The sequence below is a fragment of the Spinacia oleracea genome, chromosome 4 (assembly GCF_020520425.1).
Source record: "Spinacia oleracea cultivar Varoflay chromosome 4, BTI_SOV_V1, whole genome shotgun sequence".
Classification (NCBI taxonomy): Eukaryota; Viridiplantae; Streptophyta; class Magnoliopsida; order Caryophyllales; family Amaranthaceae; genus Spinacia; species Spinacia oleracea.
The window spans coordinates 22,227,643-22,299,582 of NC_079490.1; the positions used below are offsets into that span (position 1 = coordinate 22,227,643).

Below are 71,940 nucleotides of genomic sequence, written 5' to 3' on the forward strand. Positions count from 1 at the left end.
CGTATTCGAGCTTGTTATCGGCTTGTGCTAGTTTACAGGTTCTACAAGAAGGGAAACAAATTCATGGGCTAGTGTTAAAACAGGGATCTGAATCTGATTTCTGTATCGAGAGTGCACTAATGGACATGTACTCTAAATGTGGAAGCATGGGAGATGCCTTGCAGATTTTTTACTCTGCAGATAAGCTTGATGAGGTTTCCATGACAATTGTGCTTGCTGGTTTAGCTCAAAACGGGCTTGAAGAAGAAGCCATCCAAATCTTTACCAAAATGATTAGAGCAGGGATCGACATTGATCCAAATACGATTTCTGCTATTCTTGGTGTGTTTGGTACAGACACTTCTTTGGCTTTTGGGCAGCAGATTCACTCATTGGTTATCAAAAAGAGATTTGGCACAAACGTTTTCGTTAGCAATGGACTCATAAACATGTATTCCAAGTGTGGGAAATTGGAGGATTCGATGAAAGCTTTCAGTCGGATGTGTCAGAGGAACTCAGTTTCTTGGAATTCTATAATAGCAGCGTTTGCTCGTCATGGCGATGGACTGAAAGCCATTCAATTGTATGAAGAAATGTTATTGGCAGGAGTAGAACCTACCGATGTTACATTCATATCTTTGCTACATGCTTGCAGTCACGTTGGTCTAGTTGATAAAGGCATGAAGTTCTTTGAATCAATGAGCAAAATTCATCAAATCAATCCAAGAATGGAACATTATGCTTGTGTCATTGATATGTTAGGAAGAGCCGGGCTTCTTAGTGAAGCTAAAAGTTTTGTAGCTAACTTACCAGTAAACCCTGGAATTCTTGTATGGCAAGCTCTGCTTGGCGCTTGTGCCATCTGTGGTGACTCTGAAATGGGAAAATATGCTGCTGATCAATTGCTGCTGCTAGAACCTGATAACCCTGCTCCGTTTGTACAGTTGGCGAATATATATTCATGTGAAGGGAGTTGGAGAGATAGAGCAAAGACTATAAAGAGAATGAAAGAGGTGGGCTTGTCCAAGGAAACTGGTAAAAGTTGGATCGAAATTGAGAGAAAAGTTCATAGCTTTGTTGTATGTGACCAGATGCATCCACAAGCTGAGATCATTTACGCTATTCTTGCAGAGTTATATCTGCAACTGGCAGATGAAGGATACAAACCAGATAAGAGGTTCATCGTGTATTACACGGGTCAGAATGAAGAGGCGAGTCTACCTGAAGCTATTGGTAGTGCAGTCAACTTAGGACCAGATATAGAAACATAAGCAAAGTCTGACTTTTTTGTAATTCACTTGCGTATACGTTATCATCAGCTAGGATTTACTCCTCAAGGTAGTGCTTCGTGCCCTCTTGACCCTCTTGTAAAAGGTTTATATGAAGGAAAATGGGACAGTCAGCCTATACTATATGTAATGAGTCAATGTTTGCTGTAGAACTCGGAATTTGTTTGAATACATGAACTATGGATGCAGCTCACTTGGTGGAGATCTTATATTGTTTCATATCTGTCTGGTATGAAAATTATCAATGTTTTGGTGCAAAAGACTAAATTGTTGCTCTTCCACTTACTGTAGTTGTCTCATCAGAAGTTTAACCTATTTCTGTTTGTTAGAAAAAAAAAAAATCGAACAGACCTAACTGGATTCAGATTTCTGATGACAAATTGTATCAATGGGAATATCCTTTGAAATGTGAAACTTCATTGGTCTACTAATGTGAAGCTATTTTGGCCTTACGAAATTGTTGATTTAGGCTTGCTGTATCTGTTGTAAACAGGAGGCTTTCTGACAATAAGTTTCCGTTCAGAAATCTTCGTCAATTTTATGCTATGATCCAATCAATTCCCATGTACAAAATTTGCTTGCATTTTCTGTTTAATTACATAGAGGAATTGGAAGAATGTAGCTGACCCAGAAGAACCTGGATTTTCTGGAAAAATGCATTTAACATATCCCAGATTGTTATTTTGATATGACTCTCATGAACCTATTTATTGAGTTGAATATGCCTGCTGCTCTAGCAAATATAGATGGTCCGTCTTCTGTCTTCTCTTGAACATCTCCGAAAATTCCCTGCATCAAGTACAAGCAAATATTTGACACATTAACAAAAAAAAAAAAAGATAGTATGCGCGTTGTGTCTTATTCATATGTCTCACTGTTTAAAACCACTCCTATTTCTGAATGTCCCAACCAACCACTGATCAAATTACTTTTCTGAGTCTCTAGGGCAATGTTGTTAGAATCGCGATCCCGATCGAAGCTTAAATCGTAATTACGGCAGGATCGTATAGAGTCGGTGGGATCGTATCACCGATTCTAACGATCCTGATCTTGGCCATTTAAATCGTAATTACGGCAGGATCGTATAGAGCTGCTTGTCTGCTTCATATGATGGTGAATTGGTGACAAGTGCTTGGCTGCTTGTCAATGTGAAGGATAGTAGAAGTTGTAATGCTTACAAATATTTTCCTTGTATTATTTGGAATTGTAAGCTTTAAAATAACACTCGTAGAATCGTGTTAACCATGTATGACCCTAATATTGATCTTATGTGATCAAAAGTGTGTTTATGGCTCTTATTTTTACTAGAAAATCATTGTATTAGTCACCTTCTATCATTTCGGTCGCTTAATTTGTCAAATTTGTAGGATCAAGTCATGTGTTAACCATGTATGACCCACTCTCCTCTTCGCTTCGCTCTTTGCTCTTCTAAGGTTCGTTTATCCATTTTCTGTTCTTTTCGGCTAATTAGGTTTACAATTTCTGATGTTTCAATTCAACCATTCTGCTAGGGGGTGTTTGGTTAGGAGAGGTTTGAGGGAAAAAGAGCTTTTTGGGGTGAATTAGAGGTTTGACCTTTAGAAAAAGCTAATTGGGAGTGTTTGGTTAGGAGAGGATTGGAAGAGAGTTTTGGGGTGAAAACGCTAATTTTGAAAAAGCTCAGTATAAGATCTTTTTGCAATTAGAGGTTTGAGAAAGTGGATGAAAATGACTATTTTGTCCTACTATTGCCTATTATTACAACCTCTATCAATTTTGGTACCCTACATATTTTTCTCCTAAAAACATTACTGACTCTCTTTTTCATTTCACCATATTTACTAGATTCGTTTTTTGTTATAATAAATTTTATATTAGTACTTTGAAGCAATTGAAGTATATTGCAATCATGCTTAAAATTTCATTAGTAATATTTATCTATTTGAAAATATATATTATTAAAAAAATTAAACAAAGAATAATTTTTTTTAAAATATAATTTTATTTTATTTAGTCAATGTTTATTAGAAAAATATAGAGAGAAAAAATTAACACGATAAAATATTTGTCATATATTAATAAGAAACAAAGTATGTCAATGTCCTTAATGGTCATTTTACATATTAAACCGCTAACAGCTATCAGCTAATTTACCAAACACTTTTACACAAACAGCTAATGCAACCAGCTAGTCAAATCAGCTAATGCAAACAGTTAACCGCTAACAGCTAGTCAAACCAGCTATCAGCTAATAGCTAACAGCTCCTAACCAAACAGGGCCTATATCTTATCGATGAATTTGGTTGATTTGTGCATTAGTTTGATCCTTTCAATTAGATCATTTTATGATTACAAATTTGATGGGTTGATTTGGGCGAATTAGGTTAGTGGGGAATGAAAATGTGGGAAAATCTAGGGTTTTCAATATTAGTCGCTGCTGCAGTGAATTAGTCAAGCAATCCTCTAATTTAGATTTTTTTGCTTAGGGTCTTCTAATTCATAAATTAATTAGAATGAGGACTTGATTTTTTTTTCTATTGTGATTGAGGTTTTCAGAATTATGAAGGACAATGTGCAAATTCACCCGTGTTAATTATTTTAGGTTTGATATGTGTATACGCCTTGAGTAAGTGTTTGCTAGTCTTGAAGATTGTTCAATGAGCATGCGAAATGTTGTATTCATTTAGGAGTTTCGTTCATGTAATTTCAGTAACATAATTGTTGTCGAAGTGATTTTCGGAGCTTCCGAGCTTGTAGCTGAGTATAGGGGCCTAATAAAATGAGGTTGTTGTCTAAGTGATTCCGGAGCTTCTGAGCTTGTAACTGAGTATAGGGGCCTAATAATATGAGGTGACCTGCTGAGGCAACAAAGATGTGCTTGATTTTATATGTTTGACATTAAGCGAGGAAAATTCAGACTTTACATTACACATAAAATCCCAATGAGAGGAGACATGTAAGAGAGGGAGAAGATGAAAGGGTTTTCTGGGATTTTTTTCTTAATTGTCAGTTATTAAGAGCAGCTTCGATTCATTTGCCGCTATTTGACTGATTCAGCGTTACAATTAGAATTATTTGGTGACATTCACCATGGACTAGCAGGACTAGTTAGCTCTTGTATAAGTTGTATTGTTCTTTGGTTTAGACTGGATGATATTTTCTTCATCTGCTGTTAGTTGGTGGAGGGAAAGGAGAGTAAGTAAAGTTTTAGCAGATAAAAAATATTCATTTCGATTGGAAGGAAAAATCATTCTTTTTTAACGGGTTGATTAATAGGTACTCCGTAATAAAAGAGAAATGAAGCTGATATCCGTTGTGGTGACTTTGGTGAGTTTGATACTTTGACGTTGGATGACAAGATGTTGTTAGCTGTTCATGCTTCTTGCCTAAATTCCTTATAGTTACAAGAAAGTAGGCTTGGCAGTAGCAGACCAGTCCATACCACTAGGGCTTTTAGGCAACATTATGGATGGAGGGAATTTTTCTTATCAAGTGGAGTACTTCGTAGTAAAACCAAGATCTTTATCTTTGGCTTGTTGGATTAGTACAAGACTTTGTGCCGAACATTTAGTTTTTAATTGAAGATTTATGTTTGATTTCTGAGGGTGTAGCGCTTTGTTTTTGGACTAACAGCTTTTTTTTCTTTTTTCTGGCAGGCAATGAATTTTGTTCCAGTAGGTAATTAGGTTTGTTTTCTAAGAGATGAGTGTAAAGGGAGGGGCTTTGGGTTACAAGCGGTCGCGGCCAGGATCAAATGGATCTTCAAAAGAGTTGACCCCTGATGAGCGTAATGTATACAATCTGATTAAAAAGCAAGGGGGATATGGGTATATGGAAGGGAGACATAAGAAGAGAATTGAACATGAACAACACAAAGATAATTGATAACTGTGTTAAGGCTCTCCAACTGAATCAAATGATCAGAGAGGTGGCTGATGTTAAAGCCAAAGGGAAGAAGCGGCTCATGGCGGTGTGTGGTATCAGGACGGAATACTTGATGAGGATTTAATTGATAACCTCAAGTTAGTCTGTTTAAAACTACTTATTAGACATAAGGTCGCTACAGCTGATGGACTTCGACACGAGATTAATAACTTGGATGGAGCATTTCCCGTACAAGTAACAGTCGAGCAGGTGAAGGAGATATTTGATAATTTGGTTTTGGAGAAGGAGATTAGTAAAGTGAGGAGCAATGGAATGGGGGAATTTGCATTGTTTCCTGTCAATGTAGAAAGAAATTTTGTGTCTCATGAACTGAGCTCAATTTTGTCTTTCAAACAAAGAGTTGGGTATCAACTGACCTCTAGTTCTCCAGCATCAGGACGGCTAATTAGTTCTTTAGCAAGCAGATACCTGCCCATCCTGTCCTTGTCATCATAAAAGACCTTCCATAATCTGGGTGATAACATAACAAATATGCATGTTAAAAAAAATACACAGTTAAATCTGTAATAAACCAAGCAAGAACACAACAACATAGTCTGTCCTTACCCAGGATAACACCTAAACACTGCACCAGTTGGAAAAGGTCTCATTGAATAAACCACGGAAAATGTTCTGCATCAAATATCAGATACTTCTTAGTACTTAAAAATAAAATTAAACCAGAGTGACAAAGATCAGGTCCATGAAACAAGCTCGACTGAGGAGGGGAAATGCAAGAGAAGAATGTGAAACCCAAGTGATTGTAGATGTACCATGATACAACAGCTGCATTTTGATCAAGCTTTATGTATGGATGGTATTGTTGTTCAAATTCAAATTAAGAGAAGAACAGTAAGTTTACCTCAGGAAGTAGCGTCTTAACTTCCGAACGTTAAAGCCAACTCCCACATCTTCACTGACAAGGCGTGGATTCCACATGATGAGAGGTCTTGGCTAACAGAATTATAAGGAATTCCATACTCAGTAAGACATGCAGCTATGATCGGAAAATCTTATAAATAATGTGTCGTACTCCCAAGTTCATATTAAGGATCTAATCTAGTTGACCACAATTCTCATCAAACTACCCAACTCCCTTCATTTTATAATATATTGCAGTGAGCCAAGATAGACATTGAGACTTGAGAAATGGACATTAATTTTCACACAGGACTATGTAAGCCAAGATAGATACCGGATCATCTGCGAGAAGAGTAGCAATCTTCTGTACATATTCCAACATCTGATAATCAGGAACCACCATGACAATAATCTCATCTTCATCTTGTACAGGCTTCCTATCACTTAAGCTGCAAGGAAACGCGACCAGAAAAAAGGTTTCATTTACTACTAAGGGAAATCATATACGGAGTACGAAGAAATAGACATCAGGAATATATACCTAGAGAATCCAAAGGCGGCATCTTTCCACTGGTACTTCAGAAGTGCAGCAGCTCCTGTGTCCGGAAATATTGCTTTTACATTCTGTCAAACAAAAATATGAAACTTAGTTGTGTACAAGCGGTGGAGATCATGCTTATTTCATTAGGCTTTCAAACAATTTATCTAACTTGATGTATTCTGATAACTTTTGCAACATATAACTGAAACCTATAGTTCTGTCAACAATCAGCTCAGATCTCGCAAGAACTACTAGAGAAAAGTTTCTATAGATTAAGGCTTCCTAACTAACCTGGCATCCTGTTTCTTCAATAAGCGTATCAATAAAAACCCTTGATAGTTCCCATAGGTCAGCTTGTGCACCTTCATCATCCAAAAATTGCAGCTGAGGTATTAGAAGTTCAACCTGCCAACAGGAAAAGACTTCAGCCCAAGCAAGCAAAATATGTATCAAAATCAAAGTCATTTCATATTCTCACTTCCAATAATCTAAATGTACAACCTACCGATTCACGTATGCTCGCTTTATCTAGAATAAGTGTCATTCTTTTGGTTGTAATTGTAAGTCCATCCTTTCGGTAACTACTCTACCCTACGGATTTAATTTGTCACATTGCCTCAACTTCTCGTAATTTGGGATATTATTTCTACTCTCTCTTCGATTACTCAATTTAAGTTAAAGAGCATATTAAGATATTCAATCATAAACCGTTACTATTTTGGAAAGGAGACAACTACATTCTACAGGGTGTTATTGAAGCACCTACGATGGCTCTTGATCCTCCAGCATCCACGAATGAAGCACTAGCTTGACCTGATTGTCGAACCGCACCCACCAAATCTGAAGGCAAGCAACTGTCATATAATTCAAATCCAAACCCATCAGTACACTTTGTTATGAACACAAAGCATGCAAACCAAACTGAGGGTTACACTTCACATACTGGCATCATATGATCATCCAATCTACTCAAAGTTTCGCTTATTCGATCACAAAATGAGCTTAATTTAAGGGATTAACTCAATTTCCGGACATGAAACTATATAATTTAATGCCTTAAACATTCAAGCTTGAGAAAAATCTACCTTAGCTGACTAAAACAAAGGGACACAAATTCAACTTCTAAAACACCAAATTGATAAACTGATCATTTCAAATTCACCGATAAAAAGGTCAAGTCTTCAAGATGCAATCTTTATCAAAGTATAACATACTGTATTAACTCATGTTTTAACTTTGAGATCATTAATATCTTTAATTATGTCGCTTCTTTCCCATTTCCGATTTTATTATTTCATCCCCAACACACCCAAATTCCCCAAATTTTTATCTATCCACTAAAATCTTATTTCTAACACATTTAACAAAGACCAAAATTCCCAATTGCAACCAAATAACAAAATTGAAAGTACTAAAAAATAAATAAAGAATCATACTCATCATCTTCTTCTTTAACTTGTTGATCAGAAAACCCTTCTTGTTCTTGTTGTATTAGTTCGTCCTGCAGCTGTACAGGGCTGTCCTCGCCGCCCTCGAATTTGTCAAATTTTGCATGAGTTTTAGTCAGAGATAAGGAAAGATTTCTGGGAATCTGAGTTTTGCAGGATCCATGAAGTTTGGAGAGAGATATTGAAGAGGGGAAACGAGCGATGGGGGTAGAATTGGAATTAGAGGTTGAACAGCAGCAACTATGGTGGTAGCTCAACAAGCTTGGCTGTGAAGAACTGGCCATTGGTGCTCTCAGATTCTGCTTATCCTAACTACATTACCAGAAGTCCAGAATATCATATGGAAATTAATAAAGGAGTCTCTTGTGTTTGTTACAATATTTTTTTGTCATTTAACCGGCGGATTCAGAAATATACAAATGGGGGTCTAAATTTTTTTATAATTTCTCGTATTTGCTCTTTTTAGAGAGTTAAAATTGAAAGGTAAATAGTTAAAATTTTATAAACGCTTAGTATAATAAAATATGTGGAAGATTCGGGAACTTAAATTTTTGAGTTTTATAACAATAAAACTCAATACCTAATATAAATTATAGGGTTAACTTGGCGCGATTTCATATAAAATGGGGAAAAATATGAGTATATACGACAAGTTTTTGATACTTTAAAAGATAATTTTTTTATTATAATTGTCGATGAACGTCAAATTGCACACAACGACACCAATAAAAAATAGGAACATCAATTTTGATGTATGGGGTATTATGCTATTATATAATTAGACCTCTTAATTGCAACTTTAAGTGTATAAAAATGAAGTATAAATACATTACTTATATATCTTATGGCAATTACAAAATAGTTTAGAAGAAAAAAAATAAACGTTACTAATATTTTATAGTTTTGTAAAAGCAAAATCATGAATTATTATAGAAACAATAAAATAATAAATAAAATTAATAAAAGTTATGAAGGGAAAAAAAAAGACCAACAAAGGGGAAAAAACAAAGAGTTTAGAGGATCAACAAAGGACAAGTGAAAGACAAATTAACTGGAAAAAAAATTATTATTCAACATCCCCGGTAGGATTCGAACCCTGGTATCATCTACAACATAGTAGTTAAGAAACCACTAAGCAACAAGTATATTTCATTGTGTTTATTATAAGTTAGTTACAAATATATTAAATATTCCAGTGCAATTAATTACCTTAATATCAGTTTAACAGTTCTTTTAAAAAAATAATGGGGGTCCCTTTGTACCCCTCCAGGACCATATAGGTCCGCCCCTGCATTTAACCCCTTAAAAAAAACAGTTTTTGGTGGCATCAATTTTTAACTTTTTTTTTTTCAAGGTGTTTAAATATAACAAAAATTAAATAAGGGGTTCAATTATAAAAGTTGAGTTTTTAAGGTGTTGAATGCAAAAAAAAAATCCATGTTACTATTGTTTTTGCTTTCACTAGCTTTCTATGCCGGGTGTAAGCATGCTTAACTCGAATTATTAAGGTCTCGAGTTATACTTTCTTTTGAACTGAACTGGAATAGTCAATAAATAATAAATAATGAATAATAATAAAAATAAAAATTATAATTATAATAATAATAATAAACAAAATAATATAATAAATAATTAAATCTATATTATTAAAGCAGAGTGTCGGTGAATGTGAGGCCTCCAAACACTCAATCCTCTCTTCTCACATATGCCACGTCAATTGCCACATCATACTCCATCAAAAGGAAACCAATCATTCACAACTTCAATCATGCACCAATTAAGCAATAAATAAGAAAAAAAAAGAGGAGAATTCAAACTACCCATAATAAGAAAATAACCATTGACAAAAAAGGAAATAAAAAATGAATGATATATATATATATATACTCCCTCCGTCCCTTAATACTCGACCTGTTTTGACCAGACACGCTTATCAATGCACAACTTTGACCACCGATTTCTTTAACTACATATTATATAAACTTAAAAAAATATTAATATTTTGAAAGTATATATATTAAGATGAAGCCAACAATATATTATATACAAACATTTGTTTTCATATACTAGAAATAAAATATGGTCAAAGTGAATTATGTGAATAGTGCAAAAAGTCAAATCGGGTCGAGTATTAAGGGATGGAGGGAGTACCAATAAATAAGGAAAAATAAAAGAAAAATAAAAAAAATCAGGTTGTTTATCTTTTGAAAGGAAATTTGAATAACATAAATATAATAACTTACTATTTCGACACAAATTATTAAATATTATGAAATAATTGAAAAATAATTTCAATCAATCTAACACATATAACGTCATTTTTTTTAATTATTCATTTAACGCATAATTAATCAATTTAATAAAAAAAAAAGTAGGTCCTTCAGTCAAATGATTAAACAATACATTTTATAATTTATTATTAAAAAATAAAATAAACATACAATCCTTTCGACTATCAAAAAAAAAGTAAACATAACACCCTCTGGCAAAAAGATGTTATATTTTAGGAGACAGTAAAAAATAAGGAGCAAGGTAAAATTACTTCATCAGTCATTTGAAGAAGATATTATTATGAGATACATGTGAGAGGATGATGGTTGTTGGCTTTGTGATACCTGGGAGATTTTACGGGTAATTGTGTGGGTTATTAAGAGTGTGGCTCATTCGGACGTTGGTAGATCGGAGTGAGAATTCAAACTACCAATAATAAGAAGGAAAAATTACATTTAATAATCCAACCTTTTGACGATTTTCCGTTAATAATCCAACCTTTCGATTAATATCTAATAATCCAACCTTTGCACCCCATTAACTTTTATTGCTCCTAACCGGTCATCAACCCACTATAGCAGGTAATATGGACACGTGTCATGCATACATTCGCTATAATTTATTAAAAAAATTAATTACTTTTTTCCTTCATTTTTTCTGACTTTTCTTTCTTTCTTCTTCCTTCCTCCTTCACTCATGCCTGTAATTTTTGTTATAGTGAGAGTCAGAGTTAGCCCTCCTCCCCACTCACTCTCTCTCTCTCTCTACACCACCACCATATAAAACCACCGCCTTCCTCTGCTCTTCCACAGTTCCACCACCTCCCTCCACTACCGCCACGCTCATCTCCTTTCTCCTTTCCTCCACCCCGTAACTCACCGTTCACTTTCTCCTCTCACTATCACTTACGCACCCCGCAATTCCTCGCCATTTGCCCTACATCATTGGCTGCTTCGTCCATAAACTAAATTCAGTGAAGCATCCATAAAAAGGAGATCGAGAGGAGGGAGAGAAAGAGGAGATTGAGGGGAGCACCCATCCTTACCACCGCGACTCCACTGTCGCCTAACCTATTGTTTCCCTCAAAACCTTTCCAATTCCACCATCTGAATCCATACGACCTTTACCCATAAACACAAAACTAATTAAAACACTCAGTAGCCAATAACCGTAACACAAACTCACGCACATTACCTATTTTCACTCTCCTATGGTCCACCGCAACACCAGTACACCACCTTGACTCCACCACCTTTGCACCACCCTATCAGCGTGCCTCCAACCACCCAATTAAACCCCGCCCCTTTTGGTCCAACCCATCTCATCTCGCGCAAGCCCATGCCATTTAATTTTCTACTCCTCCTTTGTTTCGTGCCTCACCAAGTACGGGTTTTGAAAGTTGAAACTCATTACCGATTTACTGTAGACATAAATTAAAATATCAACATTTACTTCCTTTTCATGGATTTTTAAAAAAATAAAAATAAAAATAAAATAAAAACGTGACCTTTTTAGCCGGTCTCCCGTCACTTAGGAGCAATAAAAGTTAATGGGGTGTAAAGGTTGGATTATTAGACATTAATCGAAAGGTTGGATTATTAACGGAAAATCGTCAAAAGGTTGGATTATTAAAAGTAATTTTTCCTAATAAGAAAATAACCATTGACAAAAAAAGAAAATAGAAAATATTGTATTAATGAATGGAATATACACACCAATAAATAAGGGGGGAAAATCAGGTTGTTTATCTTTTGAAAGGGAATTTGAATAACATAAGTATAATGACTTACTATTTCGACACAAATTATTAAATATGATGAAATAATTGAAAAATAATTCTAATCAATCTAACACATAGAACGCCATTTTTTTAATTATTTTTTTAACGTGTATTTAATCAATTTAATAAATTTATATGTAGGTACTTAGTTAAATGATTAAACCATACATTTTATAATTTATTATTAAAAAGTAGAATAAACATACAATCCTTTCGACTATCAAAAAAGAAGTATACATAACACCCCCTTGCAAAAAGATGTAATATTGTAGGAGAGAGTAAAAAAATAAGGAGCAAGGTAAAATTACTTCATCAGTCATTTGAAGAAGATATTATTATGAGATACGTGTGAGAGGATGATGGTTGTTGGCTTCGTGGTAGCTGGGAGATTTTCACGGGTGATTGTGTGGGTTATTAAGAGTGTAGCTCATTCGGTCGTTGGTGGATCGGAGTGAGATTTTTGTCGCAGATGGTGGGGATTTTGATTGCAGTTGGGTTGGTTAGGATATTTTTGTTGATGGAGTTAAATCCGTGATAGTTGGGTAAGATTTCTATCTTGGTGGTTGGAGGTGGAGGGTTAGGAAGGTAGTTGATTCTGGTGGATGTGGTCGTTGGATCGAGAGGTGGTGGAATAATGTGAGGTGACGTGATCAAGGTGGCCTTAGAGTATAGGAAAAGAAGAGACGGGGGTGGGGAGGAAGTTTGACGGTAAGAAAGGGTAAAGGGAATGACACAAAATTTCACTAATAAACAACACATATATAAGGGAATCAATTCAATAGATTCACTTATCTTTCTTGAAAACCTTAAAACAAACGCTCATTAATCTATGTCTACATGCCAACAACTATATAAATAGTACATGGAGAAAAACATGAATATATTTAGGAGGAGATCATTAAAGGAAATAATGAAACTATGTGAAAAAATGACTGTATAATACGAGAAAACAAATTCTATGTGCTACGGAGTATTATTTACATATACACTTAGTCAACAATGTGGAAACTCGAATAAAACATCATTCTTTATGAGGGATATATACCATCTTTTAAACAAAGAAAATATGAAAACTCATTAAATAAAAGGAATATTGGTTCTAATAATCCAATCTATTTATAAAATCAGACAAAATATATTTATAGAAAGTCACATCTTGAATAATTATATGAAAATTAGTACCATTTCAAGTAAATATTTATTTCATAAAAATCAACTAACATCCATAAAATTATACAATATCGCTATTGTAATCATTCTTATAACATCATTCTTATAAGTGTATTTCAAACTAGCTAAATACAGTCAATCAAAACTAAAATGCTATACCTATAAAAGTCAATTGATAACAACTTTTTGATAAGCTACTTTATTAGAATATGACATTTTGTCTTAGACGTCTAGCAACATTTCAATTATCTAACATCACTAAAAAAAATATTTCATAATTACTCCTTATTTATGTTATTACTAATACAATGTACAAAGGGAGTGTTTTTAAAAATCTAATGCACCATTTTATTTGTTTCCTAATTTATAGAAATCCCGTGTATTAGCACGGGCCCATACTAGTACTAACAATAATACGGAGTAATAAGAATTGAATTTTATAGAATTTTTTTACTGAACTTAATTTCCCTGAAATTCAACCAAAAAGAACAGGATCTTATTAGTGCTGATTTTTACCATTTTACTGATAGAGTCGTGTCGAGCTCAATTAGTTTTATGAGCACAACTAAAACTTGTGAAACTTTCACCTACGAGTACACGGTACGAGTAATTATTTATAAGTCTATTTCTAACTTTATCTACTACGAAGTACATGTATAAAGTCTGTAAACTTCTATTCTTAATCGCAAGAAATAATACAAAGTATTGTTTGTATATATTTTGCAATTTTGTTTTATGTTGATAACAAATGGTTTTGAAGGGAGGGAGAGGAATTATAGTACCAAATCTCTAAGAGCATACAACCTTGACTTATGTTTGCTGTCAAGTGATATTTGACATCTCAAAGTATTTACAATGTTAACCTACCATGCTGGCAAGTTCAACTAAAATTTGACAAGGGTCACATATATGCCCCTTCTGTCAATACCCGAAAGGCAAAAATGGAAGCATGCAAATATGTTTTTGATTAGCTTGAGCTGCACCTTTTATTATTCTTCCTTTTATTTTTTTTAATTAATCGCTATTTATGTTTAGTACAGAAATAATACAAAGTAATATTTGTTTATAGTAATTAGTAGCAATAATATGGACTAAAGTAAAAAAATGATTTCATTTATTTATAAATCTAATTTAATTTGTTAATTAATCTCATTTATTTATTGTAATTAGTAGTAATTAGGAGGAGAGGATTTGAGATGGTGTATTGTGTATATGTAAAAAGTAGGGGAAAGAGAGTGGTAACCTTGAGTCAAGATTGTAGAAGAAAAAAAGATATTTAAGTAAGAGGTATGTCAAGTCAGTGGAAAATGAGGTGGAAGAAAGAGAAGGATGAGAGAGAAATATTTTTTCACTTGACCGAAGGTCAAAGATGCACGTGGTCTAAAAATATAACCCGTACAATAATTATTGATAGTTGGAGAAAGCCACTAACCAAAGGTCCAAGGACCAAAACCCATTTCCACATCATAAAAAGCCAGAATGTATGAAGCCCAAGAACCCGAGATAAACAAGAAGCTCCCGAGTCCCGAGTCCCGAGTCCCGAGTCATAAAAATAGCCGTTAAAATCAAGTTAAATTTAATCGACGGTTCATATTGATTATAAATTCAAATACTTTAAAGTCCCTCCCTTTGAATTTACAAGTTTTCTGACCGTTTGAGATTTCACCAATTCACAGCTCTTTCTCTCTCCCTAGCAAAAACTTTGAAGCTCTCTTTCTCTCTTCTAAATTCTAATCTCCAGAAATCCCTAATTTTCCATTTCCAGAAGTCTTCAATCTACTGTTTTGTAAATTCCTAATCTCCAGAAATCCCTAATTTTCATTTCCAGAATCCTTCAATCAACTGTTCTGCAATTCAATTTGTCGGAAAATGGGTGGTAAGTCGACTCAATTCCTCTTTCTAATTATTCAATTTCGTCGGATTTTCCCCTTTTCTTGAGTAATTCGGTTCCTAAATCGCTGGAATTTCACTTCTTTTTGATACTTTTTGCTTCTTTTTTTTGCAGAACAAACAGTTGAAATCGTTCGTGAAAATGGCAACTCCGATACATTTTTGGAGTCAGCAAATGAAAAACCACTATCTGAACAAAGCGGTAACAATCCAAGATTATCTTAATTTGAGTTTTTGTTCTTTTATTGTTGTTGCGATTTTAATGATGACAATTTCGTTAATCGAGCAAAACCCTAGAAGTACCTTTGAATTCTTGAAACTAGAGTGGTTTAACGATATACTGATGACTTATGAGTTGTGACTTGATGGTGTTCAATACTTGAACTGTTATCTTCGCTAATTTTGAAACATTCGATTTTAGGGTTTTCATTCAGACTGTAGGAAGGTTCATTTTGCTCATCTCATTTCACCGGAAGTGATAAATTCTCCACTGTTTGTTTAGTTAGGAAGTCAGAGAAGAATTATTAAAGAGAAAATTTATGACCTTTTGAATTGTGTTTGTCGTCATTGTTTGCGCCTGGCGGCCTGGCTTATGTTAACTTTTTCGTGTGGTGGTGGTGGTGGTGGTTGCGGGTGCAGCGTTAGCGGCTACTTTGTTGTTCAATTTGTTTCCTATAGTTATTAATTGTTTAGACAAAATTCACGAGGAATAGAAAAGAGGTGTAAAACTGTCATGGATAAGTCTAATTACAGAAATTCTTGGAACTTTCAGATAGAGTGGAGGAAAGTACGAATTCTACTGATGCACGTCAATTTTTGAACGAGTCCCAAGCAGTCTCGGTTGATGGAGAGCCTAAGCTTCGTCTAAAGAAAATTGATGATATCAGGGACAAAGTTAAGGTGAATTTTACTGTGACTATTACTTTTGTGCCAGTGTCTTAGCCTGCTTAAGGTGGACAGCTTATATTGTTTTTGGTTTTTTAGACTTTGAGAAAGGAACATACAACTCTATCTGACGAGGTCAAAGATATAACGAGCAAACAATTCCCCGAAGTTCTGAATACTCTTCAGCATCTAAGTATGTTTCCCTTTAACCACATACTTTGTCTTCAAATAACTAATAAGCTGTTCATCTTTTAAACGGGTTTGAACTGTTGTTATTAGGTGAGGAGCATACGCTTTTAAAGAACAAGTACGTGGAAGAGTGTGAGCTTTTAAAGAAAAAGTATATTGATGAATATGCTGAAAGGAAGAGGCTGTACAATGAAGTGATTGAGCTGAAAGGAAATATTAGGGTCTTCTGTCGATGCAGACCATTGAACCAAGATGAAACTGCCAATGGGTCGACTTCTGTTGTTGAAATCCCCCCTTCCCAGGATCATGATTTGAATGTAACTTGTGCTGATTCTTCAAAGAAACAGTTCAAGTTTGACCATGTATTTGGCCCCCATGCCAACCAAGGTACCTGGTCACTTGGATTACTTGTTTATTCTTGAATCTCGCTTGCAAGGAGCACAATTGCACATCCCTGGTGTTTCTCTGACATTGATTTTGTACTTGCAGAGGAGGTCTTTGCACAAACATCTCCAATTGTTACCTCTGTGTTGGATGGCTACAATGTTTGCATTTTTGCCTATGGACAAACTGGAACTGGAAAGACCTTTACCATGGAAGGGACATCAGAGAATAGAGGGGTTAATTACAGAACTTTGGAGGAGTTATTTAGAATTGCTAATCAGAGAAGTGGTACCATGAGATATGAGCTGTTTGTCAGCATGTTGGAGGTCTATAATGAAAAAATAAAGGACCTCCTGGTAGAGCATACCAGTGAACCTAAGAAGTAAGTTATCCGTAGAGCAATAAAATTGAATACTACTTTATTTCATGATGTATAGGGAGTATAGCTCAATAATGGGATGGCGAAACATTCATGTGCGTTGCAGGAAATCTTGTTAGATAATCTTAGATTATCACCACCAACTGACTTGTTGGAACTTAAACATTCTCTTCCTTGTTAAGTAAATATTTTGTCATGGGTCCTCTCCCTTGTGTAACAGAGATTTTTTTTTGTCATAGTCGTGACTGCATGGTTTGCATGACTAACCATGTTACTCCAACCTTGCCTATCCCATGTGATTCACCAGCAGTTCCTTATATTTGTTAAATGACTCGTAGAAACTGGCAGGAATAGGGTTATGAGTGCTGTAGTAGTTGGATTTTTGGTACATTGAGTCGACTATGATCGTATCCTTTCTTTTCATCCTTAAATTGGTGTAGGCGCGTAGCCTTCTTTTCCTCTCTGTTGAGTCAGTGATTCATTCAGTTGATGCAATTGTCTGATAGTGTGGATTATGTAAGGCTCAATTGACTAGAATTAGAATGTAAATGGTGCATTTTTTCATTCAGGTTAGAGATTAAGCAATCTTCAGAAGGCACACAAGAAATCCCTGGTCTAGTTGAAGCACATGTTTATGGTACAGATGAAGTATGGGAATTACTCAAGACTGGAAGCCGTGTCAGATCTGTTGGATCAACCAATGCAAATGAATTCAGTAGTCGTTCCCATTGGTAACTATCTGATACAGTTGAATCTTATCTTCTTACTATAATGTTGTATATCTCTATCGTTGCTGTGAATGTCATATTTAGAGTTTTAGACTCCTCACGCCTACAAGTTATAACTGCAATAAATATAATGATGGATGAGAAATCTGGAGCAGTGTTTCACGGGGGATTGATAAATTTTGATGTGCTTGTAGCTTGCTGCGTGTGACTGTGAAAGGAGAAAATTTAGTAAATGGGCAAAGGACAAAGAGCAACCTTTGGTTGGTAGATTTGGCTGGAAGTGAGCGGGTTGGGAGAATTGAAGTTGAAGGTGAAAGACTCAAGGAGTCTCAGTTCATCAATAAATCCCTCTCTGCTCTTGGTGATGTCATCTCTGCTCTTGCAACTAAAACAGCCCATGTCCCATACAGGTATATTACATGTTTCTATAAGCACATTTTCCAAGATATTCAGGACTTCATCACCTTAACTTGATTGTTTTGTTAATTTTCAGAAACTCGAAGCTTACGCACATGCTGCAGAGCTCTTTAGGTGAGATACTTTAGCCCAGTATTTATCACTTAAGAAGGATCAGATTACAGCTAAGCCTTGTTGAACCGAGATGTGGCTGTAATTTCTGTCTTGTTTATCATTTTTATTCAATGGGAATGCAGGTGGCGATTGCAAGACCCTCATGTTCGTCCAGATTAGTCCTAGCGCTGCAGACTTGGGCGAGACTTTATGCTCCCTGAACTTTGCTAGCCGAGTCAAGGGAATTGAATATGGTCCAGCTCGCAAGCAGACAGATTTTTCTGAGCTCCTCAAGTATAAGCATCTGGTATGTTCTATGAGAATTATTTAGAATAATATTTGTTGTTGAGTTTTGCCTGCTTCTTATGCTGGTATTTCTTTTAACAGGCTGAGAAGTCAAAGCATGATGAAAAAGAAACAAAGAAACTGCAGGACAATGTACAATCTTTGCAGCTAAGGCTTTCTGCCAGAGAGCATATCTGCAGAAATCTCCAGGAGAAGGTACTGTTCTTTCAATTCAATATATTGTCATTATTTTTCAGGTTGCTCTTGTGAAACTTATGACATGCATCGCTGAGGTAGTAGTGTTTTTAGTGATACTCATGTGTATAAGTCTTGAATAGGTGCGAGACCTTGAGAATAGACTGGCAGAAGAGAGGAAAACTAGACAGGTACAGGAAAATAGAGCTGCTGCTTCAATCAGACAGCCAAGACAGGCACAAAAGACCACAGAGAAAAGGCCACCACTGGGTCCTTCAAATATGAGGATGCCATTGCGAAAGATATCCAATTACGTGGCCCCACCATCGCCTGTCCAGACCAAGAAAACCTCTACCTTTTCTTCTCGTTTCATGGGTTCATACGATGGTAAAGAAAACAATTCCAATGGACCAAATACAAGAGCCATTAGGGGTCCACGAAGGTCTATTGCTCCGAGATCATCCACTGAAGCAGCAATGGCACCACCTTTGCAGCCTAAAAGAAGGGTGTCCATAGCAGCCTTCCGTCCAGAACCAAGTTACCATGGTACACCTATGAGCAGTAATTCAAAACACGAGAGTGCAACAGGGCACTCACTTGTTAGGGAGTTGTCAAGGGTAAGGCGGTTTTCAAAGATGTTTTCTCCTCTGCCAGAGACAAGAGCTGTAACTACTACTAGTTCCTCAGTGGAAGCAACACCTATGAGTAGTAGGAGGTTTATGGCAAGCCCTCCTCCTCAACAACAGGGTTCATGGAGGCCAAAGCACCCAACTGTTGTTGCCCTGCAGAAAAAGCCAGTTGTTTGGAGTCCTTTGAAGTTTCGAGGCATGAAGAATTTCCGGAAGTCTATAGTATGATGTGAAAATTAACATTTCTTTCAAGCTTAACAACTGCGACTTACTTACATTTATTAGGCTGTACTTAGTTGGAAACTGACTTCAAGATCAAGTATGCATACCAATTTTTTTATTTTGTAACATCAGTGTGATGTTCTGATCTCATTTCCTGTCATACAAGCTACAATGTGTTATATTATGATGTATGTGAAAGGCTGGTTTTGTTGGAAACTGACAAGTGGAGTTTGATTAGTTTTAGAATTGTTAGTATCTGCAAAAGAAACTAATTCAGAATCATGATAATTTCAATGCTGTATGTGGGTGACTGCATCTCTAACTTGTGTTTAGATGCAGAAATAAACTTTGTCATGTTACTACGACAATAATGTACGTTGTTTTTATCACGCAAAAAATTCTTTCTAAACGGCTGTTGCTCAAGATTTGGTTGTGGTCGTCGCATTTTTCTGTTTTCAATTACCGTCAACTCAATTTAGCTACATTTTTTTAGGTGATGAATTGGAAATTATATATTTAGCTTTTCTAATGAAAAAAGAAGTAGGTGAAGGAAGAACTCGAGTTGTTTTATTCTGAATGAGAAGTTAGCAATGAAAAGTGTCTAATGAATAGGAAAACGGTAATTATAAGATGATACAAGCTTTTATATACACATGTGTATTTTCTCTCTAACCGAGATTTATATTTTCCTATATAATATTTTTAGATGTATCTCTCCTTTTAGATATCAAACATTTCTTTTGTTTTTCTAGAGAGTTTCACTATTCATTTCTTATAGAATTTAGGATATTAAAAAATTCACATTATAAATATATAAATAATAATAAAATACTCCATCTAAAGCTTGGTGACCGTTAGATCACTTGAAATTGCGCCTCATAGATGCAAAATAAACGGCCATGATAGGGTCCACTAGTACACCTGTTTTTGGTTCTCCCCAAAATAAAAATTAAATAAATCAAATAAATTCGACCGTTGGACCCCAAAAGAAAAAGAAGCCGTTACATCTCCCCACCCAAAACCACCCCAATTTCTTCTCTTTTCTCCCTCATCATCCCATGTCTGTAGCTCTAAATTGACTTTTATCCCCACTTTAATTTTTAGAGAGAGAAAGAAAATTCTTAAAAATTCTCTTTAATTGTTTTAATTTTTTCAATTAAAGAGCATTAAATTTTCTTGTGAAATAAAAATGGTGGCGAGAACCCCACCAAAACAGAGGAAGATAATGGTGGCTCCTCCTCTAAGCCCTACTCTTCTCAGAGAAACTGTTAAAAAGGTACAGAATTTCCGGTCCAATAATTATTATATTGATTGAATTTTTAATACCCATCAATTTTTAATTTGTGGGTTGTTTAAATTTTAATTTTCTCTTATTTTTAGTATTTTTTCTGATTTTTTTAAAATTTTGTTGGGTTTAATTTGGAAAGGTGGATCAATGTATGGCAAGATTGCAAGAGCTTCAATATACAGTTACTGGAGGTAACAAAGTTGTTGCTGGAGTTAAACTTAGTCCTCGCAGTACTAAAGCTTACTTGAAAACAAGTCTCAGATGCAAGCAAGAATCTATGAGGTAAATCGCGGTTTCTCATATTCTACTGTTCAAATTGTGCTATTAATGTCTGTTCTGGGGCCTTACTGCCTTGTTAATCATTAATTAATAGAAAATTGATTAAATTGAAGGGTTAAATTTGGTGGGATTTCTATATTCTAATTAGGGTTTTCTTAATTTTATAGAATTAGAAATAATGGATCGAAGAAATCTCCAACTGGAAAATTACCAGCAAGTGTGACAGGTATATTATTCATTTGATCTAATTTTTTATTTATTTTTAATTCAATTGAATTTGATAAATTTTGACAAATTTGTTGAAATTATTAATAACAGGGGATTGGAGAAGAATGTCATTATCAGCAATGTTAGTCGGTGAAACAGTAGCAGAAATCCTGGAAGCAAGTAAAGTTACAAGAGAAATCATGAGAAATTCCAACATTGAAGATCCAAAAACCCCTCTGCCTCGAAAACAGCGGTCAAACCTCGAAAAGACACCCCTCGAAACTCGAAGGAAGAGAGAAAAACAGCATCAATTCCGTATCGTTCGAGCAGAATCGAGCACCCCATCTGTTCGAAGGGCTCGATCGAGGATCAATTTCAAGGTTTCGCCAGAAAAAAGATCAGAGATTGCTAGTAGTAGTAGCATGAGATATAATGTGGCAAACAGGGTATCACCAAAACATAAACCTTGGGCTAAAAAGGCAGTGCTTTTCCCAAATCCTGTGTTTCAATCATCATCACCCACTTCACAAAAGCAGCAATTTTCCAAGACGAAATCTCCATTGGTTGCTGCAAAAAAGAGAGAAACTCCTCATAAGTTTTTGGTTAAATCCCCTGTTAAAATCAAGAGCCCACAAAAGGGTTTCATCTCTGTTTCCCCTGTTTCTTTGGGTAGAAGAAAATCACCCCCGAAACCGCCTTCTTCAATGGCATCGAAGCTAAGGAGATCGCTATCGCCTTCGAGGTTGGTGAATCGATTCGTGTCTCCGTTGAAAGGAAGAAGGAGTTCGATGAATACTAGTCATGATGGTTTGATGATGATGAATGGGGTGAAACAGAGGCCTCCTCCTTTGATGATGATGCCAATGAGATTTTCTGCTCCTAGAACTGTTGTTGGAGCTGCAAATTAGTTTGAAATCTCTTTCTTATGAAACATTAATCTAATGTTTCCAATGATATTTTCTCAATGTCCAAGTTGATAATATTTTTGAAAAGTTGTTTACACTAAAACAAATTGGCAATTTATTTTTTAATTTTATGTGAATGAAAAAGTATAAGAAAAAAATGTATTTGTATGTGAATGAACAAGAAAATTATTTTATTCACATTGTCCATTAATTACCTGGTCCAATTGAATCATTTATCTTACTTATTTGAAATAATAGTAGGATACAATTACTATATACACATGTTAACATTGTTATGAGTCAAAAAAAAATGTCTACCACCCAAATTATGTACCTAGTACTCCGTAGTAGGATTGACAAATTTAACAAACAACTACTATGTAATCCGGGCGTTGCCTCGAGTTTTGACTTTTATTCGGGTTCTTTTTAAAAATATGTGCACTTGTAGATGGTGTCATCATCAAATTGCGGTGGTAACATAAGATTAGTGGTCGATCAACAACCTCCCCGATTAAACCCCACATCCAAAAATATACTCCCTCCGTCCCGGAATACTCGACCCGGTTTTACCAGCACATAGTTTAAGGGATTTGAATTGACTTATTTAATTTAATAGGTAGTAGTTGATAGTGGGGTATTATTTTAATGTAGTTAGTGTGAGGTGGGTTAAGAGGTGGGGTTGGGGAAGAGTAGGGGTTGAATTTTTAATTATTTTTTGTATGGAGTAGGGGTGGGTGGGTTAATAGGGATGGAGTGAGAAATAATATAATATTGTTAGAATATTTCCATTTTTAGAAACAGGTCAAGTATTAAGGGACGGCCCGATAAGGAAAACAGGTCAAGTATTCCGGTACGGAGGGAGTAAACAAAGTCGGATCATTTTCTTCAAAGTAATAATTGTACATTTATGAATTAAGTAATCATTACTTTTTTTGCATTCACTTTTATTCAATGCATTGTTTATTGTAAAAAGAATATATAGGCTTATATGGAAAGATATTACATAAGTTGTAGTTGGTTAAGATGGTAAGAAATGTAACTTTTAACAAAGAGGTTTGGTGTTCGATCCTTGTTAGATGTTTTTTTGTTTTTTAGTTGTAATGACGTGTCATGATGCTAATTAGTGGTGATGTGGCGTAATAAGGAGAGATCTACGTGACACGTATACGTTCTTCAAAACGCCTTTAAATATATTAGTATAGATAGTATTTTTCACCACTATAATAGGCTTGTATTTTGATCATTCTACACAACTCAATATATACGAGTAATATATCTGTATTTTGCAAACTGAATATGTTAGTAAAACTCTCGGTTTCTTTCTATCACCTCAAAACACGTTATTAGCACCAATTGTTTTTCCTTAGCTATATATTTTACATGTTACTCAAATTTTAGAAAAAGTGGTATATGTTTTTAACAATTTTTTTTAGTAGTATGCTCTATAGTCGTCCAACTGTGGGATCTTTTATATCAGAAACTCACAAAATAATTTTGAGGAGTATGCTCTATAGTTGCCCATATTTGGGAACTTCTATATCAGAAACCCACGCCCGCATAAGCTAAAATTGCCCGCGTTTTTAATGTGAAAGTACACATTTGCCCCTTCACGACATCTCCCCTCCCTCTCAGACACACTGCTATCTTTTATCCGGCAGAAAACATAAATTCCGACAAACTTTTTTTTTACAACTCCATTGGCATACTCTACAACCAATTCTCGCCGAAAAATTTAATTGGTTTCTTAATAATAACAAAAACGACAAATTTATAATATAATTAATTCAATTTCGTAATAATAACAAAAACAAAAAATTCAATTTAATTCATAATAATAACTAAAATTATAACAGAAAATGAAAATTTAATTACATAATGTAACAGAAAATTAAAAATAAAATTAAAAATAAATAAAAATAAAAAACCTGCTTGCTTGCTTGCCGCGCACAACCATTGCATGGAAATTGTGGCCGCTACGTACAGGCTATGTGTCGGCGACACGAAAGTCGTGCACCAGATCTGCACGGCCGTCGTGTCATCAGCGCAAAGCCTGTGCGCGGCGTCCATGAGTTCCACGTAATGGTTGTGCGCGGGCAAGAAATTTTTTTAAACAAAAATTGCTCCACCTTCGGTGCTCTGTGCTCGTCCGCCGTCTGCACTATTTTTCACAGAGAGGGGAGGAAGAAGGAGAGGGAAAGGAGGAAGGAGGGTTGAGGATGGAGGAGAGGGAAAAGAGGGCTGGGGACGAAGGAGGAAGGAGGGCTGAGGACAAAGGGCGAAGGACGAAGGAGGAAGGAGGGATGAGGCCGTATGTTTCGGGTGGGTGGCCGGAATTGTGGGTGGCCGGCTGATTTAAGGAGGGTTGAGCATGGTTGGGTAAGGGTGAAGAGGGAAAGGGTAAACTCGTACTTCCCTGTAAAAAATAAGGGCGTTTTTAACCAACGAGGGAGTCGAATAAAAATCACCAAATTTCATTGTATATTTTCATAGTATTAAATTTTAAGATTTAAAAAAGAAGAATAATTAAACATATTTATTGTTAAAGTATGTCTTAGCAAACGTGTTTTATCCAATTGTTTTTTCTAAACAGTGGAATATAATTGGATAGATAGATTGGCTTAAGTTAGACAAGCTCCGCTACTCCTGCAAATAAGAAGGTACACCCGGTTGCGTGTAGCTCTACACGCAACCGGGTTAAAACTACGTCGTTTTGAAGTTTTTTAACCCCAAAAAAAAAATTCACAAATGTAACTTCCGGCAGAAAACATACACAAAACATGCATTTAAAAAAACAACAATAAAAGAAGAATAAGAAAAGGAAGGAAAAGAGAAAGTAGGCATACTCTCCTTATGGAAGTTGTTTTTACGGACTATTGATTCTTCAACCTCAATGATCAATGAAATAGCTCTCTCTGTGTTTTGGAATTCATGGTGGATAGGCTCTTCACCATATAGAGCTCTCTGCAAAGCATCCACCTCTTCTTTGTAAGTATTGTTAGTACCTGCGAAAGATTCACAAAGAGGAACATACTCTATTGGGTCATTGGGCTTTTGATTTTCATGGAGAGGAGGAAGATCCTCAAGTAAAGGTTTTATGGGGAAAGAGAAGGGGAGTGAGACTGTGTAAACGGGGCTAAGAATAACCCTTCTTGGACTTGGAATATGAGGGGTAGGGGTTGACACAACAACAAGGGTTTTATCAACTTCAACTTCCTCATGGACTTGCTCTATGACATATGGCTTTTCAGTTTCAACAAATCCTTCATCCATTGATCCAACAGTCAAATCATCATCCTCCCACTCATCCTCAGCCTTTGTTATAAGCTCCTCCCACTCTTGGTTGCCTATGGGTTCACTCAGTTGACCCCCATCCCCAACACAACTCGAATCATTATTTTCAATAATTTCTTGAACTTTTCTAAATCTCTCAAGAGTAGCCTTACTAGCTTTAATAATCTCATTAGTAGCCTCTTGAGATCTAGTACACTGAATCTCAATCTCAGAGTTTAATCTTCTTAATTCCTCTAAGAAGCTATCTCTGCTTTCTGATTCGGGTTGAATAGGATTGAGCAAGGGTTCACAATAATACACGGGAGAAGCAACAGTGGAATCATGAGGCAAAACATTGATATCCATGCAAGGGTTAGATAAGTCGTTAGAATATACATGATTATCATAAACATTAGAATGCACCTCATTATAACAAGCATTCAAGGGAGAGGGGGTAGAAACATGTAGATTATGCTCATAATTTGGATTAGCACATGTAACATGAATCGCCATTTCACGCTCATACAAATCCCTTGCAAACCACATATAGTAATCCCACATATCATCCAAAGACAAGGCTCGAAAATCACCATTAAATCTACTTTCTATCACATTCCTTGTATACTCATTTAAACCACCATAAGCAAAACCACAAGAATCCCAAAGATTAAAATTGTGGTAACCAATAAAATCATTTAGCCTATCGAAATACACCCAAAAAGGCTCATTTAAGAATTGAGGGAAAGAATAATAATCCATTTTTTTCAGGGGAAAAAAATTAAAAAAAATAATAAAAAAATAAACTAAAGAAAATAAAATATATACATGGTCTCAAAGAACAGGAAGTTCTATGAGACTCAAGAAAATAATCTAGATCATAAAATTAGTAGCAGAAAATTAAACCGTTTCCCCGGCAACGGCGCCAAAATTTGACAGGCTGAATCGCACTCCTATCAAAGATAAACCTAACGTTCACCAACTAAAAATATAGTAAGGGAAGCAGGGATCGTATCCACAGGGAAACAATGTTCTTTCTACTATTAATTAACTAATCTAGACTACTGGTAACAAAGAGTTGGATTGGTTTGTATATTAAACTAAAGCAAATAATCAAATCGGAAAATAACAATATTAAAGGAATCTAGGGCAACGGTTCACCATAAATGCAGAGCGGGATTGGACAACGGACAATAACAATCAATGAACAATCATAATTAGGAAAACATGCATCTCTCGAATCTTATGAATTCCTTAGGATAGAACAACTAGCGGGCTCTCGCTACGTACTAGAAATAATTCCTATCTAATAGCCACAGACCAAAAAACATCATATTTATACCTCTCGGCGCATAATCTAAGGTTAATCAAACTCAAATCAAAATAGTCCGGCCGAACAGAAATGACGAGCAATAATAATAAGCTATAGAAATTATAATCAATCAATCAATTAATCAAGTCCACATATAATCCCAATCATGCATTCATGGATCCCCTAAACCCCAGAAATTAAACTACTCACTCATGATAATAAATAACAAAGCAATTAACATAATAGAAAACATGATCAAGCAATAAGATAAATTAAAGCAAGAAACAATACCGACTTGAAGAACAATGGAATAATAAAGCTTGAATCTTTGATTAAAATTAAAACTAAGTGTTTGGAGAAAATAGAGAGAACTAAAATAGACTAAGTAATTAGAAAACTAGAATAAAAGATGTCACTAAAAATATAAGGGGCTAGTATTTATAGTTTGCCCAAAATAGAGCCCAAAATCGGAAATAAAATCTCGCGAAATACGCTGGAGGTTGGCGTGGCCCGATCGGGCGACGCTTCGACCGATCGGGCGATGTGCTCGATAGTCGGCCCGATCGGGCGAAATTTCGCCTGATCGGGCGGTTGCAAAATGCCCAGAACAGCGCCCAGAATGACCGCCCGATCCGGATCGGGCGAAGCCCGCCCGATCGGGCGCGTGTTGAAACTGCACGATCCTCTATCTTCAAAACGTCATATCTCCTTCGTTATTCGTCGGAATTAGGCGAGTGACCACTTGTTGGAAAGATATTGAAGTCTATAATTTAACCCAATTAGAATTACATCATTTGGAGTTGTAGAACTTGAGTTATGATTAAAATAGTAGACTATAGTCATTTTTGTACTTCCTTCGTTATTCGCTTTGCTTCAAAACTCTTCAAACTTAATGTTTGTGCTCTCGAAAGTACATAATCTCTTTTATTGATTCAAATGAGTAGGAAATGAACAAAAATATACTAATTCCTACAATGATGAACCTGAAACTACAAACACACTACAAGGAGCACATTAGTACTAAAAATCGCTCCGAAGAGCTCATTTGAGATAAAAAAGTACTAAGGGACGGGGGTAAAAACTCTACATAAAACACACATATCAGAACACTAGCACCTCCGGAACTTGTACCTGGTGTTTAATAACTACCTCCGATAATCCATTATACCCAATCCATTATACCCAATCCATTATACCCAATCCAAGCGTGCCCTAAAAGTAACTGGCACCCTAACTACACCTCCGGATCAACTACCCAACACTATGGCTTAGCTTCTGGATAGGTTTTATGGCAGCCTAACTTAACTTCCGAAAACGTACCCGCCAGGCTCGTTTACCCAGCGAAAATGATAAAGGTTAATAAATTTTTTGAAAGATCTTACCTAGCAGGGAGGGAGAATGAATAAGCAACAATTAAACAACAAAGATCTTACTAGCAAGGAGGGAGAAATGAATCTCCATCAATTGAGTGTTTTTGTTAAAGGGGAAACCAAGAAAGACAATCAAGGAAGAAGAACGAAAAGGGGTCAGAGGCTGATCGAAGAATGAGTATGAAACTATGAATAAATAAGGCTAGTTCTTGTCTTTTTGAAAATTTTAAGCGTCATTGAGTTGTTCTACATTTAGGATTTTTTGTACTGTATTTAATACTTGTGTTTGGCTTTTGTGTTTTATTTATTTATTTAAGAGGTGTTAAATTTGTTTGCATTTTGTCTTCGTGAAATTATAATGGTGTTGTTCGAAATTTTATTACTCCTCTGTTCGGGATTAATTGTCAAGTTGATAGTGTATTTAGACCGTTCAATGTGATTATTAACTTTGGACGGAGTGACTGATGGAGAATTAGTTTTCATGTATTATAGGTAGGAATTAGATTTATTTAAGTTGTATAGGGATATGCTCTGAAGATGATCGTATTGTTACTTGCATTACATTTGCGACAGGTTTGCTTTTTTGAACACTGGTGTTCCGGTGTTGTAAAGATGGAACAATGGGCTTCGAATGAAGGCCCTTTTGTATGTGTTGAAGATCTTGCTTGCTTGAATGAGTCGAGTCCGAATTCACCTGCACAAGAGAAAAGTCACTAGCCTCGGGGGTGTTTCCGAGGAAAGCCCCTCCGATGCCTAAGTAAGAACGATGCTCGGATTCTAGAGATAAGTTCTCTAGAAGAGTAGTCTTAAGGCGATAAATTGGACGTACCTTGAGGTGTGAGCCTTGGTGGCCTATTTATAGTGTTTGCACAATAAATGCCCATAGGTCATTTATTGCTATTGGGCCTTGGGCCTTAATGGATGGCTGAATAGCCATAGTGGTAGGTTTGATGCTGTTGTTTAGAGCCATTGGGCTTTGGACTTAGTGGCCCAATTGAATATCAATTGGGAGCCCAAACAACATGCCCCCAGACCCGGTCCATTAAGAATTAAATGGGTGGGTTTCCAGTTGTCAGAAGTTCAAAAGTTCCCTCTCTTTTTTCGAAAAGGGATGATTTGCATTGATGACAAGTGTTGGGACTTGTATTGTGTCGTGGAGATCGTGGGTTTGAAGAGAAGTTGATGCGCCTCTTTTTTTCTATAAATATTGGGCGCTTAGCTCTCTTCAAACTTTTACCTTCTCTCTCTTTCAAACACACTTCCTCTCTTTTTCTGGCGATCGCAGTTTTCGAGTTTCTTCAGATCTACGGAATTCGGTCAGCTCTAGACTTCGGGAACTTGTGTCGTTCGCTTTGTCGGCGAATTCCGCTTCGGAAAAAGGTAACTTGTTTCTGAATTTTCCTTACTTTTTCGTTCTTTCCTCTACTCCTCAATCTAAACCCTAGATCGAGAATTCGCGACCATGGCAAAGAATAAGGGCAAAAGTAAGTTCGTCGTTGGCTCCTCTAGTGAGAGGGAGGATGTGCCTTCGGGAAGGGTACAGAAGACTTCAAGGGGTTGGCCTTCGGAGAGGCCGCTGGAGAAACGTGAAGGAAATAATGCCCTTGGTCCAAGTATGCATTCTATGTTAAGTCTAATAAATGCGGTTCAGTATTAATTAACAAGTTAATAATTCAGTGAGATCAAGTGAGCTGAATGCCTAGCTAGAGGCCGCTTCAGTTCAAGTGGAATTAATGATATTAATCCACAGCTTACTCTTGACTGAACCCGTAGGGTCACACAAATAGTACGTAAACGGATCAAGTATTTAATGGCATTAAATACTCCATCTATGGATATTCGGAATCGACGGATCTTGGTTTCAGTGGGAGCTGAGATCGTCACAGGCAAGAAATGAATACTCCGGAAACGATGATATTGCCGGAAACGGAAATATGGATCGTATCGGAAATATAAATATTATCCAAGTCGTAGATGTTGCCGGAAACGGAAACATGGTACGTATCGGAAAATATTATCGGAAATGGAAATATTGCCAGAATCGGAAATATTGCCGGAAACGGAAATATTGTCAGAATCGAAAATATTATCGGAATCGGAAAATAATTCCGGAAACGGAAATATTAAATATTTGTTCGAAACGGAAATTGATTCCGGAATCGGAAATATTAAATATTGTTCGTATCGGAAATGAATTCCGGAATCGGGAATTTAATCGGAAGCGTATCGTACGAATTAGCATCGGACGAGGCCCGCTAGACGAAGGCCCAGCACGAAGCCAGGCCGTCGCCCAGCGAGCCAACGCGCACCATCGCAGGCCAAGCCTCGACCAGGCCCAGCGCAAGGCCAGGCCCAACCAAGGCCTTGGGCGCGCGCGCGAGAGCACAGCAGTGGGCCGAGCGCTGTGCGCCTAGCGTGGGCCGCAAGGCTTGCGCGGGTGTACGGTGCTCGTGCAATGCTTGTGCGGGAATCCTGAAGCAATCGGGATTCGAAGTGTGATTAAATCCTAAAACTATTAGATAATGATTATTTAATTAGAATCCTAGTAGGGTTATAATTAAATAAATTAGTATCCTAATAGGATTCCAAAACCCTTTCCATAACTCTATAAATAGGTGCCTAGGGTCACATATTTCATAGATTATTCCAGTATTCAAAGTGAGTTTTTGAGAGAAAATTCAGACACATTTCTTGACTATAAGTGCCGAAATTCTTTAGTACCTTAAGGGCGATTCTAGTTGGTCAATCTTAAGGCGGATCCGGACGTGCTGTGGACTATCTACGGAGGGACGACACTTGGAGTCCTAAAGACTTGTTCTTGTTCGGTTCGGGTGCAGCTAGGGAAGGCACGCAACAAAGAGTATGCATCTAAACTATGCTATATGATTATGTGTAAATAATATGTATTCCTGGCTAAATGGTTTTTCCGCATGATTTATGAATTGTCATATGTATCATAACCTAACAGTGGTATCACGAGCCTCTTATTATTTTCATAATCTAAATTGCATGAACATGGTTAAATATTACAAATTTGCAAGAATTAAAAGGGGTGATTAATTTTCGTAATTGTTAATTAATTGCAAATTGCGTTTATTTAATTATACGTACGCAGTTTTTCGGCAGTTTCTTCGTTACTCATCCAAATCGAGTGATTTTTGTGTCAATTCCGCATGTAAAAGGCATTCTAAAATTTTGACAAAAATAGTAGTTTTCTGCCGAACCCAGAATTCTCAAATTCGAAGCTTAACTATGACTTTTCGAAGGTTTTAGTTTTTCGAATGCAAAATTTCGTAAATTTAAGATGTTAAATTAAATATTTGCGATTCTTGTTGATAAATCTTGAATTTTTGATTGACCTACTGTATATGTTTAACAAGTTTGAATGCCTAGTCTTGTTAATTATGCAATCTAATTTGTAATTATGATTAATTTGTTGAAAATTAGAATAATTTAGAATTAATTTGATTTTCATAATTAATTATAATTTAATTAGAAACCTATGATTAAAAACCACCATAAAAATTGTAAATTTATGATAAAATTTAAATTTTTATGACCTAGAGTTGAATCCATGATAATCGGAAATCAATTGAATAATAAAATTTCGATTTTTCGCCCTAAAATTATGAAATTAATATTATTTATTAATTTGTCATTAATTTTAAATATAAATTTTAAATTTTTATGCGATTCGTTCATAAAACTTGCACGCACAAAGCAATGGACGCTTCGTGTTACCCTTAAGGGGTGTTGTATAGTGCGGGCATGCGACGACGAGCAAGGGAGCTCGTCGCCCATGCGGCACGAATGCAATGAGCAAGGGCATGGTGCACGAGCACAAGGCAGCAGATCTGCCTTGTGTCGTGGGCCACGAGCTATGGATGAATGGGCATGGGCGAAGGCAAGGCATGGCAGTCGCGTGTGGGCAGCAAGCGAGCTGCGCCATAACGCGCACTGCCTCGCGCAAGCGCGCGCAGCCTCGCGCGCAGCGAGCGCAAGCTCGCGTGCCACGAGCGCTGCGCCCAGCGTTGATCGCGCGCAGTGAGCAATTGCTCGCGCACAGCGAGCGATGGCTCGCGTGCATCAAGCGCTGGAGCGCGCGCAGCAAGCGCTGGCGAGCGCGCACAGCGAGCGATGGCTCGCGTGCATCGAGCGCTGGCGCGCGCGCAGCGAGCACCAACTTGTGCCATGGCTTGCGATGAGAAGATGCAGCAGCTATGCGACGAGCGCATGGGCTGCGCGCACATGGCCAGCGATGGCTGTGTGCGTGTGGCCCATGGGCGTGCGATGCGTAGGGTGTTTGCATTACGATTAGATCGTTTTGAATGTTTAATTTGAAATTTTCAGTTTACGTAATTTTAATTAATTTTAAAATTAATAATTTAAATTATTTTCTTGGATTTTAATTTTGAATATTGTAATTATAATAAATTTTATTTATTCTAATTATTTTACTAAAATTAAAATCATGAATTAATTTAAATACGACTGAAATCAAATTAAAATTTTTGGATTCAATTATAAATTTATATGGGCTTTAAATTTTAATTAAATTTGTATGTTTCCGGTTAGACCTGAAATACATTTTTATGTTTAAAATTAGTAAAGCATATGAATTTATTGGTTTAAGTGGGAGCGCTTTTAGTCATAAACTCTTGATTAGGTCTACGAATCCTTAAGGTTAAAACAACTTGATTAGAATTAATAAGGACTGAATAATTGGTAGATTATTGGTGCCCTTGATTAATTGCTGCAAATGTTTACGTGATGCATAGTGTGTTTTACTAACCAGCTATGTGGGCCATTCATGATAATGAATGGGTGAATGGTATATATTGTATATGTACTGTTTTGCAGGTTATGAAGTGACTAGTATGGCCCAAATAGGATAGAAAATATGGTCTGCGTACCATTAATTTGAATGTAATTGGTCTAAAGTACCAAAGTTGTTTTTCAATTCAAGTATGGTCTGCGAACCATCAAATAGTTGTAATTAGTTATAGCTTATCCTATTTGAAGAAAATGGTGCCTCCCACGGAGATTTTCAAGACGGACTTTGGAGTCAAAGCTTCAAGATGAAGTCGGGCCATACTAGATCACATTTATCTTATGCATGCTTTAAGTTATTTATTGCTTTAAATATGTCTTAATTATGCATGAGATTGTGGCTTGATTATGTTGCATGATTAAGGATTTTAGTTCACTTAAAATCTAACCAACATAGTAAGAGCCTTAAGTTCCAAACTTAAAAAAATTGAGTTAAAAGGTGCCATGCCAAAATATACACTTGCTTGGATATCCTTTACATCAATCTAGTAATAGTTTTCGCTCAGCGAGGTGTTACTTATTGGTCCTAAAGGGGCAAGGTACACAAATAATTGTGAGTACATGTTAGTTTTGGTGAAACTCAACGATATAAGTAAGGAGTCCTTTTATGTCGTGGCAAAATCGATAGGTTTACCTAATAAGTTCTTAGACGTACCTATCAACCAAGAATAGTTTCTAGACTATTAGCAAAAGGCTTTTGCTTACCTAAGATGTTTTAGGATTAAGTCGACAAACTGTGCTTAGTTCTTCAATGATTTTAGGATCTTGGAATCATTTTATTCACACCTGCCGGAACACATAACTTGAATAAAATGCTTAATAAACATTGAATTATGCATGTATGCTAGAATTTAAGTTTATTAAGAGAAACTGTGAATGGTTATTTATTTGTTTATTCTTTTCAATTGTAGTTTTTAAAATGGCAAACAACAATCAAAACATCATCATAGGTTCTGAGCTTATGGTCAAGCTGAACCTGGCAAATTTTCTTGAATGGGAAGCTAAGCTAGTTGAAATAGTCAAACTCAATGGACTTGAGTATGTACTGTCACATCCCATGCCAAGCTACTATGCCAGAGACATGACCCCTGAGAGATTTTACGCCTGGGATGCGGATCTCAAAAAGGTTATGAGTCTCATGCTGAACAATATCCCTGATGATTGGGCTAGAAGGTTTGTAGCCTATGAACCTTTTACGCTCATCAAGAATCTGAGGGATATCTGTCGTGGAAGCACGGAGGACAGGGACCTGAACGTCCATGAGTTAATTGAATCAATGTCTGGTCTAAAGGTTAGTTCTCCCAACAGGTGTTATAGGATGGAGGTCCAAGAAACACATGTTCAGCTCCTTCGCACTAAACAGAGGGTAGGCGTCCCACTGAGGTTCCATGTGGATCTTATGCGTTCATATTTTGATCGCCTAAGTCTACTAGGAACACCAATAAGCGAAAGGATGGCAGTCTCTATCTTGCTCAATTCACTACACAGTGGGTTTGGTCGCTTCAAGCAACTATACCTAAGTGAACCAAGAGAAGAAACAGTTGCAGAATTTGTTCACCTTGTCAGAAAGGCTGAAATAATACTGGACTGTGAAGCCAAGATTTACTCAAGGCTAGAAGGAGACCGTTCAAGAAAGGTGGAAAGTCCAAGGGCAATGCTAAATCAAAGCAGGACAAGTCCACATCAAGCTGTCTTTATTGTGATGGAATAGGCCATTACAAAAGAGAATGTCCAAAACTAAAGGAAGATCAGAAGAACGGAACAGTCGTTCCATCTTCAGGTATTTTCGTTATAGACTGTATACTTGCTAATTCAACTTCTTGGGTATTAGATACAGGTTGTGGCTCACACTTATGTTCCAATCCACAGGGACTAAGAAGAAGTAGAAAATTAAGCAAGGTTGAAGTCGACCTACGAGTGGGAAATGGAGCACGGATTGCTGCATTAGCTGTAGGAACTTACTTTTTGTCGTTGCCCTCCGGGCTAGTTTTGGAACTGGAAGAATGTTTCCATGTTCCAAGTCTTACTAAAAACATCATTTCAGTTTCTTGCTTAGATGCTAAGGGATTTTCCTTTTTAATAAAAGACAATAGTTGTTCGTTTTATTTTAAAGAGATGTTTTATGGATCTGCTAGATTAGTCAATGGACTTTATTTATTAGATCACGACAAACAAGTATATAACATAAATACCAAAAAGGCCAAAAAGGATGATTCAGATCTCACTTATCTGTGGCATTGTTGATTAGGCCATATAAACTTGAAACGCGTAGAAAGACTTCAAAAGGAAGAAATTCTAGAACCATTTGACTTAGAGGATTATGGTAAATGCGAATCATGTTTACTTGGCAAAATGACAAAGCAACCTTTCTCTAAAGTTGGAGAAAGAGCAAATGAACTATTGGGTTTAATCCATACAGATGTATGTGGACCAATGAGTACAAATGCTAGAGGTGGTTTCAGCTACTTTATCACTTTCACTGATGACTTCAGTAGGTATGGTTATGTCTACCTAATGAAGCATAAGTCTGAATCCTTTGAGAAATTCAAGGAATTTCAGAGTGAAGTAGAGAATCAATTAGGCAAGAAGATTAAGGCAATGCGGTCTGATAGAGGCGGTGAATATCTGAGCTATGAATTTGATGACCATCTGAAAGAATGTGGAATTATGTCAGAATTGACTCCTCCTGGAACACCACAATGGTCCTCCTGGAACACCACAATGGAACGGTGTATCGGAGCGGAGGAACAGAACCTTGCTAGACATGGTCAGGTCAATGATGGGTCAGGCCGAACTTCCATTAGAATTTTGGGGACATGCACTAAATACAGCTGCACTCACTATAAATAGAGCTCCGTCTAAAGCTGTCGAAAAGACTCCATACGAATTATGGTTTGGAAAGCCTCCAAATGTGTCTTTTCTTAAGATTTGGGGATGTGAAGTATACGTCAAACGATTAATTTCAGACAAACTTCATCCAAAATCTGACAAATGTATCCTTGTGGGCTATCCAAAGGAAACAAAGGGGTATTACTTCTACAATACGTCTGAGAACAAGGTGTTTGTTGCTCGAGATGGTGTCTTTTTGGAGAAAGATCACATTTCCAAAATGACAAGTGGGAGAAAAGTAGACCTCGAAGAAATTCGAGTCGAACAACAAACTCTAGAGAATGCTCAAGATGACATTCAGCATGAAACTCAGAGATCTTTAGAAGAATCTGGTGAGAATCATGGTCAATTTAGAAATGTTACCCCGCGTAGATAGCAAAGATATAGATCTCAACCGGAAAGGTACTTAGGTATTTTGACGAACGAGAGCTATGACGTTCTATTACTTGAAAGTGATGAACCTGCGACTTACAAACAAGCTATGACGAGCCCTAGCTCCAAGCAATGGAAAGAAGCCATGCAATCTGAATTAGACTCCATGTCTGAAAACCAAGTATGGGATTTGCCAGATGGCTACCAAGCCATTGGAAAGGACAAGGATGGGAAACTTGAAGTTTTCAAAGCTAGATTGGTTGCAAAAGGTTACAGGCAAGTCCACGGTGTGGATTACGATGAAACCTTTTCACCAGTTGCAATGCTAAAGTCTATTCGGATAATGTTAGCAATCGCTGCATATTACGATTACGAAATATGGCAGATGGATGTCAAAACTGCTTTCTTAATCGGCGTTTTAACAGAAACTGTGTTTATGACACAGCCTGAAGGTTTTGAGGATCCAAAGAATGCTAAAAAGGTATGCAAGATAAAGAAGTCAATCTACGGATTGAAGCAGGCATCCAGGAGCTGGAATATACGTTTTGATGAAGCAGTCAGTGACTTTGGTTTCATCAAGAACGCGGACGAATCTTGTGTATACAAGAAGGTCAGTGGGAGCAAAATTGCTTTCCTAGTATTATATGTCGACGACATATTACTTATCGGAAATGACATTCCTATGTTGAACTCTGTCAAGATTTGGCTTGGGAAATGTTTTTCGATGAAAGATCTAGGAGAAGCACAGTACATATTGGGCATCAAGATTTACAGAGATAGATCTAAAAAGATGATTGGACTTAGTCAAAGCACTTATATCAATAAGGTGCTTGATAGGTTCAAGATGGCGGACTCCAAGCGAGGCTACCTACCCATGTCTCATGGAATGACTCTAAGCAAGACTCAGTGCCCAAAAACACTTGATGAGCATAGACGAATGAATGGGATTCCATATGCATCATTGATTGGTTCAATAATGTATGCTATGATATGTACACGCCCGGATGTTGCGTACGCACTCAGTGCTACGAGCAGATACCAGTCAGACCCAGGAGAGGCGCATTGGACTGCTGCCAAGAACATTCTGAAGTACCTGAAAAGGCACAAAGATGACTTCCTGGTCTATGGTGGAGATGATGAATTAATTGTTAAAGGCTATACGGACGCAAGTTTCCAAACTGACAAAGATGATTTCAGATCACAGTCTGGGTTTGTCTTCTGCCTCAACGGAGGAGCTGTAAGCTGGAAAAGTGCTAAGCAAAGCACCATTGCGGATTCTACAACTGAAGCGGAGTACATTGCTGCACATGAAGCAGCAAAGGAAGCTATATGGCTAAGGAAGTTCATAGGTGAACTTGGTGTAGTCCCCTCCATTAAAGGACCAATAGCCCTGTATTGTGACAATAACGAAGCTATTGCACAGGCAAAGGAGCCTAGACACCACCAGAGAGTCAAGCATGTACTTCGTAGATTTCACCTTCTACGAGAGTTCGTTGAAAGAAAAGAAGTCAAGATAAGCAAAATTGGTACTGATGACAACATATCAGATCCATTAACTAAACCTCTGCCGCAGGCGAAGCACAACTCGCACACTGCAGCTATGGGAATCAAGCATATTGGAGAATGGCTTTGATGTCTCTGTTTAATGTTTTAAAGTTTTAGAGTTTAAATCTTTGTAAAACATTATTGGTTAAACATTCACAATAAATGAAAAGAATTCATTTTTCCATTTAATTTGTGGTTTATTAAATGATGAGTCCCTTCAATTTGACGATATATTCAAGATAGACTGTCAGGACCAGTCCTGTGACTAAGAAATGTCTATCAAGTGAACTTGAATGTCAAAGGTTGAAAATGGTCCCTGGTCGGAGTTTTCTATAAAATTGGACGCATAGAAAACGTTAGACGATTAGAATGCAAGATGACTCGTAGTTCTGTTTCTTGAACTATGTGGACATGGCAATGTCATAATCATTTGCATAGATACTTACTTTGGGAAGACTAGTATCGGACAAGACCTATGAAACTTTACTGTAAGAGATGAAAATCTGTCATAAGTAAATTTCATTAAAATTATTAGACACTAAATCCTCAATACCTGAGTGATTTGAGATTACTTGTTTGAGAACTGGTTGCTTTGACGTTGACCAACCGTCGCACCGTAAAAGGAGGCTATAAAGGCAACGCTCAGGTAATCACCTATCAAACGAAGTCTAATCTCAAGATCACAAGATTGGGATTGTCCTCCCATAAATCGGGATGAGATGCTTAAAAGTTGTACAAGGCCACTCGGAGAGCTAGAAACTGTGAAATGCATGGCCGTGCTCGGATGAATCATAGGCTATGATTATCTGTTTATTTGATCAGTTGAACTCTGAAATCGAGAAACACCTCTGGACATAATAAGGATGACAACTCTTACCTTATGTTCAAGAGCAAGCATCGAGCGACAAAGGAATTAGGAAATGCACACTTGTCCCTAAGGACAAGTGGGAGACTGAAGGAAATAATGCCCTTGGTCCAAGTATGCATTCTATGTTAAGTCTAATAAATGCGGTTCAGTATTAATTAACAAGTTAATAATTCAGTGAGATCAAGTGAGCTGAATGCCTAGCTAGAGGCCGCTTCAGTTCAAGTGGAATTAATGATATTAATCCACAGCTTACTCTTGACTGAACCCGTAGGGTCACAAAAATAGTACGTAAACGGATCAAGTATTTAATGGCATTAAATACTCCATCTATGGATATTCGGAATCGACGGATCTTGGTTTCAGTGGGAGCTGAGATCGTCACAGGCAAGAAATGAATACTCCGGAAACGATGATATTGCCGGAAACGGAAATATGGATCGTATCGGAAATATAAATATTATCCAAGTCGTAGATGTTGCCGGAAACGGAAACATGGTACGTATCGGAAAATATTATCGGAAATGGAAATATTGCCAGAATCGGAAATATTGCCGGAAACGGAAATATTGTCAGAATCGAAAATATTATCGGAATCGGAAAATAATTCCGGAAACGGAAATATTAAATATTTGTTCGAAACGGAAATTGATTCCGGAATCGGAAATATTAAATATTGTTCGTATCGGAAATGAATTCCGGAATCGGGAATTTAATCGGAAGCTTATCGTACGAATTAGCATCGAACGAGGCCCGCTAGACGAAGGCCCAGCACGAAGCCAGGCCGTCGCCCAACGAGCCAACGCGCACCATCGCACGCCAAGCCTCGACCAGACCCAGTGCAAGGCCAGGCCCAGCCAAGGCCTTGGGCGCGCGCGCGAGAGCACAGCAGTGGGCCGAGCGCTGTGCGCCTAGCGTGGGCCGCAAGGCTTGCGCGGGTGTACGGTGCTCGTGCAATGCTTGTGCGGGAATCCTGAAGCAATCGGGATTCGAAGTGTGATTAAATCCTAAAACTATTAGATAATGATTATTTAATTAGAATCCTAGTAGGGTTATAATTAAATAAATTAGTATCCTAATAGGATTCCAAAACCCTTTCCATAACTCTATAAATAGGTGCCTAGGGTCACATATTTTATAGATTATTCAAGTATTCAAAGTGAGTTTTTGAGAGAAAATTCAGACACATTTCTTGACTATAAGTGCCGAAATTCTTTAGTACCTTAAGGGCGATTCTAGTTGGTCAATCTTAAGGCGGATCCGGACGTGCTGTGGACTATCTACGGAGGGACGACACTTGGAGTCCTAAACACTTGTTCTTGTTCGGTTCGGGTGCAGCTAGGGAAGGCACGCAACAAAGAGTATGCATCTAAACTATGCTATATGATTATGTGTAAATAATATGTATTCCTGGCTAAATGGTTTTTCCGCATGATTTATGAATTGTCATATGTATCATAACCTAACAAAACGTTCGACTGGTTGGGACGCTTCCAAAGATGGTGCTGTTGGCGGGTCTGGTGTGTCTGAACGTGCTACTTCTGGTAAGAAAGCTGGTTCTTCGGGTGTACGCCGTCCTTACCCTGAGTTTCCAGTTCATTGGACTGAAGCTGATCTGAAGGGCAAGTATGCCCCGATCTTGCATGAGACCACCAAGATCGATGGTCCGTTGGAGAAATCGGTCAGTGGTGACTGGTTAGTGGAGGCGAAGCTGGGGAACTACCATCGGAGGGCCGAGGAGCTATACGGAATCCAGCACGCCTTGGGGTACTGGTGTGAGCTTCCCGATCAGGAGCGTCCTCGGGTGACTCATCCGCCGAGGGGGTTCATCTCTGTGTACACTCATCACTTGGAGAACGGTCTCCGTTTTCCCTTGGATCCATTCATTTCCGAGCTCCTGGTGTCGTACAACATCAGTTTGGCCCAACTTACACCCAAGTCTATGAGGCACATCATCGGATTTAGATGGGTGTGCGAATTCGTTAACTTTCCCTGCTCTGTCGCCGTTTTTCGGGATCTCCACGATCAATCTTTCAACCATGCTTCCAAGGGTGATGGGTATGGTTGGTGGACCATCATCAACAAAAAGTCCCGAAGGAAAGGGGAGCCGAACAATATTACGGCATACCCTTACCTTAGCTCTGACCATAAATGGAAGACGGAGTGGTTGCTTGTTCGCGTGCCGACGGATCCGAAGCACCCCAATTTTTATCGCCCTCCAAAGTGGTTTGTGACTCCTGATCCTGATATGGGGGGCGTGGCTGCTCCGGATCGGAACCATCAACACTACGTGGATCTCCTCCAGTGGTTCTTGGCTCGGGAGGATAATTATAAACTGCCGTCTAGCTGGCTCCCGAACCGTAACTACATCTTGCGGGAGGACATTCTTGCTGTCGCCGGTCTCAGCAGGATTTTTGACAGGGGTAGGTGTTTTTCGGCTGGGACCGTGTTTCAGTGAGTTTGTCCTCCTCTTTTTTTCTTCGTTTTACTGACTCGTTTTGTACTTTGTTTTTGCAGAGTACGGCTTTAGCTGCCTTGATCCTGAGATTTTGGGCATCTCTTTGGATCTGAAAACTATTCACGACTCGGCTCCTGATTACAAGTTCGGGAAAGAGAATCCTCGTAATCCTCGCCTGAAGGATTACGTGTTGTCTCCTTCGGGTGTTGCTCGGATATCCGAAGTTCGAGCTGATCCGTGGGATTCTGCCTCCTCTCCCGAAGCTGTTCCAGTGAAGGTCGTGCTTCCTGCTTTGAGGACAACTTCGGATCCGGTGAGTGTTTCTATAGGCTCGGTTTTTGTTTGTATTTTCTTTCTCTTTGGTTGGCCGTCGGCTAACGTCTTGGTCCTGGACCATCTTTCTAGGTTCCTGGGACTGACGCTGTGCCGCGTGCCGTTCCTTCGGTTTCATCCCCGGCTCGGATAGATATCCCTTTATCTAGGAACCGGGTACTTCACCTTTTTTTCTTCATTTCCTCTTTTGTCTTCCTTTGAGTTTATTGATCCTTGGTCTCCTTTTCTTAGGATCAAAGGAAAAGGAAGGGTAGCACTCTTCTGAAGTCTTCTGCGCATCCGAAGAAGGCGAAGGTTTCTCAGTCCTCGGAGAAGGTATTTGCTTTGACTTAGGAGCTTTCTTGTAGTCCGTCTTTTCCTTTTTTGAAGCTGATCTTTGAACGCTTGTTTTGTAGGAAACGGTTTCGGAAGACATGCCTCCTCCCAAGAACCTTCTTCACTTCATGCCCTTGCCAGGGAGAAGTTAAAGAGTGTGGTGGTTGCGGAACCGCCGCCCGTGGATCAACCGTTGGCTGAGGAAGATACCATCCCCTCTCCGTTGAAGCCGTCTACTGCTTTAGGGATCGAGATCCAGGATATCACCAAGGTGATGGAGGCGATTGAAGCCGACTTTGTTCCTGGCTCGGATGTCCCTATCGTGGCCGAGGAGAAGAAGGAATCTGCTGACGTTCCTCTCGAAAGAGAGAGAAGTCCAGATAAGGAGATGGTGGATCTCACAGGCCCCAATGTTGAGGTTCCCGAGGCTGAGAAGGATGTTCCCTCTGCTGAGGAGGAGCAGCCCGAGCAGGGTCTGACGAGGAAGAGGCGCCACTCAACTTTGGGTTCTACTTCGACCTCGGCCCTGGATAGATTGATCCATGCTGACCCTTGCTCGGATGTTCCGCTGAAACGAATCCCCGAGGAAGTAAGGGAGGCGATGGCTCGGTATGCTAGGGCTCCGGTTTTGGGAGAGAATCCCATGGCTCACGTGGGATCTTTAGTGGGTCCAGAAGCTGCTCGGGAGAATCTTCTTCGGGCCAATCCGCAGTGGAGGGTTCCTGGAGCTGAAGAGAGGAACCCGGCTATGATGGCCCAGTACTACCTGAATGAGGTAAGTGTTGGATTTTCTCTTTGATTTGTGTTTTCGTTTTATGTTTTTCCTACTTTTGCTCATCTTTCCTTCGCTCCCAGGCTGTTTTCTGATCCTCGTTCGCTTCCGAGTGCAGCTCGGTTGAGGAGAGACAACTGAGGAGATATCAGGAGGCTTACGCTCGTGATATTCCTATCTTGGACCAGAAGGCTGGGCAGCTCTTCTCCGAGCTTGTGGAAGTCAAGCAGCTGTACCTTCAGTACGCGAGGCTAGAGCTTCTGCTGAGCAGATCGGGACTGAAGTTGGAAAGCTCACCTTCCGAGTCGAAGATGATACTGAAAAAATAGCTTCCTTCGACAAGGAGAGGAAAGATATGGCCGCCAAGTTTGCGAGCGAACTTGAAGAAAAAGACAGACTTCTTAAGGAGATGACGTCTAAATTTGAGGCGGCTGATAAGCAGAGCAAGGATGCGGAGGCGAGGCTTTGTCAGTTTGTCAAGAATCGGGAGATGATTCAGAACCAAGCTGACAAGGTGCCTGTTCTCCAGCTGAAGATCCGAGAGAAGGATGAGGCCATTCGGAAGTTGGAGCAAGAGCGAGTTGACCTCTATACTGCTGATCAGTGTAGAGAGCAGTATTGGAATGGTATCCTGGGTGCTCGGCGCATGTTTGCAAAGCACATGCCTCATTTCCCTTGGAATGAGAAAGTTCCTCTCTGGATGCGGGCCCAGGATCACTTGGTGGAGTGTCAGGCTGATCGAGACGAAGCTGAAGCTGAACGCCAAGCTGCTCTTGCAGAGGCTCGGGCCCAGAAGTCGAATTCCGATGGTGACACTACTGCTGGGGGTTCTCCGAAGGATGCTCCCCTAGGGGCTGCTCCTGAGACTCCCAAGAGTTAGGGATTCGGGCAGTCGTCTTCTTCAGAGTCGGTCGGTTCCAGTTGAGGACTTCCGAATGTGTGCTTGCCTTTCCCCCTTTTGCCTCGGCGCTGCGTTGTACTTGTTTCTTTTTGCTTTTTAGTACTTCGGTAGGCCGGTATTGTCTGTTGATGGCTGCCGATTTTAACTGTTTCATTTTGTTTTCAATTTTTGAGGGTCCTTGGGTATGCACCGAGCTGTTTGATGTATTTGTACTTTCCCCGAATATTGAATGAAAAATGAATGTTTGTTACTTGGCTGCCTCTTTTCAATTTTTTTTTTGCACTTCCGGAGTTTAAAGTCTTTGCCTTTGAATCCGTAGATTTTCGAGCTCTTCTTTTTCGCAGACTTGCTAAGAAACCCTTTGATTTTGCGAGTTCTTCAAATCCGTAGATCTGCTAAGAGACTCTTTAATTTTGCGAGTTCTTCAAATCCGTAGATCTGCTAAGAGACTCTTTAATTTTGCGAGTTCTTCAAATCCGCAGATCTGCTAAGAGACTCTTTAATTTTGCGAGTTCTTCAAATCCGTAGATCTGCTAAGAGACTCTTTAATTTTGCGAGTTCTTCAAATCCGTAGATCTGCTAAGAGACTCTTTAATTTCCAGACTCTTCAAATCCGTCGATCTGCTCAGAGGTCTGAATTGTTCTTCCGATCTCTTGTGGTTCGGAAACCTGGGCAAGAGATCGCTAGTCTGCCTCTTAGTTATGACTTTGGCGATCCGTGGATCTGAGCCGAAGTTTTATAACTTGATTCGAGCGACTGTTTGTTGCGAACAAGGTTTATCTGGGTATCGCGAATCCGAGGATTCTGGACGATTCCCCGAAGTGTATGATTTGGTCATTTCTTGCATTTTATCAAGGAATGGGCAAAGTCAACCTGCTTTTAGTCTCGGATTGATCAGATCCGAGGCTGCATGTATATATAAAGGGACAATGAATTTGAAATATAGAGATAGGTTTAATGAAACACATGGTGCCAAACGGCTTTCCTCTTCTCATTAAACAACTTACTTGGTTTACAGACAGAGATCATACAAAATATTTCTTGAGAACATCGGTATTCCAATGGTTCTTCAAGATTGTTCCATCTAACTGTTTCAGCATAAACGTGCCTGGCCTTTTTTCGGAATGGATGATGTATGGTCCTTCCCAGGTGGCTGAGAGTTTGCCATGGATCCGTCCTTTCTGAACCGAGGCGGCGTTTCTGAGTACTAGATCACCAACTTTTAGGGGTCTGGCGTTGACTCTTCGATTGTAATGCTTGTTGACCCTCTGCAAATAAGCTGCATTGAGTGTCCTCGCATCGTTCCGAGCTTCGTCTAGTAGGTCGAGAGCTTCAGACAGAAGTTGGTTGTTGCTTTCTCCTTGGAGTCCATCATACCTGTTGTATGCCTGGATCCTCAAGCTTTCTGTTCCGATTTCCACAGGGATGACAGCTTCGGATCCATATACAAGGTGGAACGGTGTTTGCCCAGTAGCTTCTTTCTCGGTGGTCCGAAGGGACCATAGCGTTCCGGGTAGCTCTTCTAACCACTTGTTTTTGTCATCCTCGACTCTTTTCTTGAGTGCGTTGAGGATGAGTTTGTTTGCAGCTTCGGCTTGCCCGTTGCTTTGTGGGTGGCAAACTGCCGAGTAAGCTAGGTGTATGCCGAACTGTTTGCACCACTTTTGTAGCGGGGTGTTGTCGAACTGTTTCCCGTGGTCGAAGACCATCAGTCTTGGTATGCCGAACCTTGTGATGATGTTCTGCCATATGAACTTGCGGACCTGAGGTTCGGTGATGGAGGAGACAGCTTCAGCTTCGATCCATTTGCTAAAATAGTCGACTCCTACAATCAACCACTTCTTCTGGTTCGTAGCTGAGGGGAAGGGACCAATGATGTCTAACCCCCACTGTGCAAATGGTAAGGGATACAGTGTTGATTGTAAGGTTTGAGTTGGTTGATGGATAGCTGGTGCGAACTTTTGGCATTTCTCACATTTCCTTGCCATCTGCTTTGCCTCGGAAACCATAGTGGGCCACCAGTATCCGGCCCGAAGGGCTTTGTGTGCCAATGTCCTGCCTCCGATGTGGTTTCCGCATATCCCGAGGTGGATTTCTCTTAGGATGTAGTCAGCGTCTGTTGGATCCACACATTTTAGCAGTGGAGCGGAGAATGATTTCCTCATGAGCTCTCCTTCGGCGTTGATGATGAACCACTTGTTGAATCTTTTCAGCTTTCTCGCCTGTAGCTTATCTTCGGGAAATTCTCCCCTTTCTTTGTATGCAATTACTGCGTCCATCTAGCTGGGTTCGGTACGTAAACTGCATACTGTGGGGGGTAGCAAATCAATGCTTCTTTCTTGGTGAACTTCCACGTGGACCGACCTGTTTAGGTCGATGAGTGTTGAGCTTGCGAGTTTTGACAGTGCGTCTGCTTGCGTGTTTTGTCCTCGGGGGATGAGAATGACTTCAAAGGATCTTAACTTTGACGTTAAGGATTTAATTTTCGCTAAGTAAGCTGTCATGCTGGGCCACTTGGCCTCATACTCCCCTCGGATCTGGTTGGCTACAAGCTGGGAATCAGTTTTGAGGCAAACATGCTCGGCCTCCAGGGATAAGCAAAGCTCTATCCCTGCGATTGCGGCCTCATATTCGGCCTCGTTGTTAGTTGCTTTGAATCCGAACTTCAATGCATACTCTATGCTTTTCCCCGTTGGGGGGATTAGTACAACTCCTGCTCCTGAGCCGTTTACTGTGGAAGATCCGTCAGTGAAGACCTCCCAAGTGCTTTTCGTATCATCCAGCATTTCCTGGTATGAGCACTCGGCCAAGAAGTCTGCCAACGCCTGTGCTTTGATGGCGGTCCTCGGCTGATATTTGATGCCGAACTCTGTTTTTTCAAAGGCCCAGGCAACCAATCTTCCTGACCTCTCTATTTTGTCGAGTACTTTCTCGAGTGGCTGGTCGGTTAGTACTGTGATCTGGTGGGAGTCGAAGTATGGCCTCAGTTTTCGTGTAGCTACCACCACTGCATATGCAACTTTCTCGATGAGCGGGTACCGAGTTTCGGCCCCTGTGAGTGTTCGGCTGGTGAAGTAGATTGGCTGTTGTTTCTTCTCTTCTTCCCGGAGAAGCACTGCGCTGACGGTTCCAGGGCTGACTGCGACATATAGGTACAGGGTTTCCCCCTCCTTTGGTCTGGCCAGTGTCGGCAGTTGAGCTAGGTGGGCTCTGAGTTGCTGAAAAGCCTCTTTTTGCTCCTGCTCCCATATCAGCTCGGGGTCCACCTTCCTCGGGACCCCCTTTTTCTTGACTGGTTCTGCTTCTCCCCCGGGGAGGCTCTTTGGTTTTAGTGCTTTGAAGAAAGGGGCTCCCTTGTCCGAGGCTTTTGATATGAACCTTGTTAGTGCGGCTAACCTGCCGGTTAGCCTCTGCACGTCTCTCTTGGTCCTTGGCTCGGGTAAATCCAACGCTGCTTGGACTTTGTCCGGGTTCGCATCGATTCCTCTTTCACTCACCATGAATCCGAGGAATTTCCCCGACTTCCCCCCGAAGACACATTTTTTTGGGTTCAGCTTCATGCTGTATTTCCTCAGGTTTCCGAAGGTCTCTGCCAAGTCCTTGACATGGTCTTCCTCCTTAATGCTTTTTACGATGGAGTCATCCACATAGACCTCGACGTTCCTCCCTTTCTGGTCGGCGAAGACGTGATCAACTAGCCTCTGGTATGTAGCGCCGGCATTTTTCAAGCCGAAGGGCAACATTTTGTAGTTGAACACTCCTGCGCTCGTGATGAATGCTGTCTTCGCCCTGTCGTCGGGGTGCATGAACACTTGATGGTAGCCTGAAAAGGCATCCATGAAGCTGAGCAGTGCATGACCGCTGGTGGAGTCAACCAATTGATCTATCCTCGGCAGGGGATAGCAGTCCTTGGGGCAGGCTCGGTTCAGATCTGTGAAATCCACGCACATTCGCCAAGAGCCGTTCGCTTTCTTGACCATCACCACGTTGGCCAACCATTTTGGGTACATGCATGGCTCGATGAATCCGGCCTCCTGCAACTTTTTCACCTCTTCGGCGATGGCTTTGTTTTTCTCCGAGGAGTAATTCCTCTTCTTTTGTTTGATTGGCCGAGCTTCAGCGTAGACGTCCAGCTTGTGACAAATCAGCTTCGGATTTATCCCTGGCATATCTGCTGCTGACCATGCAAAAATGTCTTTGTGATCCCTGAGCAGTTGGATCAAATCGATTCGGAGCCCCGAGCTTAGGCCCTTGCCTATTCGGACGCTCCTGTCTGAACTTTCTTCGAGGAAGATATCCTCCATTTCCTGATCTGGTTCGGGAGATAGGGTTTCGGGGCGGGCATCGACCTCTGCGGGAGATAAGCTGCTCGTGCTTGCTTTTCTCCTTTTTGCCTCGCTCTCCTCTCCTGGAGCATCTTTCTCCGCCTCGGAACTGTCTCCTAATTTGGGCTTTCGGACGGCGGTGTGGCAGGTTCTTCTTGCAACCTCTTGATCACCTCTAATTCGTTCGGCGAATCCTGCGTCCGAGACGTATATCATCAGCTGATGGTATGTGGAGGGGACTGCTTGCATCTTGTGAATCATGGTTCTTCCCATGATTACGTTGTATACGGAGTCGCAGTCCATTACCAAAAATTCGTCCCGAAGGGTTTTTGCTGCTTGGCCTTCGCCCACTATGACTGGCAGGGTGATCTTTCCTCGAGGGATAGCTGCGGATCCGTTGAATCCGATCAGGGGGTAACTGACTTTCGTCAATGCTTCCTCTGACTCTTCGAGGATCAGTTGCTCGAAGCAGTTTCTGAAGATGATGTTGACGGTACTTCCTCCGTCGACCAACACTCGGTGTACGTTGTGGTTATTGAGGTCCATGGAGATGACTAGAGGATCGTCATGTTTGTACTGGACTCCGAAGCAATCATCGGCAGTGAAGGTCATGTTCGGGGGTGTGGTTGGTTGTCTCCCACTGCGCTGAAGTTGACTCGATGGGTGAGAGCTCTTAGGTGTTTCTTGCTGGCCTGGCCAGACTTCTGTCCCCCGAACACCACTAGGATGTCATTCTTCTTGTGCCCTGTTGCTTCGTAGACCCTTTTCTGGGGTTGCTCATGTTGTTTGCCACTTGCGGCCTTTTCTTTTTCCTCCCTTCGGTCTAACAAGTATTGTTTCAGGTAACCCCGGCGAACGAGGTCCTCAATGTTGTCTTTCAGCGAGTTGCATTCTTCGGTGTGGTGACCGAAGTCATCATGAAACTCGCACCATTTGTTCTTGTTTCTCCGAGCTGGGTTGGACTTGAGCTTCCCAGGTAGTTTCCATTTTTCATCATTTCTGTTGAGGCTAAAGATTTCTTTTCGGGGCAGAGTCAGTGGAGTGTAGTTAGCGTATTTGGGTTGAAGTTCACCCCTTCTCCCGTCTTTCTTCGGGCTCATTTCTCTAACTCCTACTTTCTCCTTCCCTTTCCTTGAGCTGCCCTCGGGCTTGCTCTGGGCATTTTTGTTAGGTTATGATACATATGACAATTCATAAATCATGCGGAAAAACCATTTAGCCAGGAATACATATTATTTACACATAATCATATAGCATAGTTTAGATGCATACTCTTTGTTGCGTGCCTTCCCTAGCTGCGCCCGAACCGAACAAGGACAAGTCTTTAGGACTCCAAGTGTCGTCCCTCCGTAGATAGTCCACAACACGTCCGGATCCGCCTTAAGATTGACCAACTAGAATCGCCCTTAAGGTACTAAAAATTTCGGCACTTTTGAGCAAGGAATGTGACTGAATTTTTCTCTCAAAAACTCACTTTGAATACTTGAAAAACTTGTTATAAATTGTGAACCCAGGCCACATATTTATAGGGGTATGGAAAGAGAATTGGAATCCTATTAGGATACGAATTAATTAAATTAGAATCCTAATGAAACTCTTATTTAATTAATTTATCAAATAGAATTAGGAATTTAATCATTAAACGAATCCAGTACGTTTTAGGTTTCGTATGTGAACACAAACACCCACGCACGCACAGCAGCCCACGAGGGGCGCCATGCGCGCGCGCGCACAGCCCGAGCATCGCAGCCCACGACTGTCGCAGCCCTGGGCGCGCGCTGGGCCTGCCTTGCGGTGGGCCTGGCGCAGCCTTGGGCTGGCGTGTTGTGGCGCGCGTTTCCTTTGCTGGACGTGGGCCTGGCTTCGTGCTGGGCCTTCGTCCGGCAGGCCTCGTCCGATGCTAATTGGTACGATACGCTTCCGATTAAATTCCCGGTCCCGGAATTCATTTCCGATACGAACAATATTTAATATTTCCGATTCCGGAATCAATTTCCGTTTCGAACAAATATTTAATATTTCCGTTTCCGGAATTATTTTCCGATTCCGATAATATTTCCGATTCTGACAATATTTCCGTTTCCGGCAATATTTCCGATTCTGGTAATATTTCCATTTCCGATAATATTTTCCGATACGTACCATGTTTCCGTTTCCGGCAACATCTACGACTTGGATAATATTTATATTTCCGATACGATCCATATTTCCGTTTCCGGCAATATCATCGTTTCCGGAGTATTCATTTCTTGCCTGTGACGATCTCAGCTCCCACTGAAACCAAGATCCGTCGATTCCGAATATCCATAGATGGAGTATCTAATGCCATTAAATACTTGATCCGTTTACGTACTATTTGTGTGACCCTACGGGTTCAGTCAAGAGTAAGCTGTGGATTAATATCATTAATTCCACTTGAACTGAAGCGGCCTCTAGCTAGGCATTCAGTTCACTTGATCTTACTGAATTATTAACTTGTTAATTAATACTGAACCGCATTTATTAGACTTAACATAGAATGCATACTTGGACCAAGGGCATTATTTCCTTCAGTCTCCCACTTGTCCTTAGGGACAAGTGTGCATTTCCTAATTCCTTTGTCGCTCGATGCTTGCTCTTGAACATAAGGTAAGAGTTGTCATCCTTATTATGTCCAGAGGTGTTCCTCGGTTTCAGAGTTCAACTGATCAAATAAACAGATAATCATAGCCTATGATTCATCCGAGCACGGCCATGCATTTCACAGTTTCTAGCTCTCCGAGTGGCCTTGTACAACTTTTAAGCATCTCATCCCGATTTATGGGAGGACAATCCCAATCTTGCGATCTTGAGATTAGACTTCGTTTGATAGGTGATTACCTGAGCGTTGCCTTTATAGCCTCCTTTTACGGTGCGGCGGTTGGTCAACGTCAAAGTAACCAGTTCTCAAACAAGTAATCTCAAATCACTCAGGTATTGAGGATTTAGTGTCTAATAATTTTAATGAAATTTACTTATGACAGATTTTCAATTTTTCATCTCTTACAGTAAAGTTTCATAGGTCTTGTCCGATACTAGTCTTCACAAAGTAAGTATCTATGCAAATGATTATGACATTGCCATGTCCACATAGTTCAAGAAACAGAACTACTAGTCATCTTGCATTCTAATCGTCTAACGTTTTCTATGCGTCCAATTTTATAGAAAACTCCGACTAGGGACCATTTTCAACCTTTGACATTCAAGGTCACTTGATAGACATTTCTTAGTCACAGGACTGGTCCTGACAGTCTATCTTGAATATATTGTCAAATTGAAGGGACTCATCATTTAATAAACCACAATTTAAATGGAAAAATGAATTCTTTTTATTTATTGTGAATGATTAACCAATAATGTTTTACAAAGATTTAAACTCTAAAACTTTAAAACATTAAACAGAGACATCAAAGCCATTCTCCAATATGCTTGATTCCCATAGCTGCAGTGTGCGAGTTGTGCTTCGCCTGCGGCAGAGGTTTAGTCAATGGATCTGATATGTTGTCATCAGTTCCAATTTTGCTTATCTCAACTTCTTTTCTTTCAACGAACTCTCGTAGAAGGTGAAATCTACGAAGTACATGCTTGACTCTTTGGTGGTGTCTAGGCTCCTTTGCCTGTGCAATAGCTCCGTTATTATCACAATACAGGGCTATTGGTCCTTTAATGGAGGGGACTACACCAAGTTCACCTATGAACTTCCTTAGCCATATAGCTTCCTTTGCTGCTTCATGTGCAGCAATGTACTCCGCTTCAGTTGTAGAATCCGCAATGGTGCTTTGCTTAGCACTTTTCCAGCTTACTGCTCCTCCGTTGAGGCAGAAGACAAACCCAGACTGTGATCTGAAATCATCTTTGTCGGTTTGGAAACTTGCGTCCGTATAGCCTTTAACAATTAATTCATCATCTCCACCATAGACCAGGAAGTCATCTTTGTGCCTTTTCAGGTACTTCAGAATATTCTTGGCAGCAGTTCAATGCGCCTCTCCTGGGTCTGACTGGTATCTGCTCGTAGCACTGAGTGCATATGCAACATCCGGGCGTGTACATATCATAGCATACATTATTGAACCAATCAATGATGCATATGGAATCCCATTCATTCGTCTACGCTCATCAAGTGTTTTTGGTCACTGAGTCTTGCTTAGAGTCATTCCATGAGACATGGGTAGGTAGCCTCACTTGGAGTCCGCCATCTTGAACCTATCAAGCACCTTATTGATATAAGTGCTTTGACTAAGTCCAATCATCCTTTTAGATCTATCTCTGTAAATCTTGATGCCCAATATGTACTGTGCTTCTCCTAGATCTTTCATCGAAAAACATTTCCCAAGCCAAATCTTGACAGAGTTCAACATGGGAATGTCATTTCCGATAAGTAATATGTCGTCGACATATAATACTAGGAAAGCAATTTTGCTCCCACTGACCTTCTTGTATACACAAGATTCGTCTGCGTTCTTGATGAAACCAAAGTCACCGACTGCTTCATCAAAACGTATATTCCAGCTCCTGGATGCCTGCTTCAATCCGTAGATTGACTTCTTTAGCTTGCATACCTTTTTAGCATTCTTTGGATCCTCAAAACCTTCAGGCTGTGTCATAAACACAGTTTCTGTTAAAACGCCGTTTAAGAAAGCAGTTTTGACATCCATCTGCCATATTTCGTAATCGTAATATGCAGCGATTGCTAACATTATCCGAATTGACTTTAGCATTGCAACTGGTGAAAAGGTTTCATCGTAATCCACACCGTGGACTTGCCTGTAACCTTTTGCAACCAATCTAGCTTTGAAAACTTCAAGTTTCCCATCCTTGTCCTTTTTCAGTTTGAAAACCCATTTTCTTCCAATGGCTTGGTAGCCATCTGGCAAATCGACCAAATCCCATACTTGGTTTTCAGACATGGAGTCTAATTCAGATTGCATGGCTTCTTGCCATTGCTTGGAGCTAAGGCTCGTCCTAGCTTGTTTGTAAGTCGCAGGTTCATCACTTTCAAGTAATAGATCGTCATAGCTCTCGTTCGTCAAAATACCTAAGTACCTTTCCGGTTGAGATCTATATCTTTGCGATCTACGCGGGGTAACATTTCTAGATTGACCATGATTCTCACCAGATTCTTCTAAAGATCTCTGAGTTTCATCCTGAATGTCATCTTGAGCATTCTCTAGAGTTTGTTGTTCGACTCGAATTTCTTCGAGGTCTACTTTTCTCCCACTTGTCATTTTGGAAATGTGATCTTTCTCCAAAAAGACACCATCTCGAGCAACAAACACCTTGTTCTCAGATGTATTGTAGAAGTAATACCCCTTTGTTTCCTTTGGATAGCCCACAAGGATACATTTGTCAGATTTTGGATGAAGTTTGTCTGAAATTAATCGTTTGACGTATACTTCACATCCCCAAATCTTAAGAAAAGACACATTTGGAGGCTTTCCAAACCATAATTCGTATGGAGTCTTTTCGACAGCTTTAGACGGAGCTCTATTTATAGTGAGTGCAGCTGTATTTAGTGCATGTCCCCAAAATTCTAATGGAAGTTTGGCCTGACCCATCATTGACCTGACCATGTCTAGCAAGGTTCTGTTCCTCCGTTCTGACACACCGTTCCATTGTGGTGTTCCAGGAGGAGTCAATTCTGATAGAATTCCACATTCTTTCAGATGGTCATCAAATTCATAGCTCAGATATTCACCGCCTCTATCAGACCGCAGTGCCTTAATCTTCTTACCTAATTGATTCTCTACTTCACTCTGAAATTCCTTGAATTTGTCAAAGGATTCGGACTTATGCTTCATTAGGTAGATATAACCATATCTACTGAAGTCATCAGTGAAAGTGATAAAGTAGCTGAAACCACCTCTAGCATTTGTACTCATTGGTCCACGTACATCTGTATGGATTAAACCCAATAGTTCATTTGCTCTTTCTCCAACTTTAGAGAAAGGTTGCTTTGTCATTTTGCCAAGTAAACATGATTCGAATTTACCATAATCCTCTAAGTCAAATGGTTCTAGAATTCCTTCCTTTTGAAGTCTTTCTAAGCGTTTCAAGTTTATATGGCCTAATCGACAATGCCACAGATAGGTGAGATCTGAATCATCCTTTTTGGCCTTTTTGGTATTTATGTTATATACTTGTTTGTCGTGATCTAATAAATAAAGTCCATTGACTAATCTAGCAGATCCATAAAACATCTCTTTAAAATAAAACGAACAACTATTGTCTTTTATTAAAAAGGAAAATCCCTTAGCATCTAAGCAAGAAACTGAAATGATGTTTTTAGTAAGACTTGGAACATGGAAACATTCTTCCAGTTCCAAAACTAGCCCGGAGGGCAACGACAAATAGTAAGTTCCTAGAGCTAATGCATTAATCCGTGCTCCATTTCCCACTCGTAGGTCGACTTCACCCTTGCTTAACTTTCTACTTCTTCTTAGTCCCTGTGGATTGGAACATAAGTGTGAGCCACAACCTGTATCTAATACCCAAGAAGTTGAATTAGCAAGTATACAGTCTATAACGAAAATACCTGAAGATGGAACGACTGTTCCGTTCTTCTGATCTTCCTTTAGCTTCAAGCAATCTCTCTTCCAATGCCCCTTCTTCTTGCAGTAGAAGCATTCGGATTCAGAAGTGGGTTGACTGACCTTCCTCTTTACAGATTTGGCGCCAGTTTGCTTAGTTGGGCTGGCTTTGTTGCCACCTTTCTTAGCATTCCTCTTCTTTCCAGATTTCTTGAACTTGCCCCCACGCACCATAAGCACATCCTGCTTATCACTTTTGAGCGTCTTTTTAGCGGTCTTCAGCATACCGTGAAGCTCAGTGAGCGTTTTGTCCAGACTATTCATACTGTAGTTCAGTTTGAACTGATCATACCCGCTATGAAGAGAATGGAGGATGGTGTCTATAGCCATTTCCTGAGAAAATTGCTTATCCAGCCGACTCATATTCTCAATGAGTCCAATCATTTTGAGAACATGTGGACTTACGGGCTCGCCTTTCTTAAGCTTGGTCTCAAGAATTTTCCTATGAGTCTCGAATCTTTCGACTCGAGCCAGATCTTGGAACATGTTCTTCAACTCACTGATGATTGTGAAAGCATCTGAGTTGATGAACGTTTTCTGCAGATCCGCACTCATGGTGGCGAGCATTAGACATTTCACATCCTTGTTGGCATCAATCCAACGATTGTGGGCTGCCTGAGTGACCCCGTCGCCTGCAGGTTCGGGCATCGCCTCTTCTAGGACATACTCCTTTTCTTCCTGCATAAGAACTATTTGCAAGTTCCTTTGCCAGTCAAGGAAGTTTTTCCCGTTCAACTTCTCCTTTTCGAGAATTGATCGAATGTTGAATGAATTGTTGTTTTCCATATCAAAAACTACAATTGAAAAGAATAAACAAATAAATAACCATTCACAGTTTCTCTTAATAAACTTAAATTCTAGCATACATGCATAATTCAATGTTTATTAAGCATTTTATTCAAGTTATGTGTTCCGGCAGGTGTGAATAAAATGATTCCAAGATCCTAAAATCATTGAAGAACTAAGCACAGTTTGTCGACTTAATCCTAAAACATCTTAGGTAAGCAAAAGCCTTTTGCTAATAGTCTAGAAACTATTCTTGGTTGATAGGTACGTCTAAGAACTTATTAGGTAAACCTATCGATTTTGCCACGACATAAAAGGACTCCTTACTTATATCGTTGAGTTTCACCAAAACTAACATGTACTCACAATTATTTGTGTACCTTGCCCCTTTAGGACCAATAAGTAACACCTCGCTGAGCGAAAACTATTACTAGATTGATGTAAAGGATATCCAAGCAAGTGTATATTTTGGCATGCCACCTTATAACTCAATTTATAAGTTTGGAACTTAAGGCTCTTACTATGTTGGTTAGATTTTAAGTGAACTAAAATCCTTAATCATGCAACATAATCAAGCTTTTGATCTCATGCATTTTAAGACATATTTAAAAGCAATAAATAACTTAAAACATGCATAAGATAAATGTGATCTAGTATGGCCCGACTTCATCTTGAAGCTTTAACTTCAAAGTCCGTCTTGAAAATCTCCGTAGGAGGCACCATTTTCTTCAAATAGGATAAGCTATAATTAAAACTAATTACAACTATTTGATGGTACGCAGACCATATTTGAATTAAAAAACAACTTTGGTACTTTAGACCAATTACATTCAAATTAATGGTACGCAGACCATATTTTCTATCCTATTTGGGCCATACTAGTCACTTCATAACCTGCAAAACAGTACATATACAATATATACCATTCACCCATTCATTATCATGAATGGCCCACATAGCTGGTTAGTAAAACACATTATGCATCACGTAAACATTTGCAGCAATTAATCAAGGGCACCAATAATCTACCAATTATTCAGTCCTTATTAATTCTAATCAAGTTGTTTTAACCTTAAGGATTTGTAGACCTAATCAAGAGTTTATGACTAAAAGGGCTCCCACTTAAACCAATAAATTCATATGCTTTACAAATTTTAAACATAAAAATGTATTTCTAGTCTAACCGGAAACATACAAATTTAATTAAAATTTAAAGCTCATATAAATTTATAATTGAATCCAAAAAGTTTAATTTAATTTCAGTCGTATTTAAATTAATTCATGATTTTAATTTTAGTAAAATAATTAGAATAAATAAAATTTATTATAATTACAATATTCAAAATTAAAATCCAAGAAAATAATTTAAATTATTAATTTTAAAATTAATTAAAATTACGTAAACTGAAAATTTCAAATTAAACATTCAAAACGATCTAATCGCAACGCAAACACCCTACGCATCGCACGCCCATGGGCCACACGCACATAGCCATTGCTGGCCATGTGCGCGCAGCCCATGCGCTGCGTCGCATAGCTGCTGCTTCTTCCCTTCGCAAGCCATCGCGCGAGCTGGTGCTCGCTGCGCGCGCGCCAGCGCTCGATGCACGCGAGCCATCGCTCGCTGCGTTCGCTCGCCAGCGCTCGCTGCACGCGGGCCAGCGCTCACTCCGCACGCTCGCCAGCGCATGCTGTCCGCGCTCGCCAGCGCTCGCTGGATGCGAGCCAGCGCTCGTTGCGCGCGCTCGCCAGCGCTCGCTTGTGCGAGCCAGCGCTCGCTGCGCGAGGCATCGACGCTGGGCGCAGCACTCGTGGCGCGCGAGGCTGCGCGCGCTTGCGCGAGGCAGTGCGCGTTGTGGCGCAGCTCGCTTGCTGCCCACACGCGACTGCCGTGCCTTGCCATCGCCCATGCCCATTCGTCCATTGCTCGTAGCCCACGACACAAGGCAGGGCTGCTGCCTTGTGCTCGTGCACCATGCCCTTGCTCATTGCATTCGTGCCGCATCGGCGACGAGCTCCCTTGCTCGTCGTCGCATGCCCGCACTATACAACACCCCTTAAGGGTAACACGTAGCGTCCATTGCTTTGTGCGTGCAAGTTATATGAACGAATCGCATAAAATTTAAAAATTTATATTTAAAATTAATGACAAATTAATAAATTAATCGGTTTTTTCATGAAATGCCCCTGAGGTTTCACGAAATTCACCAAATACCCCTGCGCGTTTCAAAATACATAGTATACCCCTATTTTCTCATATTGTTCATAATATACCCCTAGACTTAACGGACGTTAGTCCTCCGTTAGTTGCAATTTACCATTTTACCCTTATGTGTTGTTTGGTACAATTCTTTACTTAAATCCCCACTCAACAGCTCTACCCACCCAAACTTTCTCTCTCATCCCACCCAACCCACCAAAACACTCTCTCTCTCTCCTCCCACTGAACCAAAACCACTCCTCACCGTCGTCACCACCTTCCCCTGCTACCGTCGCTTCTTCCTAACTTTCCAAAGATGAGCCTTTGTTCTCTCATTTCACCCTACCCCTGCAACACCACCATTATCATCACCAACAAGGCAACAACAAAAAATGACGGAGTATCCAACAACTACACCAACAATTACAACCCTAATTTCAATTCCAGTCATCAAGAATCGCCTCAAAAATCTTCAATTGGTGTTACCATAGCTGCTGCTACACTCTCATTCAGCCTCTTATTATCTCCGCCTGTTTCGGCTGCTGCTAATTTGACGGCTTCTGATCAATCGTCCGATGAGTATTTCCGCGAAGATGAGGGATTATTGGGGGATGATATGGCATTATCGGTGCCCAAATTGTGGACGAATGAGGGTATTGTGAGGCGGCTCGTTCACCAGTTCTTCTTCAGTTTCATCTCTTCCTTTTAAATTGTGGATGAATTCTGGCACAATTGTCTCATATGTTGTACAGAATTCGAGGGAAGAGAAGGAGATGAACTCTGGTCCAACGAGTCCCACTGAAGATGGCAGTGAGGTGATTTCTTTGGTGGTATTTGTAACTTGGCTGAGATCTTTTCAGCTTTTGAATGATTTAGTTATAGGGTTTTTGAAATCAGGGGATGTTGATAGGGCATTGTGGGTTTTAGGTGTGGTTCAGGGAATGGGTTGAGTCCTAAAACTGCCATGCTGATTTCGGTTATTTCAGCTTTGGGAAATTCTGGGAGGGCCGAGGTTAAGTCGATGGCCAGGTTTGCGAGGTGGTGGTGGTTTGCCAAAGAGGCGTGGGTCAATTCTTTTCCCTTGTTTAAGCTATCGGCTGCTTTTGAATCACCAGAACTACTGTAGTTGGACACCGAGACCTCAGCCACACTGTCCGTGTACTCCGAATCTCACCCATGAGAAGTTAAAGAGAGAAAATTTGTTTGGGAGGATAAATTGAGTGACTCTGGCGACCAAAGCGATTGATCCAAGAGGCCTTCATTTGGGGTAGTTGATAAGTAGTCCTCCTTCTATGCAATGTTTTTTCCTCACCCTTGTCATCGTTAGGAAACACTAGTTTAGCTTTTAGCTATTATCTGATTCTTGAAAAAAGCTTGGCTTCTCAGCTTTTGATCCTTAAGATTATTCACCTCCACTTTCGAAGTCCTTAGAGACAATTTGGCAGTCGAGGAAGCTGCAGTCTTCATGACAGCAGGCCTAGAAGTTCTTGGATTATCACCAACATTAGTCTTACTTATCTTGTTAACGAACCTAAAGAAGATTTTTGTAAAGCTTTTTAAGCAATGTCATGTATCTAAAGTGATCTTGGAAAAATACAATACTCAATTTCTTAATTTACAGGAGGCTTAACTTTGTAATATCCCTGTTTATTGATGGAATATAATCTATGTTTATTGCTGGAATTTTTTTACAAACTGCTCTACTTCATTGCGAAGAAAATTAGATATGTAAACTAGCCGTTAGATTCAAATTTTGCAGTTTAAAAGCAGATTGGGTATTTGGTTCAAGCAAGTTTACAAATAAGTGTATATTATGCAAAAAGTTTATAAATATGTGCATTTGGTGAATTATAAACATGACTTAACGGAGGACTAACGGAAAGTCATAATAGGGGTATTTGGTGAACAGTATGAAAAAAATAGGGGTATACTATGTATTTTGAAACGCGCAGGGGTATTTGGTGAATTTCGTGAAACCTCAGGGGCATTTCATGAAAAAACCGTAAATTAATATTAATTTCATAATTTTAGGGCGAAAAATCGAAAATTTATTATTCAATTGATTTCCGATTATCATGGATTCAAGCCTAGATCATAAAAATTTAAAATTTATCATAAATTTACAATTTTTATGGTGGTTTTTAATCATAGGTATCTAATTAAATTACAATTAATTATGAAAATCAAATTAATTCTAAATTATTCTAATTTTCAACAAATTAATCATAATTACAAATTAGATTGCATAATTAACAAGGCTAGGCATTCAAACTTGTTAAACATATACAGTAGGTCAATCAAAAATTCAAGATTTATCAACAAGAATCGCAAATATTTAATTTAACATCTTAAATTTACGAAATTTTGCATTCGAAAAACTAAAACCTTCGAAAAGTCATAGTTAGGCTTCGAATTTGAGAATTCTGGGTTCGGCAGAAAAATAATCTCTTTGTTAAAATTATAGAATGCCTTTTACATGCGGAATTGACACAAAAATCACTCGATTTGGATGAGTAACGAAGAAACTGCCGAAAAACTGCGTACGTATAATTAAATAAACGCAATTTGCAATTAATTAACAATTACGAAAATTAATCACCCCTTTTAATTCTTGCAAATTTGTAATATTTAACCATGTTCATGCAATTAGATTATGAAAATAATAAGAGGCTCATGATACCACTGTTAGGTTATGATACATATGACAATTCATAAATCATGCGGAAAAACCATTTAGCCAGGAATACATATTATTTACACATAATCATATAGCATAGTTTAGATGCATACTCTTTGTTGCGTGCCTTCCCTAACTGCGCCCGAACCGAACAAGAACAAGTCTTTAGGACTCCAAGTGTCGTCCCTCCGTAGATAGTCCACAGCACGTCCGGATCCGCCTTAAGATTGACCAACTAGAATCGCCCTTAAGGTACTAAAAATTTCGGCACTTTTGAGCAAGGAATGTGACTGAATTTTTCTCTCAAAAACTCACTTTAAATACTTGAAAAACTTATTATAAATTGTGAACCCAGGCCACATATTTATAGGGGTATGGAAAGAGAATTGGAATCCTATTAGGATACGAATTAATTAAATTAGAATCCTAATGAAACTCTTATTTAATTAATTTATCAAATAGAATTAGGAATTTAATCATTAAACGAATCCTGTACGTTTTAGGTTTCGTATGTGAACACAAACACCCACGCACGCACAGCAGCCCACGAGGGGCGCCATGCGCGCGCGCGCACAGCCCGAGCATCGCAGCCCACGACTGCCGCAGCCCTGGGCGCGCGCTGGGCCTGCCTTGCGGTGGGCCTGGCGCAGCCTTGGGCTGGCGTGTTGTGGCGCGCGTTTCCCTTGCTGGACGTGGGCCTGGCTTCGTGCTGGACCTTCGTCTAGCAAGCTCGTCCGATGCTAATTCGTACGACGCGCTTCCGATTAATTTTCCGATTCCGGAATTCATTTCCGATACGAACAATATTTAACATTTCCGATTCCGGAATTAATTTCCGTTTCGAACAAATATTTAATATTTCCGTTTCCGGAATTATTTTCCGATTCCGATAATATTTCCGATTCAGACAATATTTCCGTTTCCGGCAATATTTCCAATTCCGGCAATATTTCTATTTCCAATAATATTTCCCGATACGTACCATGTTTCCGTTTCCGGCAACATCTACGACTTGGATAATATTTATATTTCCGATACGATCCATATTTCCGTTTCCGGCAATATCATCGTTTCCGGAGTATTCATTTCTTGCTTGTGACGATCTGAGCTCCCACTGAAACCAAGATCCGTCGATTCCGAATATCCATAGATGGAGTATTTAATGCCATTAAATACTTGATCCGTTTACGTACTATTTGTGTGACCCTACGGGTTCAGTCAAGAGTAAGCTGTGGATTAATATCATTAATTCCACTTGAACTGAAGCGGTCTCTAGCTAGGCATTCAGCTCACTTGATCTCACTGAATTATTAACTTGTTAATTAATACTGAACCACATTTATTAGACTTATCATTGAATGCATACTTGGACCAAGGGCATTATTTCCTTCAATTTTTTGTGTCTCTCGGATCCGACGATCCTTTCAACCTTGCAGCAGCTTTGTTGAACTCTTCGGTTCTGATGAATGCATCAGCCAGTTGGAGCACGTCGGCTATTTTGGAGGGGTTTTTCATCGAGAGCTTGTCACGGAATTTCCCTTCCTGGAGCGCGTGCTTCAAGGCGAAGATGGCCACGTCTGGCTGCAAGTTTGGTATGTTTGTTGATTCCTTCATGAATCTGGCCATGAACTCTCTTAGACTTTCGTCTCTTTCTTGTTGGATTGAGGTCAGTTCTGCTGTGGTTCGCTCGGGGCGATTGTTGCTCACGAACTGTGTGCAGAATCTCTTTTTCGGCTTCTTCCAGCTTTTGATCGATCCCTTCGGCAGCGATCTAAACCACTCTCCCGCCACTCCGGTTAGCGTGGTTGGGAAATATTTACACCAACATGCTTCGGAGTAGGGGCTCAAGAACATTTGTTGTTCGTAGGAGATGACATGATCCCTCGGATCTGTGATTCCGCTATATGTCAGGTGTGCTGGCAGCCTTACCTTCGGTATTTCTTCCATGATCAGCTCGTCCGAGAAAGGGGATGACGTGGGAGTCATGATTCTTTTCCCGAGTCTAGCCCTGATGCCTTCGTTCGCCGAGGTTATGTGATTAGAACGTTCGGGCGTACGATGGGGGCTAGGGGTTCGATCATGCCTCCTGTCTCTTCTTCTTTCTCGGGTACTGACCTCGGGTCGTTCGCCAGATCTGCTTGATTCGCCTACCCCGAGTCTCGTATGGATCGAGGGTCTTAACCTTGAGTGGACCGAGGGCCTCAACCTGCTGAGCACCGAGCTTCGGATCCGAGTGTTATGAGTAGTCGATTCGCTTTGGAGAGCTGTTGGAGTAGGCGATGGTCTTGCAAACAAATCTGGTTGTTGTTGTGCCCTTTTTTGGGTGTCCCACGTGCTTTCCATCCATCTCGACGTCAGGTGTGTTCCTGTCAAGGGAAGGAGCTCTCGTTCGGGTCTGGACACCTCTACACTGGGCGGCTCGTTCAGTCTTCGCCTGGTCCTCCTCTCTTCTCTGCGGTCTTTTGCCAATCCTTTCTGCTTCTCATTGAAGAGGAAGTTTTGCATGATGGTCATGGCCGCAGTGAGCTCTTCCCTAGTTGGAATCGGAGGTCCTGCGTTTGTGGCGGTCGTAGCTCTGCTTGGCTGTGACCTCGCCACCGATTGAGGGTGCTCCTCTTCGTCAGATTCCGAATCTGACCGCACTATCATATCGTCATCATTGTTGTTGATAACATCATTAACCATTTTGCAGAAAGAGGTGGTTAATGTCTTTCAAAGGCTTTGAAGTGTTCTTCCCCACAGACGGCGCCAAATTGTTCCGGTGTTGTAAAGATGGAAACAATGGGCTTCGAATGAAGGCCCTTTCGTATGTGTTGAAGATCTTGCTTGCTTGAATGAGTCGAGTCCGAATTCACCTGCATAAGAGCAAAGTCACTAGCCTCGGGGGTGTTTCCGAGGAAAGTCCCTCCGATGCCTAAGTAAGAATGATGCTCGGATTCTAGAGAGAAGTTCTCTAGAAGAGTAGTCTTAAGGCGATAAATTGGACGTACCTTGAGGTGTGAGCCTTGGTGGCCTATTTATAGTGTTTGCACAATAAATTCCCATAGGTCATTTATTGCTATTGGGCCTTGGGCCTTAATGGATGGCTGAATAGCCATAGTGGTAGGTTTGATGCTGTTGTTTAGAGCCATTGGGCTTTGGACTTAGTGGCCCAATTGAATATCAATTGGGAGCCCAAACAACTGGTTTTATGGCTTATTCTGTGAAAAGTTACTTGGCTCATATGATTTATGATGATGATGAGACTATTAAGTTATTGGATGAAGAATTTACAAAGAAGTTGGAGAGCGTGAAGGAGCTCTTGGCAGGTCAGTTGATGTCATTGGATGAGGAAGTGCAGAAGTCAGAGCTGGAGCTGGAAGGGTTGAAATCCAAACCTTCTGAGAGGGAGATGTGCGAGAGTAAAATAAAGGATCTTAAAGTTGAGTTGAAGAAGTTAGAAGAGGATATTTCTACTGAGCGAAGAACGAAGAGCTAAAAAAGAGGGTCGATTCCCAAAGTTTTAACTTAACGGATGCTAAGAGGATGAAAAGGGAACTGCAGAATGTGGAGGAGGTGATCAATGAGGCTAGGGACAGAAGAAGCTCTTGGGAAGAGAAGTCTTTGGACCTCGATGCAGACATTACTCATAAGCGCAAGGAACTTGAGACCCTTTGAAGAAAGATTCAAAGAGTTTTGCTGCTATAATGCAGTGGTTTCTTCACCAGGAATTCTGGTGTTTTGTGTTTTGTATTTCTATGTTTTGTAAGGTCTCAAAACGGCACAAAAGGCCTGCCTTCCCCTTATATACAAAGGTCTATGCACAACCCTAAATTACATGTGTACAAGAGGCCAAAACAAAGCTGGCAAGATCCACCTAGGATCACTACAAAACAGACTACCAAGGAAGAGTAAAAGAACAAAACAGAAAACATATGCATGTGACTATCCTAGGTGTAGAATTTACTATAAATAGCATGATATTCTCAATACACCCCCATCAAGTTGGAGCTGAGGGAGTGATGCCCAACTTGAAAGAGAGATGATTATGTTGTTGCTCACTGAGAGACTTAGTCATTAAGTCAGCTAACTGGAGAAAGGATCGAACATGAAGAACGTTTAGCAGCCCATCCAGGATGTGATCTCTCACATAATGACAATCCACATTCAAGTGTTTTGTTCTTTCATGGAAAACAGGGTTATGTGCAAGATGAATTGCTGACTTGTTGTCACAGAACAAATCAATAGGCTTAGGTACAGTGAACCCCAGGTCTTCTAGTACCCCATTCAACCAAACAATCTCACTTGTTGTTTGTGACATACATCTATATTCTGCTTCTGTTGATGACTTTGACACAGTCTTTTGCTTCTTTGTTTTCCAAGACACTAGTGATTTTCGTAAGAAAACACAGTATCCAGTGAGAGATCTTGAACTAAAGGCACAGTTTCCCCAATCTGAATCACAGAATGAGCTTAGCTTTACTTCAGAATCAGCAGGGTAGTATAAACCCCAATCAATTGTACCAGCCAAGTACTTTACCACATGGATAGCAGCATGCAAGTGTGGTTTTCTTGGCTCACACATAAACTGACTCAACTGCTGCACACTATACGAAATATCAGGTCTTGTCAGATTCAAGTATAACAACCTTCCAATGATTCTTCTATATATTTCAGGATCTTCTAGTAGTTCACCTTGATCAACTGATAATTTGATCCCTTTGGGAAAGGGGAACTTTGCAGGTTTACAGTCCTCAGTCCCTGTTGATTTCAGTATGTCAAGAATGAACTTTCTTTGATTTAACGTGGTTCCTTTTGGACTTCTTGAAACTTCTATCCCAAGAAAATATCTCATCTCTCCAAGATCCTTCACAGTGAAGGCATTGTCAAGTTCTGTTTTGAGCTTTTTAATCTCATTTGTGTCATCTCCAGTGACAAGAAGATCATCAACATAAACTAGCACAATTGTCTGCTTTCCATTTTCAATTTTAGAGAACATTGAATAATCTCTTTTGGATTGTGTATAGCCATGCTCAATGAATAACTTGGTCAGTTCTAGATTCCATTGCCTAGAAGCTTGCTTCAGACCATATAAGCTTCTTTTCAGCCTACATACTTGCCCCTCCTTTCCTCCAGTGTAACCTTTTGGTGGTTTCATGTACACTTCTTCATCCAGGAACCCATGCAAGAAGGAATTGTTGATATCAAGTTGTTCCAACTTCCAATTCATGGCTGTTGCCAAGGCTATCAGAGTTCTCACAGTAGTAAACTTAGCTACTGGTGAGAAAGTATGTTTGTAATCTTTACCTTTGATCTGTTTATCACCTCTTGCCACTAATCTAGCTTTGAGTTTCTCTATGTTCTCATCTCTGTCAAACTTGATTCTATATACCCATTTAGAATCTATTGCCTTCTTTACTTCTGGTAAATCTGTCATTTCCCATGTTTCATTCTTATCAAGAGCATTCAGCTCTTCCTTCATTGCTTCCATCCACCCTTGATCTTCAGATGCTTCTCCATAGTGAATTGGCTCTCTTTCTCTCAAAACATTATTCAGAGATGCTAAGTATTCCTCTGAATAGTATTCTGAATCCATGAGCCTTGCTATGATCAAGTTAGCTGTATGTGTTGCAGCTCTTTTTCCTGGGATATCAAAGACAAAATCTTTGAACTTTGCTGGTATTGTTTTGTCCCTCTCTGATCTTCTCACAGTTTCTTGAGTGTTTGTTTCCACATTGGTGACATCAAGGTCAGTCTGACCTTGTTCTACCACCATAGTGTCTTCTTGAATCATTTCTTCTTGCATCTCCTCCAATTCTGGTTCTATTTGATCAATATCATACTCAAACTCTTCAGTGAAGATATTAGAGAAATCAATATCATTTTCAGTTTCTGTACTTGACAAATTGTTTCTCAAACAAGTTGCAAAATCATTGTTTCCTTGTTTAAGAAGAAAAGGAAATATCCTTTCTTTGAACACCACATCTCTGCTCACAAAAAATTTTCTAGTTTCCAGATCCATAAGCTTATACCCTTTCTGACAATAAGGGTATCCAATCATGATACACCTTATTCCTCTTGCTGCAAATTTATCAGTAGGCTTCTTGTGTGGACTTGCATAGCACAGGCTTCCTATGACCCTCAAATGATCATAGTCAGGTTCTTTCTTCATCATTCTCTTATATGGAGTTTCCCAACCAATCACTGCACTAGGCAATAAATTGATTAAGTGAGTTGCAGCCAAAATACACTCACCCCATAAATATGCAGGCAGTCCTGCATGGATCTTCAGGGCTCTTGCTGTCTCAAGCAGAAACCTGTGCTTCCTCTCCACTCTTGCATTCTGTTGAGGTACACCTGGCACACTTCTTTGGTGTGTAATGCCCTTTTGAGCAAAGATTTGTGCACATTCATTCTGAAAAATTTCTGTTCCATTGTCACTTCTCAGGGTTTTAACAGTGGTGTTAAAATGATTTTCTATATGAGCAAGGAAACCAACCAGGATTCCCTTAACCTGTTCCTTGTTTGACAACAAATGTGTCCAAGTCACTCTACTATAGTCATCAACTATAGTTAGGAAATAACTTGCACCTGTAATACTCTTAGTCTTGTAAGGACCCCATAAATCAACATGAATCAATTCAAAAATATTTCCAGCAATAGATTTACTTGGAGAGAAAGGTAACTTGTGATGTTTAGCAACAGAACAAGTGTCACAGAAATAGCTCTTTAAGTCTTTACATTTGCAAAAATCCAAATGTTCCATCTTAGAAATAGAAACATGCCCTAGTCTAGCATGAATTAAATCTAGTTTCTCTACTTTATTACAGCTCTTTGATTCTTTTCCTTCTTCCTTCACCAAGCAAACCTCCTCCCTTCCTTTTCTCCTTCTTGTCAGCTTACTTTCAAAGTTGATCAGCTTGTACAGATCACTTTCATTCTCTCCAAACACTACATTATCTTCAGTGGAAAGGCCCTGAAGAGAACACCCATGTTTATCAAATAAAAGCTTCAGGTCATCTTTGTGAACCAATTTGCTCACTGACAGCAAGTTGTTTTTGAAATCACTTACATATAACACATCAAAAAGAGTCACATTATCATTCAATTTCACATCTCCTATTTCTTTAACTGTTTTGACATTTCCATCAGGTAATCCTACCCTTATCTGCTTGTCTAATGTTCTCATGTTAGTAAGAACACTTTTGTTTCCTGTCATGTGATCACTAGCTCCTGAATCTATGAGCCATGTATTACAGTAAGAGTCATCATAATGATTCACTACATTAGAAAGAATTTCTTTACCTGCAAAGTTGCTATGACTGCTAGCTGTTGCATTCTGCTTCTCACCAATTGCTTTCATCACTTCCTGTACAACAGAAGAAATGAACTTGTCATCATGTTTCATTGCATTACCTCCTGCATTTCCGAACTCCAGGGGATTGTCTCCAGAATATTCTTCTTCACTTCTAGTTGCATTTGCAGCTTGTCTTGTGTTTCCTTTTCCCTTTGGATTGTTCTTAAACCAGTCAGGATATCCAACTAGCTTAAAACATTCTTCCCTTAAATGTCCCTTCATTCCACAATGCTGACATTTCTTTGCATCTCTTTCAATCTTCTCAAGTCTCATTTTTTTGTATTCTCTCTTATTAAAGTTCATCAGAGGACCAAGACTCTCTCCTTGCCTGTTTCACTAGTGGAAAAACAGTCATTTGCGTCGGTCATTTAAGCCCATTTGCGTCGCACATTGGTGCGACGCAACTGGCCGCGACGCAAATGAAAAAGTCATTTGCGTCGCACTTTTGTGCGACGCAAATTTGAGTCATTTGCGTCGCAGTTTTACTAAACAGCGACGCAAATGACTTTTTTTTTGACATCCAGAAAAAGTCATTTGTGTCGCTGTTTTACTAAACTGCGACGCAAATGACTATCCAGGATGTCAAAAAAAAAGTCATTTGTGTCGCTGTTTTGTAAAACTGCGACGCAAATGACTCAAATAATAAGGTCATTTGTGTCGCAGTTTTACTAAACTGCGACGCAAATGACTTTATTTCTTCTTTTTTTTTCATTTTTTTTATTGAGCAACTTCATATTTCATGTATCTGGATCACAGTATTATATATACATGCATAAAAAAAATAGTGGAATATAGTTGAAAATTTTGACAGAATCTCCTTTGTAATATAACACTTCCCAATAATCGGGAATTATAATACATGCACCTGTCAAATATAGTTTTACAACCCCATTAAAAGGCAATCCATCATATCATATCGTTCAACCAACATGTTGATAACGAACCTAACAAACCAATATTACAACAAACTAGCTAGCTAGATTTACATCGGAATTGGTCAAAAAGTAATCAGCCCAAAATTCTTTAACCTCATTAATCTCCTCGAATGAAAAAGGCTTTGTTCTTGAATAATCCTAAAAATACACATGCAAGTATATAAATAATTAGGTCAACAATCAATAGTTATTCCTAGAGCTACTTCAATTTATTAAAGTATATCACATACCGTAGTAAGATCTTGACTATCACGATGCTTTGTAAATATATCGTACATAAAACACATGACGTAGTAGCCACACTCTAGTGATCCCGGTTGTTGAGGACACTATATGATTAAAAAAACAACACAAGTAAATTTTATATGAAATTATACGTAGTAATTTTGAAAAACTTGATCTTTAGGTAAGTATTAAACTAATTATACCTGTGCCGCAATCCAATTTAATTTAGTTCCTTTAGATTTTTCATTTTGTGCCTTGTAAGTCCGAAAAGCCCTACACGTTTGACAAAAGGGGACTTATAGCTATATACTTTATTATATTTTTGTATCATGTAAATGCAAAGAATTCATAAAATACTTTACTTACAGGTTCAATTGGTTCTTAATCATCAAATTTCTCTTCTTCTGCATAGAATCAAATATGTAGACCTGAGATTTAGCCAAGCAAATAACTAAAAGAATCCAATGCCTCCTACGTACAAACAATAAAATTATGTCGTTAGAAAAAAAATATTAACAACAATCAACAATATAATATGAAAAATAAATTTAAAATGTTCTTACTTTTAGAAGTATGGACATAAGATGAATGACTTAGAACTGAGTGTTGCCATGGATTGCGACATGTATAATAGAACACGATTTATATCACTATACAACATGGTTTCCGAGATCATCTCCGGACACATGAATCCCAAAGCATTGGTAGAATGATCAAATTCATCCCACGACTCATATAAAGCCCTACATAGCTCAATAACGTTAAGACAATTGAAAATATAATAATTAGGAGAGAAAATTTAATTTAGGAAACTCACAGTATAAGAACTTGCAATATCGATATATTGAGCCATGCTCCCGAGAGAAGTTGATTGATGTCTTCAACGGCGATAATAAGTTCACGGTCGTTGTCAAAATTGAATGCCCTTTTACTAGCTTGCAACTTAACATCCTCCCCTTCTTTTAATTTAGAAACCATAGTTTTCATACAATTGCACTGAACTCCCAATTTTTGCGAGCTAAATTTGGGAAGAAATTGTTTGTTTGCCTTAGTGTTGGACCCTTTTGTATCGCGTTGACTTTCAACCATTACCTCTTTCCCTTTAGGCTCTTTGCTTGTAGCCCTTTTCTCGTTAGGCTCTTTTCTTGCAGGCTCATTTACCTGAGTTATGAATTTCAAATAACCATATACATATTAGTGAACATAAGTGTATGATATAATATTTTCGAGTCAAATTTGATGCATAATGATAAGTTACCTCAGGACTCGTCACAAGCGAAACCAAATTTGTTGGCCACTGAGTGAAAGTACCAAGAGCTTGTCCAAGTTTCTTTATAAATTGAGAAGGCACGGGGACTGAAGCTTCTTTATACGCGGGCTCAAATTCATCAACGCTCACCTTCACGTTATCGGCAACGAGGTTGTTATGGTGATCAAGAGTCAATTCCGGATGTATAGTACCAAAGGAAACAAAGACTTTCTCTGAGTTTATCAACAAGTATAGCCGGCAGGAGATAGGTTCCTTTATTTGAAAAAAACAACATGTTAGAAAAATGCCATTTTCGCAACCATTTATAACCATTTATAAGTTCAATATTGAGAATGAACCTAAGGACTCATTCAAAACCATTTATAAGTTCAATATAACCTAAATATGCAAAACTGAACAGATCAGAACTGGTCTGCACAGATCAGAACTGATCTGCACAGACCAGAACTGGTCTGCACAGACCAGAACTGATCTGCACAGACCAGTTACCTGATCTGTGCAGACCAGAACTGATCTGTGCAGACCAGTTCTGGTCTGTGCAGATCGGTTCTGGTCTGTGCAGATCAGTTCTGATCTGTGCAGATCAGAACTGGTCTGCACAGATCAGTTCTGGTCTGTGCTGATCAGTCCTGGTCTGTGCAGATCAGTTCTGATCTGTGCAGATCAGAACTGATCTGCACAGACCAGTTACCTGATCTGTGCAGACCAGAACTAGGGGATTTTGTTGGTCTGTGCAGATCAGGTAACTGGGAATAAGTTTTATTATTGATGCAAAAAACAAGTAAACATAAAAAATAAAAACAGTTGAAATAAGTTAAAAGCTAGGCAAGTAAACATAGTTAATCAAGGAGAGGAACCTAAGGACTCATTTTCGCTCCCGATTTAACTAAAATGAACCTAATGACTCATTTTAAACCATTTATAAGTTTAGTATGATTACTAAAAGGTTGTAACACTCATTGAAATCCATTTATGCACGGTTAAAGGTCGTTTAGGTCGTTATAGGTCATATGTAGCCTAAAATGGCATTTTCGCTCCCGATTTTCCTAAAATGAACCTAAGGACTCATTTTAAACCATTTATAAGTTTAATATGATTACTAAAAGGTTATAAGACTCATTGAAATCCATTTATGCACGGTTAAAGGTCGTTTAGGTCGTTATAGGTCATATGTAGCCTAAAATGGCATTTTCGCTCCCGATTTTCCTAAAATGAACCTAAGGACTCATTTTAAACCATTTATAAGTTTAATATGATTACTAAAAGGTTATAAGACTCATTGGAATCCATTTATGCACGGTTAAAGGTCGTTTAGGTCGTTATAGGTCATATGTAGCCTAAAATGGCATTTTCGCTCCCGATTTTCCTAAAATGAACCTAAGGACTCATTTTAAACCATTTATAAGTTTAATATGATTACTAAAAGGTTATAAGACTCATTGAAATCCATTTATGCACGGTTAAAGGTCGTTTGGGTCGTTATAGGTCATATGTAGCCTAAAATGGCATTTTCGCTCCCGGTTTTCCTAAAATGAACCTAAGGACTCATTTTAAACCATTTATAAGTTTAATATGATTACTAAAAGGTTATAAGACTCATTGAATTCCATTTATGCACGGTTAAAGGTCGTTTAGGTCGTTATAGGTCATATGTAGCCTAAAATGGCATTTTCGCTCCCGATTTTCCTAAAATGAACCTAAGGACTCATTTTAAACCATTTATAAGTTTAATATGATTACTAAAAGGTTATAAGACTCATTGAAATCCAATTATGCACGGTTAAAGGTCGTTTAGGTCGTTATAGGTCATATGTAGCCTAAAATGGCATTTTCGCTCCCGATTTTCCTAAAATGAACCTAAGGACTCATTTTAAACCATTTATAAGTTTAATATGATTACTAAAAGGTTATAAGACTCATTGAAATCCATTTATGCACGGTTAAAGGTCGTTTAGGTCGTTATAGGTCATATGTAGCCTAAAATGGCATTTTCGCTCCCGATTTTCCTAAAATGAACCTAAGGACTCATTTTAAACCATTTATAAGTTTAATATGATTACTAAAAGGTTATAAGACTCATTGGAATCCATTTATGCACGGTTAAAGGTCGTTTAGGTCGTTATAGGTCATATGT

At 39.2% G+C, this 71,940-nt stretch overlaps 4 protein-coding genes and 1 long non-coding RNA gene across 5 annotated transcripts in view; 3 read left to right on the forward strand and 2 right to left on the reverse strand.

Moving 5' to 3' along the window:
* The window catches only part of LOC110800992 (pentatricopeptide repeat-containing protein At3g05340), a 2,376-nt gene extending 906 nt beyond the window's left edge, over positions 1-1,470 (forward strand). Inside the window, exon 1 of the mRNA XM_022006302.2 lies at positions 1-1,470. This exon is cut by the window's left edge and continues 906 nt beyond it. Coding sequence (XP_021861994.2) covers positions 1-1,250 — 1,250 coding nt within the window. The 3' untranslated portion in view covers positions 1,251-1,470.
* A 310-nt stretch (positions 1,471-1,780) lies between these two features.
* On the reverse strand, positions 1,781-8,377 carry LOC110800993 (uncharacterized). Its single transcript, XM_022006303.2, has 9 exons — positions 8,010-8,377; positions 7,340-7,427; positions 6,865-6,978; positions 6,574-6,656; positions 6,367-6,481; positions 6,034-6,125; positions 5,739-5,804; positions 5,549-5,642; positions 1,781-2,057 (listed from the first exon to the last, which is right to left on the reverse strand). The coding sequence occupies exons 1-9, from the start codon at positions 8,303-8,305 to the stop codon at positions 1,947-1,949; spliced, it is 1,059 nt and encodes a 352-aa protein (XP_021861995.2). The 5' UTR covers positions 8,306-8,377; the 3' UTR covers positions 1,781-1,946.
* Positions 8,378-14,875: 6,498 nt separating this feature from the next.
* On the forward strand, positions 14,876-19,754 carry LOC110800988 (kinesin-like protein KIN-14S). Its single transcript, XM_022006298.2, has 12 exons — positions 14,876-15,118; positions 15,248-15,334; positions 15,905-16,032; positions 16,117-16,210; positions 16,297-16,593; positions 16,696-16,972; positions 17,539-17,700; positions 17,892-18,107; positions 18,191-18,228; positions 18,351-18,514; positions 18,595-18,708; positions 18,831-19,754. The coding sequence occupies exons 1-12, from the start codon at positions 15,112-15,114 to the stop codon at positions 19,542-19,544; spliced, it is 2,298 nt and encodes a 765-aa protein (XP_021861990.2). The 5' UTR covers positions 14,876-15,111; the 3' UTR covers positions 19,545-19,754.
* A 799-nt stretch (positions 19,755-20,553) lies between these two features.
* Positions 20,554-22,415, forward strand: LOC110800989 (microtubule-binding protein TANGLED). The gene is made up of 4 exons (XM_022006299.2): positions 20,554-20,814; positions 20,966-21,108; positions 21,273-21,331; positions 21,424-22,415. The coding sequence occupies exons 1-4, from the start codon at positions 20,728-20,730 to the stop codon at positions 22,218-22,220; spliced, it is 1,086 nt and encodes a 361-aa protein (XP_021861991.1). The 5' UTR covers positions 20,554-20,727; the 3' UTR covers positions 22,221-22,415.
* Positions 22,416-68,168: 45,753 nt separating this feature from the next.
* Positions 68,169-68,594, reverse strand: LOC110779838 (uncharacterized). The gene is made up of 2 exons (XR_002531248.2): positions 68,542-68,594; positions 68,169-68,449 (listed from the first exon to the last, which is right to left on the reverse strand). It is a non-coding gene; the product is annotated as an uncharacterized lncRNA (long non-coding RNA).
* Between the last annotated feature and the right edge of the window lie 3,346 nt (positions 68,595-71,940).

Excerpts from the sequence above, each read along its gene's own strand:
- LOC110800988 (XM_022006298.2), top strand. Across the intron at positions 18,108-18,190 it reads ACAGCCCATGTCCCATACAG|AAACTCGAAGCTTACGCACA; the intron begins GTATATTACATG and ends GTTAATTTTCAG. Across the intron at positions 18,709-18,830 it reads GCAGAAATCTCCAGGAGAAG|GTGCGAGACCTTGAGAATAG; the intron begins GTACTGTTCTTT and ends AGTCTTGAATAG.
- LOC110800993 (XM_022006303.2), bottom strand. The coding sequence starts at position 8,305 with ATGGCCAGTTCTTCACAGCCAAGCTTGTTGAGCTACCACCATAGTTGC. Across the intron at positions 7,428-8,009 it reads GTTAAAGAAGAAGATGATGA|TTGCTTGCCTTCAGATTTGG; the intron begins GTATGATTCTTT and ends ATTATATGACAG. Across the intron at positions 2,058-5,548 it reads CTGATGCTGGAGAACTAGAG|GGAATTTTCGGAGATGTTCA; the intron begins GTCAGTTGATAC and ends TACTTGATGCAG.
- LOC110800989 (XM_022006299.2), top strand. The coding sequence starts at position 20,728 with ATGGTGGCGAGAACCCCACCAAAACAGAGGAAGATAATGGTGGCTCCT. Across the intron at positions 21,109-21,272 it reads TGCAAGCAAGAATCTATGAG|AATTAGAAATAATGGATCGA; the intron begins GTAAATCGCGGT and ends TTAATTTTATAG. Across the intron at positions 21,332-21,423 it reads ATTACCAGCAAGTGTGACAG|GGGATTGGAGAAGAATGTCA; the intron begins GTATATTATTCA and ends TATTAATAACAG.